The sequence below is a fragment of the Tamandua tetradactyla genome, chromosome X (genome assembly GCF_023851605.1).
Source record: "Tamandua tetradactyla isolate mTamTet1 chromosome X, mTamTet1.pri, whole genome shotgun sequence".
NCBI classification, from domain to species: domain Eukaryota; kingdom Metazoa; phylum Chordata; class Mammalia; order Pilosa; family Myrmecophagidae; genus Tamandua; species Tamandua tetradactyla.
Window position 1 is genome coordinate 122633474 of NC_135353.1, and position 72089 is coordinate 122705562.

The 72089-nt window shown below is 38.1% G+C and overlaps 2 pseudogenes; both read right to left on the bottom strand.

Annotated features, from left to right (window-relative positions):
- Positions 1–3403: 3403 nt before the first annotated feature.
- On the bottom strand, positions 3404–6737 carry LOC143670227 (cold shock domain-containing protein E1 pseudogene; annotated as a pseudogene).
- A 2968-nt stretch (positions 6738–9705) lies between these two features.
- On the bottom strand, positions 9706–33375 carry LOC143672064 (mitochondrial-processing peptidase subunit beta-like; annotated as a pseudogene).
- Positions 33376–72089: the final 38714 nt, after the last annotated feature.

The window sequence follows — 72089 nt, forward strand, 5'->3', positions numbered from 1 at the left end:
CCTACTGATATTTACCCATGTACATCTTTGTGGGATAAAATATGCATTTAAATGCTCTCAAGGATAAATGAAAATATTGGCAAACACGGTTTTAAAACACACATTTAATTTCAACGTGTATAATACACTTGAGAGTCGTTTTCGGACGCTATTCAGGAATTGCCCCTAAAGATAAGTTTCATTTAATTATATTCGAGCCGGGGTGCCAGGTAAGGAATTCTCACCCAGCCCTGACCAAGAGTTCCCCACATAGGACAGGAAGACAAGCACAGCAGCCAGCACCACACGGAGAAAAACTTGGCATCCTCTGTCCAAATATGAAGGGGCAGTTTGTCTCCTTCTTTCTGACTGTCCCGGGTAGGGGAAGTGGTCTCCTGAGGTACACTGGTCTTGATTTACAGGTCTCCCTAGAATGCAGCTAAGACCATATCTGCTCAAGAAGCTGCCAGAAGACACTGCCTGCTTGAACTACAGTCAGTCAGGACCTGGGCTCCGTGGGGGTGGTGGGGGGTGGTGGCGGAAGTGGCAGCAAAGGAAGTTGGGGGTATGGAGAGAAATGGAAATTACCCCAACTGCCCTTACTCCCTCTCTCCCCGGTCAGGTCTTCTGTATTCTCAGCACCTGATTGTATCCTTTCTCTTCCAAATTGTCACAGTGACCGGAATAAGTGGAGGGATGAGTCAGGCCCTGGCAGGGACTCAGGCGCTGGGAGGGAGGAGCTGGGCCTCTGCCTCATACTTCCTGTTAACAGCAGGGAGGCAAGAAACAAGTGAGAGCCCTGCCTTCAGTTGCTAGACAGGTGGCTGGGGAGGTGGGGAGACATGGGACCTAGAAGCAGCATTTGTTCTTTTCCTTTCTCCCCCAACTTCCTTTGGCTGCTATTTCTGCTCTGTGTCCCAGGCTGACCTGACACCAGCCCCATTGCTCCAGTTCCAGTAACTCCATCCTCACCTCATATTAAGTTTTGATCCAGGATATTATTAGAATGTTGAACATATGTATCTTAGAATCAAGAACATATGATAATTCTCTGAATGCCAAGTTCAAGACTGAAGTGGCATTTTCGAGTCTCATCTATTTAATAGAACGAATCTAACATATATTTAATCATTGGTACACCCTTCCCCATCCCCGATTCTTTTTTAAAAAAATATTTTAATTGAGAAATCTTCACACACATACAGTCCATCCATAGTATACAGTCCAATGGCTCACACAATGTCATCACATTGTTTGTGTATTAATCACCATGATCATTTTTAGAACATTTGCATCACTCCAGAAAAAGAAGTAAAAAGAAAAAAGAAGAAACGAATGCACCCCATACCCCTTACCCCTCCCTCTCATTGACCACTAGTGTTTCAATCTGCCCAATTTTTTAATCCCTTATTCTCCCCATTATTTATTTTTTTATCCTTATTTTTTAACTCATCTGTCCATACCCTGGATAAAAAGAGCATCAAACACAAGGTTTCAGAATCACATGGTCACATTGTAAAAGATACATTGTGGAGGGCCAAGAACAATCAATCAGGCGGGAGCAGGGGAAGTCCCCAAGAGTTAAACAATAACCAATGTTAGGGAACTGAGGGAACGGGATGTGTTTTGGCAACAGCTAACTGCATTTTTCTGCTTCTATGATACGCTTGCTTGCTAGCAACTGCAAAACCACAACATGATTTTAGCCTTTATAAGCACACCTTGAAAACCTTTGGGCTGCTCTCTGAATCTTCCTTCTTGGAAGTTTCTGAGGCAGTTGCCGGCCGGCTAATAAAGACTCCAAATTGGCTTGCAATTTTGAATTATGTGGTCTCTCTTTCTGTGCGCCCCACAACAATATCACTATACAATTGTCTTCAAGAATCATGGCTACTGGAACACAGCTAAACAGTTTCAGGTACTTCCCTCCTGCCACTCCAATATGCTGTAAACTAAAAAGGGATATCTATATACTACATAAGAATCACCTCCAGGATAACTTTTTGTCTGTGAAATCTCTCAGCCACTGAAACTTCACTTTGTCTCATTTCCCTCTTCCCACTTTTGGTCAAGAAGGCTTTCTCAACCTCTTGATGCTAGGCCCCAGCTCATTCTAGGATTTCTGTCCCACATAGCCAGGGAGGTTTATACTCATGGGAGTCATGTCCCATGCAGAGAGCAGTAAGGTGGTGAGTTGCTTGCCATGTTGGCTGAGAGAGAGAGAGGCCACATCTGAGCAACAAAAGAGGTTCTCTGGGGGTGACTCTTAGGCCTAATTTTAAGTAAGCTTAGTCTATCCTTTGTGAGGATAAGTTTCATGTGAACAAATCCCAGGATCAAGGGCTCAGTCTCTTAAATTGGTTGTCCCCACTGCTTACAAGATTATCAGTAGTTCCCTAGATGGTGAAGTTGAATATTTCCTCTTTTCTCCCGAGTCCTCCAAGGGGATTTTGCAAAAACTTTTTTATTCTCTGCCCAACTTACTCTGGGATATATCAGGGCATCACACTAACCTGGACAAACTAACAACATGTCACGTTCTGTACAAGATTTCATGTATTTATGTGTTCAACTAAACTGACCATACAGGTCGATTAGGTAATGTGCTACCCAAAATATAAGTTTTACACCAGATAAACATCTTTCCCTTTGTTCTCACACAGAAGTTGAAGTTTTAAAATATGGACCATATCATCCTTTACCCTGTATTCTGATTTACCCTTGTCCTGTTCTGATCAGTTTCATTCATATCTCTACTAAAAGTCTGATCCCTTTTTCAACTTTTTAAAGAGTTGCTGCATGGCCACCCCCAATTCTTGATAATTTAAAACATAGCCTAGGATTTAGGATTCATATAGTTATCAATATTATATTTTTATATAATACTCTTTTGATCATATTTTGACATTTGGGTTTATAACTAGATTTAGAATTTTATAAATCATGTTTATGTTTAACCCCTCTGGACCAGCCACTGGTGGTCTAATAGAAATATAACCTAAGCCACATATGCAATTTAAAATTTTCTGTTAGCAACTTTAGAAGAAGTAAAAAGAAGCAAGTGAAATTAATTCTAATTATATATTCTATTTAACCCAATATATCCTTTTTTAAAATCATTTCAGCATGTAACCAATATGAAAATATTAAGGCACTATTCTACACTCTTTTTATGCTAAATCTTTAAAATCTACTGTTCATTTTTACACACTTCAATTCATGTGGCTAGTGGCTACCGTATTGGGCAGAACAAGTCTATGAATTCTCCATCCTTTTGTAGGCAGGAAGACAAATCTCACATTCACTTAATTTCAAGATGAAATACTGGCATAACCTTTTAAACCATCATATTAGAGAACAAGCACTTTTTTTTTTGAAATGACAGATTTAACTTTTTTTTTTTTTTTTCAGGCATAACTTTTTTTTTTTTTTTTTTAAATCAGTAAAAGAAACTGGGTCCTAGAAGCTGCAGTGATCTAAGCAGCAAGTTTGTGCATTCGTCCTTTTTTGTTTGTTTAAATACGTTTAAATTATCACACTGCCGGCACACCTCATTTGCATGAAATTCTGCACCAAACATACTAATTGTAGTAAAGTTATCCCCCATCCCACGAAGGAAAAAAAACCTACTCTGTAAGAGAATTTTCACTGAAATCTAACCAAACTTCGTTAAGTGGACTGTGACAAGATTATAAATGATATGAAAAATAACATTTTAACATTTGGCCATTAACTTAAGGAAATGGTTTGCCTATACATTGTTTAATTTTTGTAATTTTAGTAGGTAATGTATTCTACCCTCATACCGTCTTCAGAAGTAAAGCATAATGAAAAAGAAAAGAATGCAACTGAGTGCTAAGGCAAAACATCTTGCCTGAAGTAATGAGGGTAGAGTATATACTAAATACCCAGTGCAGAATTTCATAGGGCCAACAAGATAACAGTCTATTTTTCACTTACACAGGCGAAGTGGATTTTGCAATTACCAGTTGCGTTAATGCACCAAATAAAGCTCCTAAAATTGATACTATAAGGCGCCACCTTAAGTTTTCCAGGCTGCAACTGTGCATAATTTTAAAATGGTTTTCTTAAATTTATTTATTTCTTTAAACATAACACGAGGAAGGTGTTAAAACTGGTGTAATAGCTCAATAGAATAAGTATTCCAGATTTTGGGAGGGATGAAGATGGAGATATTCAGAACCCTTCACCAGAATCCCCCCCAACTTGATCATAGTGGATTAATGATGTGCTTTGTGGATGTGGTTAGTCAATGACACCAGCTTGACGGATCTTTCTTTCTGCACCAAATCCCATTGAGTTATCTGGTCCCCTAGGCTGACGAAGAACCATTACGCGTGGAGCACTGGCATCATCCAGGGTGATGCTCTTCAAGCGATTGACCAACCGATCAGGTCTTGGAGCTGCAACAGCCTTCGGGCCTTCGCAGACTCGCCAAACATTACAGGCGCTGCACTTGCCAGTGCGCTGATTAAGAATCACTGAGAACTCCACCTCATCTCCTGCCTGTAGCTCAATGCCATCCTGAACTTCTTTCACATGGAAAAAGAGCTTCTTGCTATCTCCTACTTCATAGTTAATGAAGCCAAACTGATCTTTCACACACTCCACTGTGGCCCTACGCAGGGGTGTGATGTTATAGGCCATAGTCTGTGCATTTTGGCCCAGGACACACAACTGGAACTTGACACTCTCCCCTTTCTGTAGGCAATCCCCTTTGTTGGCCATCCCAACTATGCCAAATGGATAGACCTCACCTTTCATATCCCCCTCCTCCACGATCTCAATCATTCCTTGGTATTCAGTTTGTGTTGGATCAACACTCCTCAGGGGGCGAATGACTTTACCAGAGTAGATGGTGGGATCAGCTTCCTCAGTAATGCCATTCACTGAGTGCGTTTTGTTCACCTTTTCTGCACTGACTTTGTTGCCTTTGCCTTTGGACAAGCTGTACTCCACCATGTCCCCCAGTTCCAGGCTATCAACATCACCTGAGAACTCACTGTAATGGAAAAAGATTTCCTTATCATGATTGGCTGTTTCAATAAATCCAAAATTATCCTTCAGAGTTGCCACATAACCCAAGAGCCTCTTGGAATTGGAATTACGACCTAAAAGTCGCACACAAGTTGCAATCTGCTGCCCAGGCCTCTGTTTGTCATTAATACTAAATTCAACCTTATCTCCTATTTGAGGAGAAGTAGATCCTTCCACATCCTTGGCTTGAAAAGCAATAGTCAGTTTTACCCCACAATCATCATAAGCAATTATGCCATCCTCAGCCTCCTTCTTTTTGCCTTTATTTGGGCTAGTGGTTTTGGGATTGGAAAAAGTGGCTTCTTTTTCTACAGTGCCCAAGAAACGATGATCTGAATGGGAATGGAATGAAACCGTGCCCTTCGGAAGTTTTTTAATCCTAATAGCATGATTTCTTTGGGCAGAGAGCATATCAGGAACTACAGTAAACTCTACTTCATCAGCAATATGAAGCTGGTTTCCATCAAGAATTTCACTGAAGTGGAAGAACATGCGAGCATCACGATCCACACATTTGATGAAACCAAAACCATCTCTCATGGCAGCAATCACACCCATTTCTCTAGCTTCATTTGTGAACTGAAATGTATTTGACAGAACTTCTATGTTGGTTGCTCGTTCTAGTTTGTCACGTCTGTCTGTTGAAATATTAAACCTAACATGGTCACCTTCCAGCAAGGTCACTTTGGATTTTGTATCTTTGTCTCCAAAGGGAAGTTCTTTAGGAATCACAAAGTCAACTTTGATGCGTCCTGGCAATGGGTCATTCTGATTTTTACTGGGTACTTTTGGGATCACTTTGGTTACAGTTCCTTCAAAATGTTCAATGCTGATATCTTCAAAAATGACTGTTCCTTGAGGCAATAGTCTGACATCTGTTGCAACTTCTTTACCATTTCTGTCCTTGATTGTGAACTCCACATCATCTCCAGGCTGTAAGGTTTCTAGGTCACCCTTAAATTCACTATAGTGAAAGAATATCTCTTTTACTACATCACCTCTTTCAATAAAGCCAAATGCCTCCTTCATGGCACAAACTACTCCCTGACAGCGGGCTTGTTTCTTTTTCAACAGCATAATGTTACGAGCACTTACAGCACCAGTATGTTTATTGTTATCAATTACAAAGTTTATTTTATCTCCAGTTTCCAGCTGAACGTTCCCTTCGACATCTTCAGGGGTGTAAGTCAGATAAAACACTTCCCCATTACGTTCGTAGCATACACTCCCTGTTGGACTCTGACCCGGGGCAGCTGGAGATTTACTCTCTAAGTTGTGAGGAACAGCGCACACAACTTGTCCATTAATTCGTTCTTCAGGGAGGATTTCTGGTTTTATCTTCACCAGTTTAACAGCAATGGGTTTCCCAGTCCGCCGGTCAGATGATACTTCAAATTCAACATCATCTCCTACTTTTAAGTCCTGCAGGTTGCCATTATATTGTGAACAGTGGAAGAAAAGTCTAGCTTGACGTTCTGAACACTGAATAAATCTGTAAGAGGTTAGCAGTTTTTCGATAACCCCAGTTTCACGCAGTGCTGCTGAAGTACCATTGGGGTACCCATTGTGTCCACTGTTGTGGAGAAGGTTTGGATCAAAGCTCATCTCACAGTGATAATCAAATATTATTGCACTTTCAGTAGTATTTGCTGATTCTTCTTTTTCAGCACACGTTTGAAAGGATGAAAGTTGCTAATATTAAAAAAAAAAAAAGAGCGAGAGAAAATGATCTATCAAGCTAATAAAGAATACAACTGCTGCTGCACCGGGCAATCTCACAGTACAGCACTGAAGAAAACAAAGACTACTGGCAGCGTTGGGAAGTGCTCTTTCAAAGCTGTTGAGTAGGCACAAACTTCTTGTTTCAGATCAAGTGTTGTGTCTTCAACTTAAGTGTACTCTTCTTTGGTCTTGTTAGTTGTTACGACGTTTGTTCCTTGCCTGATCTGAACTTGAAGCAGCAGTTTCAGGTGGTAAAGTCTGTTCTGTTACACTTCATACCCAACAGCTCAGCGCCCCCTCTCCAGCGCCGCCATAAGCAGCACGGCCCTGACAGATTTAACTTTAATAATTGAAATCACGCACAACAAAATCACAAGGAATGATTTTCCTTGACTTGCCATTCCAATATCTTGTTTGGTATCACTTGAGAACGAATGATTCCAACTCTCTCAATGTCAAAGTTTTGCACTCAGCCAATCGTTAACATGTGGTGGTCCATCATTAACATGTACTGAGTACACATTGACTAGACAGTGAACTGCTCAACTTCCTGGATCTTCAGGAAAAGCAGCGGTGAAATACTGAGAGAAGGAGAATTCTGGATCCACTTAGCATTTCTGACTATGCTGGAGGGAGCCCAGAAAGGTGTTTGGTTATAGTGCCCTTACAGGGATTTGGTCCACTATTGAGTGGAGCTGGGTGTCTGCTTCATACTAGGACTCCGAGTTCTCTCCAGATTCACTCTGGAAAAACCTGAATTTTCAGTTCTATTATCAAAGTGGACTTCCTGAGGTCCTTTGATCTCATGGAGCACCTGTCATGTGCCAGCTATATGCCAGATGCTCTGAGGATACAAAGCTAGCGATAGAGAAGATAAAACAATTATGACCCCATATACTATCCTGTGACTCAAATATAATCATATTTATTTAAATTCTTCAATTAATTGGCCTACCCATACCTTTATTAGCAGAAAGTCTAATACCTCCCTCCCCCAAAATATTTAATTAATTATTTAGCCACTGGCCACATGAATTGAAGTGTGTAAAAACGAACAGCAGAATTCAAAACATTTCCTCAGTCCAAAGGGTTATTATGACCTACTTCCAAAAGCCAGGTTGAAAGAAAGTTAATCAATCCAAAAGTATCTTCGTTCCAATTCTACCATACTGGCTCTGAGCTGCTACTTCACAGATTACTGGGATTGCCCACTGCTGGGGATATTGCTGGTGCACATCCTACCCTGGCTGCAGTGTTCCAAGCTTTGTCTTCAAGGTTCAGCTCCCTAGCTCACTTAGTACACACTCAGTGTATTCATTCATTCATTCTTTTTTTTAATTTTTTTTTATTTGAGAAATGTGGATTTACAGAACAATAGTACATAAAATACAGGATTTCCGTATACTGCCCCCCCAACACTTTGCATTGGTGTGGAATATTTGTTACAATTGATGATAGCACTATTATATCATTGTACTTTTTTTTAACAGTAGTTGCCTTTCTTACAATTAATGAAAGATTATTAAAATAGTACTATTAACTATCATCCATAGTTTACATTAGATGTATTTTTCTCCATATACCACCTTAATTTTTTTAAATTTTTATTGATAAAACAACATACAAGCACATAACATTCTTAACATAAAAACATTATGTTAACACCATATATGGTGTAAAATCAATGGCTCACAATATCATCACATAGTTGGAGAACAAGCACTTTCAATCACAGATTCAAAACAACTGCCGTGTTTCTTTTTTTCAAGGATACAGTGTGTTGAAACAAAAGGGAAAGTCGCAGATGCTTCTGGATGACATCGACTGTATCTAATTGTTTTATTAACCTTCTTAATGATTATCATTTAGTAAACATTCACCACATGCCAGCACCTCTATGTTTTATGGACTTTCTGGAAGCACACCGTTAAGAGTGTGGGGTTCTGGAGGTAGACTGCCTGTAGATTCAAAAGGGCTTGATCATTTGGTAGCTGTGTTACCTTGAATAAGGGCGTTGAATTCCCTAATCCTGTTTTCTCACTTGTAATATAGGGACACTAACAATGTCTCCCACATGATTCTTATGAGGATTAAATGAGCTAATTCTTGTCCAGTCCTTAGCCCACTGCCTGGCTCATGGGAGGCCCTCAATGAATGCTTATCTGGTTCTATTATTATCATACTCAGTAGGTTAAGTAGCTTTTCCAAGGTCATAGGAGCTGTAGGCAATGGAATTAGTGTTAAACCTGTTATCCTGATTCAGAATTCAGGATTTTTACCTGCCATAATAGCCAACAGCCTCCAAAGTTACATGGCAGAGGACTTGGTTACATATGATTTGGAATCCACTCAATACAAATGGCTTCATATAGGGAAAAGCATTAATGTGAAAGCTGAATATACATAATTGCTCCTTTGGGGAGCAAAGAACTCTAGACATTAAATGGAATAATTATTTGCAAGTAACTTTTCTTTGCAGGACTTTTGGATACTTTTTTTTTACAAGCTGTAAATGGCTGTAAACATTTTTCTCTTCATTAGTCAATGCTTGTTAATTATATGTATTCAGAGAAAACACAACAGCATAAAGCATTTTTTTTAAAAAAGGTATATGTATTCCCATTGCCCCAATAAAATCACCATTAACATTTGGGTATAGCTTTCCAGACTTTTCTTTCTATATATTTGCAATCAGACACCAGGGAACCAAACCAAGATGAGAAGTACATATAGAGATGGAGTTGAAGAGAAGAAATATGTATGTGTGCGCACACACGTGTGTGTGTGTGTGTGTGTGTGTGTAAACTTTTACCAAAACAGAATGGTGCCATTATAGGTTTTGGAGACTACCCTACTGTAGGTCCTTCCTGCCAGTCATGGTCTGCCTGGCGCTGACCTGACCTGGTTTGAAGTTCCAATTAAACCAGAACACGAAACATTAAGAGGTTAACCTGGGGGGAGGGGGAGGGAGAAGGAGAAGGAATGAGGCTGGGAAGTGCATTCAGAGACCACTGGGAAGAACTGGGCTAGTTTACATCTGTCTGGAAAGAAAATGGCACCCGAGGTTCCCACATGTACTTGCTGCTTGGAGGCAGGTGGGATTTAGCAGTTGGAAAGATCAGGGCCCTACAGGATGACCTGCGCTTCATGCTTTCAGGTTCCCAATTTCTGACAGGCAACCCTTGGCTCCATCTCCCTTCTTTCAGCCTTAAGCCATGGGCTCATTCCTAGAGGTTCCGGCAGTTTTCAGATTGAGCGCACTACACTCCCACAAGCGGCATGCTTACCTTTGCCCACGTTTTTGTCATTTTCACAATTTGCCAAGTGTGAGGGTGCCATCTGTTTTCTACCAGGACCCTGACTAATAGAAATACCCTAAAAGTATATTTATTTTTCACATTTCCTTCTCATAATAATTCCACCTCCTTACTTTGGTATGCTATGTTGTCATGATGCGACTGTTTCATTCCAGCTCTACATTTTTCCCTAGGTGCTGTTGGTGCAAGGGTAGCTCAGTGTTTGAATTCTTGCCTGTCATGCCAGAGACCTGGGTTCAATTCCCAGAGCCTGCACATGCCAAAAAAACAAAACAACAAAAAATCTTCCTTTCTTGGAGAGGTGGTTAATAAAATTTTTAGGTGCATGTCTTAAAAGGGTCAGTAACATTCACTGTCCCAAGATGTTCTGGAGAGGGCCACCTCCATGGCCTTGGCCTTTGAGGAAATACTTGAGTCCTGGTGTGTGAGAGCATCTGGCACGAAGCAGGTGTTTTGCTGGGATATATCAGAGGAAAACCACAAAATCCTGGTGCTTTGTGTTCAGACCAGCTTTGGCCAGATAGCTTGGAATGTCAGCATAAAAAGAAGGTGATGTCATTGCCTCTCATGTTTACTTTTGCTGTTGTTGTTGTTTGTTTGTTTGCTTTTCATTTGTACCCTGTTTTGTTGGCAAGAATTCAGTCACATAACCACACATAGTTACAAAGGAATTATATTCCATTATGTTCACAGAGTGGGGTCAATATGACAAAGTCCTTAATTTTTTTTTAAGGTTTCCTTTGAGAGCTAGTACCTGGTCAAATTTTCTAAATGTTCCATATGTTTTAAAAATATGTATATTCTCTCAATTGTAACAAATGTTCCTCTCATATTTTAATCCCCATCTTTATACCAGCCATCACAAAATTTGTATTTTCAGCCCAGACTGTTCTTCTCAGCTTTAGTCTCCTTGACATTGTTATTTGGATATTTTACTGCTTTTGCAGAAACCTAAAATTCATCATTAACCTCATCTACCTACTAGGATGTGAGCACCATATGGCAGGGACTTTGTTTTTTGGTGTGCAAGCAACACCAAAATTAATGCCTCCCATATGGTAGTTGTTCAATAAAAATTTGTTGAATTTTGCAAAAAGAAATGTATTGCCCCCTTTAACCAAACAATGTTACAGCATGTTGCTATAACATCATTTACTTAACTAAAATAGTGGTTAGGAATTTTTCCATATTGTGAATAATATTTTCATTACGTTTTTATACCTGCAGTTTTTAGTGATATTGAGTAATGTTTTAAAGAAAAATTCTGAGATGTGGCGCTAACACACTAAATGCTATGAACATTTTTATGATAAACACTATGTACTATGCAAATGTTTTTCAATATGGATAAATAAAAACCACTGCAGCAATACTAGACTAAAACATAGGTGATATATAATATATATAACTTTCTCCAGTAATATAATCAGTGTACGGTTTTGCTCTAGTTTGCTAGCTGCCGGAATACAATACACCAGAAACGGAACGGCTTTTAACAAGGGGAATTTAATAAGTTGCTTGTTTATAGTTCTAAGGCCAAGAAAATGTCCAATTAAAATAAGTCTATAGAAACGTCCAATCAAAGGCATCCAGGGAAAGATACCTTGGTTCAAGAAGGCCAATGATATTCAGGGTTTCTTTCTCATCTGGAAAGGCACATGGCAAACAGAGTCACAGTTCCTCTCTGGGCTGGAAGGGCACATGGTGAACAAGGCATCATCTGCTACTTTTTCTCCTGGCTTCCCGTTTCATGAAGCTCCCCAGGAGGCGTTTTCCTTCTTCATCTCCAAAGGTCACTGCCTTGTGGGCTCTCTGCTCTCATGACTATGTCATTCTTCTCTGCTCTCTCTGAATCTCCCATTCCCCAAACCGTTTCATCTTTTATAGGACTCCAATAAACCAATCAAGACCCACCCACATGGGTGCAGACATGTCATCCCCTAATCCAGTTTAACAACCACTCTCGACTAAATCACATCATCCAGGGAGATGATCCGACTACAGTTTCAAACATACAGTATTAAATAGGAATTATTCTACCTTTCTGAAATGGAATTTTGATTAAAACATGGCTTTTCTAGGGGGCATATTTCATTTCAAACCAGCACAGCTTTCCACCTTTGTTTCTTTTTCTTTTTCTTCTTTTCCAGAAGAAGGTTGTCTGGGCAGGCGATCTGGATGTCAAAGTAAATGTCCAACTACTCTGGAACCAAGTAATAGACTAAACCCCCCAAACTGCAGTTGAATATTTATTCTTAGCTATCTAAAAGACCTAAGAGCTTTCCAAGTGAATTTCAGACAGCTTATTCTTGAATGTGTAGATAATATGCACCTCAGAGGTTTGAGATAGTTTGCATTTCAAAGGTTTGAGAAAATTCAATAATGAAATTGTGAAACTTATGGGTAGATTCTGACATTGAAAGATGTCTATACTATATTGATAAGAAAAAAAAAGTTACAATAGCTAAGGCCACTGATCAGTATTAATATCACAAAAAGAGAAACAATCCAAAATTATCTGCTTATGTATAGCTTCTATTTACAATGCACAGCACCTCCTATGAAGTATTCTTAATCCCAATTTTTTTTTTTTTTTTGCATGGGCACGCACCGGAAATCCAACCCAGGTCTCCGGCATCTGCCTGCTGTATATAGAAAATTCAGGGAATGGAGGTACATGTTGGACACAATTTGGATGCAGTACGCTAAATCCAGAATGTAGAAAGTTATAGGATAAATGACCAAGATACTTTAATAAGTAAAATGCAAGAATAAAAAAGAGGGAGGGGACATGTTAATAATTAAAAGATACGTAAGATCAAGAGGCATGTCAACCAAAGGCAATGTGGACAATGCTTAGATTCTCATTTGAATAGTCCAACTGAAAATAAGAGATTTATGAGGCAACCAGGAAAATTTGAACACTGTTGATAGTAAGGGATGTGGGGTAAATTTTAAGTGCGGTAATGGTATTATGGTTATGTCATTAAATGAGAGAGTCCTTATGCTGAGAGACACATAATACAGTATTTATTGATAATATGATATGATGTCTAGGAATTACTTTTGAATATTCTAATGAGGGAGTTAAAGTACAGATTTTAAAAAGATGAAATGGAAAGCCTGAAAATAATAAAATGGAAAAAAATTTTTGCAAAAATACTGAACTGGTTATTCAGTTCATTATTGCCTTCCACATTCCAATTTTGGGAAAGTGACTCGCTTTCTAGAGATTTAAGTTCATAGGAATTCAATTCTGGAATATGGAGGAGGATAATGGTGGGAAGTGGTTGTATGCAGGAAGACCTTGTGGTTGATGGGAAAGCGAGGCGTTTTAATCACGCTTTCAGCAGGCAGTAGAAGTTTTATTTTGAGAATGTTGGTGTCTTGGTTTTAAATTGAGGTTTTGGACTGGTGTCAGTAAGCTGTTTTCTTCCACTGCTTTTGCTATAAAACCCAAGGCGGATTTCTGCTTCTGGCATGACTGTAAGTTTGAAAAATCCTCTCCCCCAAAAGCATGTATAAAGCTGGAAAAACTGTCAAAACAAATTTCAATTCTTGGGAATTTGACCAAATGCATACTACAAACCGAGAAGTGTTTATTCATCCAAAAGACTCAACGTTGGATAAGGACATTTTGTGAGTATTTTTTTCCAGGAAAGCTCCCATTCTTTTTCCACCTCTGTTGCTACAGTAGGTCAAACAGGGCAGGGCAGACATGAAAACAAGCTTCACTGCCGCTGCTGGAGAGGGCTAAAATAATTTGAACGTGGTCAGTTAAGTGGTTATCTCAGCAGCAAGCAAAAGGAAAGGGCCAGCAGTGCCACTGGCCTGAGTTGGCCTACTCATGGCAAGCAACTGACTGGTCTGACAGGAATTTGACATGGAGACAGCATAGGGGGTTTGGTAAACAGCTCCCCATATCTTGGGTTTATTGGAGACTATGTGCATATGTAGCAGAGATCAAGCAGGCCCCAAACAACCACACACCCCTGGCCTACTGAACATGCACATACACAGAGGAGATACTACCAAGTCTAGTGAAAAGTAAAAGCCAAGGCAGGAGCTTGAATGCATTCCCCGACACTAAAGCAAAGAGCTTTACTTGCTTGACATATTGAGGCATAAGCTTTGATCAATCTTTGGCTGAACACAAAGCTATAGAGATATGAAAGTGACCGCGAAAAAACCAACTTTAAATATAAAATGAGAAAAAAAAATCTGAACAGAGTGGTCACACATTGCAGGGGCAACAGACTACACAGATTTAACTCAGCTATTTGAAGACTCTGAAAAGTAAATAGTAGCAGGAAGACTGGAGAAGAAGACCAGAATTTGAAGTACCACTGAAATGGCAGTGTGTTTGCCTTTTTTTTTTGACTCTTACACTCTCCAGGCTGAACTTAATGCAGATCAAAACCCAGAAGTAAGTACTGTGGTACAGACAGAAAGAAATTCAGAAGAAGTGCTCTAGTTCTGGCTTGAGGAATAGGAAGGAGAACTCCTAATGCTCACAGAAAGTCCTCCACCATTTAATTGCTGGTTTTATTTTATTTTCTCCATTCTCCTATGCCCAGGCCCCTAAGCAATTTCATGGTGGCAGTGGCAGCGACCACAAAGGAATTTCATAGAAACCAAAACTCTGAAGGAGGGGAAGGAACCTTCCTCTCCAATCGTTGGAGCCATGGTCCCAGGGAGATAGGGCTTCCCTTTCTTCCTATAGGGAGGAACTTGGTAAAGTGACCACATAAAACTGTTTGTGAATGCTAAGGATCACCCTCTAACTGCACATGTATGGAACTATTCCTGAGAAGTGAACTAGGATAGACCACCATCTAGGTCCCAAACTGAATAATGGGTGGTGCACACTGGGAACAGATCTAAAGGCCACTGTAAGGATTTTGAAAACTAAATTGACATTGGACTCATTGCCCACAGGAGATGGGTTGAAACTTGAAACTGGAACAAATCAGACTAATTGCCTGCTGAAACAAAAATATAAACATTCTCCATAGGATTTAAACAATATCCAAAATGTCCAGAATATGATCGAAGTGACTTTGCATACGAAAAACCATGCAAATCTCAGTTTGAAAGGGAAAAGACAATAAACAGATGCCAACAACAAGATGCTACAGATGTTGGAATTACCTGACAAATCCTTTTTTTTTTAATTAGAGAAGTTGTAGGTTTACAGAACAATCATGCATCAAATACAGGATTCCCACAACTACACCAACAGTATCTTGCATGGGCGTGAATCATTTGTTACAATTGATGATAGCACTTTTCTACAACTGTACCACTAATAAAAGTTCGTAGTTTAACTTAGGGTTCACTGTGTACATGAGTTTTTTTTTTTATAGTTTTTTTTTAATTAAAAAAAGAATTAACAAAACAATTAGAAATCATTCTGTACATGAGTTTTTAAAGAAAGTTTTTATTCTGTTATCATATATGGAATCTAACATTTACTGTTTTAATCACATTCAGATGTATATTTCAGTGCTGTTAATTGCATTGACAATGTCGTGCTACCATCATCACCATCCTCTGCCATAATATTTCCATCATTCCAAACAGAAACCCTGCATATTTTCGGCCTTAATATTCCTCCTTAACCCCATCCCATCCCCTGGTGTGCTGGTTTGGAAGGATTTATGCACCCTAGAAAAGCCATGACTTAATCCTAATCCAGTTTTGTGGAGATAGCTGTTTCTTTTAAACCCTATATTGGAAACTTGATTAGATTATCTCTACAGAGATGTGGCTCACCCAATTGTGGGTATTAACCTTTGATCAGATGGAGATGTGACACCACCCATTACAAATGGGGCTTGATTAGTTTACTGGAATCCTTTAAAAGAGGAAACATTTTCGAGAGAGTCATGAGAGAGCCATGAGAAACATGAGAGCACACACAGCCATAGCTCCTTGGAGATTAAGAAGGAAAACGCTCCTGGGGGAGCTTCATGAAACAAGAGACCTGGAGAGAAAGCTAGTAGATGTCACCATGTTGACCATGTGTCTTTCTTGTTGAGAGAGAAACCCTGAACTTCATCAGCCTTCTTAGACCAAGGTATCTTTCCCTGGATGTCTTAGATTGGACATTTCTATAGCCTTGCTTTAATTGGGACATTTTCATGGCCTTAGAACTGTGAACTTGCAACTTAATAAATTCCCTTCTTTTAAAAGCCATTCCATTTCTGGTATATCACATTTTGGCAGCTTGCAAACTAGAACATCTGGTAACATATATTCTAGATTCTGACCATATAAACTTGCTTATTCTAATTATTTCACATCAGTAAGATCATACAACACTTTGTGTCTGGCTTATTTCACTCAACATGATGTCTTCAAGGTTCATCCATGTTGTCACATATATCATGACTTCATTCCTTTTTATGGCTGAATAGTATTCCATTGTATGTTTAACCATTCGTCTGTTGATGGACACTTGGGTTGCTTCCATTTCTAGGGGTGGGGGAGCATATGGGCCAGGAATTGAACTGGGGTCTCCCACATGGCAGGCGAGCATTCTCCTTGCTTCTATCTTTTGGAAATTGTGAATAATGCTGCTGCGAACATTGTTGTGAAAATATCTGTTCGAGTCCCTGCTTTAAATTCTTTTGGATATATACCTATCTAGTAGTGGGATTTCTGAGTCATATGGTTGTTCTATACTTAGCTTTCTGAGGAACTGCCAAAATGTCTTGCAGAGTGGCTACACTGTTTTACATCACCACCAACAATGAATGAGTGTTCTCATTTTCTGCATCTTTTCTAACACTTGTTATTTTCCTTGTTTTTGTATGCTGTATGGCAGGGTCACATTTCATTCTTTTCCCATATGAGTATCCATTATTGCAGGACTATTTGTTGAATTTTTGCTTGCTTTTGTTTGTTTGCTTTGGGGGAAGTGCATGGGCCAGAAATCAAACCCAGGTCTCCCACATGGCAGGCGAGAATTCTACCACTGAATTACCTTTGCACCCCAATTTTCCTTTTTTTAATAGCTGCCATTCTAATAGGTGTGAAATGGAATCTCATTGTGTTTTTAAAAATATTTTAATTGTCAAATGTTAACAAACATACAAACATTCTATATATGGTGTATAATCAGTGGCTCACAATATCATCACATACTTGTGTATTCATCATCATGATAATTTTTTTGAGCATTTGCATCTCTCTAGCAAAAGAAATTTAAAAAAAGGAAAAACTCATACATACCATACCATACTCCTTACCCCTCTTTCTCATTGACCACTAGTATTTCAAGCTATTTAATTTATTTTAACCTTTGTTCCCCCTATTATTTGTTTATTTTTTAATCCATGGTTTTTACTCATCTGTCCATACCCTAGATAAAAGTAGCATCAGACACAATCATACAGTCACATCGTAAAAGCTATATCATTATACAATCATCTTCAAGAAACATGACTACTGGAACACAGCTTTACATTTTCAGGCAGTTCCCTCCAGCCTCTTCGTTACACTTTAACTAAACAGGTGATATCTACTTAATGCGTAAGAATAACCTCCAGGATAACTTCTCGACTCTGTTTGGAATCTCTTAGCCATTGACACTTTTTTTTGTCTCATTTTTCTCTTCCCCCTTTTGCTTGAGAAGGTTTTCTCAATCCGTTGGTGCTGAGTCTCAGCTCAGTCTAGGATTTCTGTCCCATGTTGCCAAGAAGGTCCACACCCCTGGGAGTCGTGTCCCATGTAGAAAGGGGGAGGGAAGTGAGTTTTCTTGTTGTGTTGGCTGAGAGAGAGAGGCCACATCTGAGCAACAGAAGAGGTTCTCTTGGGGGTGACTCTTGGGCCTAATTTTAAGTAGGCTTAGCTTATCCTTTGTGGGGTTAAGTTTCATATGAATGAAAGCCAAGATTGGGGACTCAGCCTATTGCTTTGGTTGTCCCCACTGCTTGTGAGAATATCAAGAATTCTCCACTTGGGGAAGTTGAATTTTCCCCCTTTCTCACCATTCCCCCAAGGGGGTTTTGCAAATACTTTTTATTCACTGTTTAAATCACTCTGGGATTTATTGTGGCATCACTCTGGACAAACCTTCAAAATCTCTTGCCCTACTCAAGGTTCCATGTACTATGGTGTTCAATTAAGCTGTCCAAATAAGTTATATTAGGAAATGCACTAGTCAAAATATAAATTTTGTACCAAATAAACATTTTTTTGCTTTAGTCTCACACATAAGTTTAAGTTTTAAAACATTAATTACCATCTATTTTCAACACCCTTCATTATTGACATTCCTTTGTTCTTCCTCAAGCAAAACATTTTTTAATTTGTACATTTAATCACTATCATTATACACTCTAGGCATTCCTAGATTATACCATCTCCGTCTTTATTGTCTATCTTTCCTTCTGATTTCATTTGTGCCTCCAGGCCTCTTTCCTCTATCATTTTCACATTCAGCTTCATTCAGTGTTCTAACATTATTGTATTGCAGTTAGGTAGTATTGTGCTATCCATTTCTGAATTTTTACAATCAGTCCTGTTGTACAATCTGTATCCCTTCAGCTCCAATTACCCAATATCTACCCTATTTCTATCTCCTGGTGGTCTCTGTTACTAATGAAATATTCCAAGTTTATTCAATAATGTCATTTCATAACAGTGAGACCATACAATATTTGTCCTTTTGTTTCTGGCTAATCTCACTCAGCATAATGTTAAGACCTGTTTTGTGACCCAACATGGGGTGTATCCTGGAGAATTATCCATGAGAACTTAAAATTGTATATACTGCTGTTTGAGGTGCAATGTTCTGTATATGTCTATTGGGTCTAGTTCATTTATCATATTATTCAAGTTCTATGCTTCCTTATTGATCCTCTGTCTAGATGTTCGATCCACTGATGAGAGTGGTGTGAAATCTCCAACTATTATTGGAGAGATGTTTATTTCTCCCTTCGATTTTGCCAATGTTTGCTTCATGTATTTTGGGGTACCCTGGTTAAGTGTGTAAATATTTGATTGCTATTTTTTCTTGGTGGATTACCCCCTTTATTAATATATAATGTCTTTATTTGTCTCTTTTAACAGTTTTGCATTTAAAGTCCGTTTTGTCTAATATTAGTATAAATACCCCAGCTCTTTTCTGGTTACTGTTTGCATGGAATATCTTTTCCCATCCTTTCACTTTAAACCTATTTGTGTCCTTGAATCTAAGGTGAGTCTCTTGTAGACAGCATAAAGATGGTGTCCACTGGATGTCACAGATGGTGAAAATTTATGTACCCCAGAAAAGCCATGTTCTTCTAATCCATTTTTGTGAGTGCAGACCTATTTTGGGTGGGACCTTTTGATTAGCTTGTTTCCATAGAGTTGTGACCCACCTAATTCAAGGTGGGTCTTAATCTTCTTTTCTGGAGTTCTTTGTGAGAGGAGAAAAAGACAATAAAAGACAAGAGAGTCCAGAGATGTTTAGAGACAGAAAAGAAATGCCCAGAAACATTTTTTGGGGGGAGAGGCAATACAGAGCACACACACACATACAGACAAACACCCTGGAGGTGCTAAGAGTGGACGTACAGGACACAGAGAGCTCACAGGGGTGTCCATGGACAAGAAAACAAGGACCCATAGAAGCTCAGAGAGAAAGTCAGTGGAATCAGAAGCTGAAAGCAATGCAACCCAGCAGTGAAGGACCAGCAGATGCCAAACACATGATTTCCAATGTGACAGAGGAACCCCAGATGCTATCAGCCTTTCTTCAGTGAAAGTATCATCTTGGTGATGCCTTAATTTGGACATTTCCGTGGCCTTAGAACTGTAAATTTGTAACCTAACAAATCCTCATTGAAAAAGCTAGCCTATTTCTGATATACTGTGTTCCATTAGCTTTAGCACACTGAAACAGATGGCTCATATATGTATATTTTTATCCATTCTGCTAGTTTGTATCTTTTGATTGAGGAGTTAATCCATTAACATTCAATATTATTACTGTAAAGGCACAGTGTTTACTTCAACCATTTTATCCTTTGGTTTTTATATGTCATATCTTGTTTTGGTTTCTCTTTTTACCCTTTTAGTTATCTTTACTAATAATCTTAATTTCTATGTTCTCATCTAAACCTCTTTCTCTGGTCTTTTCCTTTTAGCTGTAGACCTCCCTTTAGTATTTCTTGTCAGGGATGTCTCTTGTTAATGAACTCTCTCAGCTACTGTTTTTTTGTGAATCTTTAAACTCTTGTCATTTTTGCCTTTTGCCTTTTTTTTTGCATGGCAGGCAAGAACTCTGCCTGCTGGGCCACCATGGCCCCCCCTTTTGAATTTAAACAAATATATTTTTATTAAGAAATATCCACACACACACAGTCCAACCATATTATACAATCAATGGCTCTTGATATCATCACTTTGTTGTGTATTCATCACCATGATAATTTTTAGAATGTTTGCATCACTCCAGAAAAAGAAATGAAAAGAAGAAAAAAGAACTCATACATTATATCCCTTACCACTCCCTCTAATTGATCCATAGTATTTCAATATACCCATTTTTAAAATAATTTTTTATTAATTAAAAAAATTACAAGAAATGCAAACATCCTTAATATATGCTCATTCTGCTCTACATATATAATCAGTAATTCACAGTATCATTACATAGTTGCATATTCATCATCATGATCATTTCTTAGAACATTTGCATCAATTCAGAAAAAGAAATAAAAAGATAACAGAAAAAAATTTAATACCATACCCCTTGCCCCTCCCTTTCATTGATCACTAGCATTTCATACTAAGTTTATTTTCACATTTGTTCCCTCTATTATTTATTTTTATTCCATATGTTCTACTCATCTGTTGACAAGGTAGATAAAAGGAGCATCAGACACAAGGTTTTCACATTCACACAATCACATTGTGAAAGCTATATCATTATTCAATCATCCTCAAGAAACATGGCTACTGGTACACAGCTCTACATTTTCAGGAAGTTCCCTCCAGCCTCTCCATTACATCTTGAACAGCAAGGTGATATCTACTTAATGTGTAAAAATAACCTCCAGAATAACCTCTCAACTCTGTTTGGAATCTCTCAGCTATTGACACTTTGTCTCATTTCACTCTTCTCCCTTTTGGTCAAGAAGGTTTTCTCAATCCCTTCATGCTGAGTCTCAGCTCATTCAGGAGTTTTCCTCAATCCCTTGATGCCGAGTTCCAGCCAATTCTAGGATCTCTGCCCCATGTTGCCAGGAAGATCCACACCCCTGGGAGTTATGTCCCACATAGACATGGGGAGAGTGGTGAGTTTGTTTGTTGTGTTGGCTGGAGAGAGAGGCCACATCTGAGCAACAAAAGAGGTTCTCTTGGGGGTGACGCTTAGGCCTAATTTTAAATAGGCCTGACCTATCCTTTGTGGGGTTAAGTTTCATGTGAACAAACCCCAAGACTGGGGGCTCAGCCTATAGCTTTGGTTGTCTGCACTGCTTGTGAGAATATCAATAATTCAACTTGGGGAGGTTGAATTTTCCCCCGTTCTCACCATTCCCCGAAAGGGACTTTGCAAATACTTTTCCACTCGCTGATCAAATCACTCTGGGATTCATCGGAACATCACTCTGGGCAAACCAATAAAATCTAATGTCCTACCCAAGGTTCCATGTACTTATGTTGTTCAACCAACTATCTACATAAGTTATATTAGGAGATGCACTAGTCAAATATAAATTTTGTACCAAATAAACATTTTTTGATTTAGTCTCACATAGAAGTTGAAATTTTAAAATATTAATTACCATCTATTTTCAGCACTCTGCAGTAATGACATTCCTTTGTTCTTCCTCATGCAAAAACATTTTAAAATTTGTACATTTAGTCATTATCATTATACACTCTAGGGATTCCTAGATTATACCATCTCAATCTTTATCGTCTATCTTTCCTTATGATTTCATTTATGCCCCCAGCCCTCCTCCCTCTATCATTCTCACATGCAGCTTCATTCAGTGTTTTAACATAATTGTATTACAGTTAAGTAGTGTTGTGCTGCCCATTTCTGAGTTTTTATATTCAGTCCTGTTACACAATCTGTATCTGTTCAGCTCCAGTTACCCAATATCTTACCCTATTTCTATCTCCTGATGATCTCTGTTACCAACGAAATGTTCCCAGTTTATTCACTAATGTCAGTTCATATCAGTGAGACCATACAGTATTTGTCCTTTTGTTTTTGGCTAATCACACTCAGCATAATGTCCTTAAGGTCCATCCATGTTGTTACATACTTCATAACTTTATTCTGTCTTACAGCTGCATAATATTCCATCATATGTATATGCCACAGTTTGTTTAGCCACCCATGGACATTTTGGCTGTTTCCATCTCTTGGTATTTGTAAATAATGCTGCTATAAATATTTGTGTGCAAATGTCCGTTTGTGTCCTTGCTCTCATGTCCTTTGAGTAGAGACAGCATATAGATGGGTCTGTTTTAAAATCCATTCTGCCAGTCTATGTCTTTTGATTGGGGATTTAATCCATTAACATTTAGTGTTAATACTGCATGGGTAGTACTTTCTTCTACCATTTTGCCTTTTGGATTTTATCTGTCATATCTAATTTTCCTTCTTTTTACCTTTACTCATAGTCTTCCTTTCTACACTCTTCTCCACACCTCTCTCTTCTGTCTTCGTATCTGTCTCTAGTGCTCCCTTTAGTATTTCTTGCAGAGCTGGTCTCTTGGTCACAAATTCTCTCAGTGATTTTTTGTCTGAAAATATTTTAATTTCTCCCTCAGTTTTGAAGGACAATTTTGCTGGATATAGAATTCTTGGTTGGCAGTTTTTCTTTTTTAATAATTTAAATATATCACCCCACTGTCTTCTCGCCTCCATGGTTTCTGCTGAGAAATCTACACATAGTCTTATTGGGTTTGCCTTGTATGTGATGGATTGCTTTTCTCTTGCTGCTTTCAAGATTCTCTCTTTTTCTTTAACCTCTGACATTCTGATTAGTAAGTGTCTTGGAGTACGTCTATTTGGATCTATTCTCTTTGGGGTATGCTGCACTTCTTGGATCTGTAATTTTAAGTCTTTCATAAGAGTTGGGAAATTTTCAGTGATAATTTCTTCCATTAGTTTTTCTCCTCCTTTTCCCTTCTCTTCTCCTTCTGGGACATCCACAACACGTATATTCGTGCGCCTCATATTGTCTTTCAGTTTCCTGAGCTCCTGCTCATATTTTTCCATTTTTTCCCCTGTATTTTCTTTTTCTTGCTGGATTTCAGATGTTCCATCCTCCAGTTTAGAAATTCTACATTCTGTCTCTCAAAATCTACCATTGTAGGTTTCCATTGTTTTTTTCATCTCTTCTACCATGCCTTTCATTCCCATAAGTTCTGTGATTCATTTTTTCAGACTTTAGATTTCTTCTTTTTGTTCATTCCTTGCCTTCTTTATATCCTCCCTCAATTCATTGATTTGGTTTTTAATAAGGTTTTCCATGTCTGTTCGTATATTCTGAATTAAATGTTTCAGCTCCTGTATGTCATTTGAATTGTTGGTTTGTTCCTTTGACTGGGCCAGATCTTCAATTTTCCTAGTGTGATTTGTTATTTTTTGCTGGCATTTAGGCATTTAATTACCTTAATCAGTTTATTCTGCAGATTGCTTGCACTTATTTTACCTAGGGTTTTCTTGCTGGATGAATTTGTTGTCTATCTGTTCTTTGACATTCAATTCAGCTTTTTCTAGACCTCTAACTTAAGTTTTGTTTAACAGAGGAGAATTTTTCAGTTTTTGTTTTCTTGTTTCTTGCCCTGCTTGTATGGTGCCTTTTCCCCCCACCCTTAGGAGGGTCTACTTTGGTATTTTAGACTGCAGCCGGATTTTCCCAGACCAAACTGGCCTCCTATCAGGAGGAAAGAGTCACCTGAGTTGGTTTTCCCTGAGGGTGAGACCCAGCAGGTTGAAAGACTTTCCTGTGAAGTCTCTGGACTCTGTTTTTCTTATCTTGCCCAGTATGTGGTGCTTGTCTGCCTGCAGGTCCCACCAGCATAAGATGATGTGGTACCTTTAACTTTGGCTGGGGCCGTGGTGGACACTGAGGAAAGGTTGTAGACTGGTTTTAATGGTTTCAAATTATCAAGCCCTGGTGTCTGAATTCCTTGAGAGAGGGATTCCACCTGAGTTGGGTTTCACCCCTCCCCTGGGGAAGGCTCTGGCGAAAAAATGAGCGACCTTTGCTTTGACCAGGTTCACCTGAGCTGGGGGTCTATTTTTAGTTGTTAGAATTTGTTAATTAATTCCACAATTGGTGTTCGGTTGGGCTCAGCTCCTGCTGCTGGTAAAGTCCTTTCCTTCCCCCTCTGGGAAGTGGCCTGTGGGGGAGGGGCACCAGCCACTGCATCATGGGGAACTCACGGCTCTGGGGGGGCTCGCAGCCAGTCCAGCTGGTCCAGATTGGGGTATGCTGTGTGTCTGGTCACTGACGTGGCCCCAGGAGCTGTTCTGTATTGTTTCTGGTTATTTAGTAGTTGTTCTGGAGGACAAACTAAAATTCGCACATTGTTAAGCTACCATCTTGGCCCGGAAGTCTCAATATACCCATTTTTCATTTCCTTTCTCTTTCCCTATTATTTATTATTTTTATCCTTTTTTTTTAATGCATCTGTCCATTCCCTGGATAAAAGGGGCATCAGACACAAGGTTTTCACAATCATACAGTCACACTGTAAAAGCTTTATAGTTATACAACCTTCTTCAAGAAACTAGGCTATTGGAACACAGCTCTACAGTTTCAGGTACTTCCCTCTAGCCTCTCCAATACACCATAAACTAAAAAGGGATATCTATATAATGCATAAGAATAACCTCAAGCATAACCTCTCAATTCTGTTCAAAATCTCTCAGCCACTGAGATTTTATTTTGTCTCATTTCTCTCTTCCCCCTTTTGGCCAAGAAGACTTTTTCATTCCCATGATGCCGGGTCCTGGCCCATCCCCAGGAGTCAGGTCCCATGTTGGCAGGGAGATTTGCACTGCTGAAAATCATGTCTGCTCCTTATATTTGAAGCACAGTATTGCCAGACAAAGAGTTCTTGGCTGGCAGTTTTTCTCTTTCACTGCCTTAAATATATCACACCACAGCCTTCTTATGCCCATGGATTCTGATGAGGAATCATAACCTAGTTTTAATGAACATTGCTTGTGTGTGATGAATCACTTTTCTCTCACTGCTTTCAGAACTCTCTTTGTATTGGCATTTGACATTCTGATTAGTATGTGTCTTGGAGTAGGTGTATTAGTATTTATTCTGTTTGGGGTACATTGTGCTTCTTGGACATGTACATTAATGTCCTTCATAAGAGCTGGGCAATTTTCAGCCTTTTTCCTCAAATATTCTTTCTGCCATTTTCCCCTTCTCTTCTCCTTCTGGGACAAAATGATTCATATATTTGCATGCTTAGTGATGTTTTTCAATTCTCTGAGACCTTACTACATTTTTTTTGCATTCTTTTCTCTATCTGTTCTTTTGTCTGTAAGATTTCAGGTGTCCTATCCTCTAGTTTGCTGATCCTTTCTTCTGCCTATTCAAATCTGCTCTTGTATGCCTCTAGTATATTTGTGTGTGTGCATTTTTAGAATAAAATAAAAATTTTCATTCTTAAAATTATGTTTATAATTTGAAAGTGTGTTGCTCCCAACATAATTTCTTTGAGCACAAAGATCAACCATTATTCAAAATAACCTTCAGGTTAGTTGTCTTATCCTTTGAAAGCTTGAGAAAAATTTTCATTTAAATTTCCAAATATTCATGTTCATGTTTATTTTTTCCCTTATAAATTGATAGCCTAAATCTTGCAGATTTCTGTTCATTTTATAAATACTTATGGTCAATATCTTGTGATTAAGAACATTTTAATCACAAAGCCAGCACAATTACCATGAATATGGTTAAAAGTTCGTAGTTGCTGAATGGAACAAACAGCAGCAAGAGCTGGAATTTTATTATAAAAATGTTTCATGCACTTTTTTTTATTTAAAAAATTTTTTTATTAATTTTTAAAAAATATTACAAGAAAGAAACACAAACATTCTTAACATATGCTCATTCCGTTCTAAATATATAATCAATAATTCATAATATCATCACATAGTTGCATATTCATCATCATGATCATTTCTTATAACATTTGTCATGCATACTTCTTAAATTATCTTAGCAGCATCTACAGTATCAAATCTTGCTTCAAGCTCAGGGATCAGAATTCTTCTATTATAGCATAACATTTGCCAACCAATATTTTCCCAAATTGGAGTAGAACCATCAAATTGCAACGTGTTTCTTTTCAGAAGATTTTTGGCTTGGAAAACTTCACTTTTTTTACAATCACACTTGTACAGAGTCACATCCATTCTTTTTGAACATGTGCTATGTCTGCAACTGTGACTAATTCCCAAACCATATAAAGTCTCCACAATCCTGTATCTGTGTGGAAATGTTGAAAGAGTGGGAGCTATGGCAAATGTTGCCACAAGTGGGCCAGCTTGCTAGATAAATTCATCCCTTCTCTAAAAGACTGATCCCAGTTGCCAATCAGTGTGTTTGCAACCATGAGAGTTGTATCTGGATGTGCACAGCCAACAGCTTGAACAGCTACTGCAAGATGTGCCAAAGGCATCTTATCATCCCTCACACAAATCTCACTTCCTGTACATTTGCAGGGAGGCAGAACTGGCATTTCTCCCTTGTATGTGGACAGAGAGTCATCAAAATGGAACTTTACTAACTCAAGCAGTTCATCATGGGAAACTCCTCTAGCAGCCGCAAGCACAATTCTTGGCCCCTTATAATGTGAGGTTATATAGTCCACTAAGTCCTTATGATTTATAGATTTGATGTTTTCAGTTGGCCCCCAAATTGTCCATCCAAGTGCAGTATTTTGATACGTTGTGCCATGAAGATAATAAAAAACCTCTTTAATTGGTTTTAGCTTCCTGCATCTTTCTACGGATTACTTCACAGTCACGTTCAATCTCTGCTTCTCCCACTGAGTTTCTCTATAATGTCAGCAAGAATTTCTAGAGCTCTGGACAAATCTTTAGAGAATACTTTGGTATAATATACAGTTTGCTCTCTGGAGGTACAGGCATTGAAGTGAGCACCCATGTTTTCAATGTCAAGCTCCAGATCTAATTGAGGTATCTTTTTGCCCTTGAAAAACATATGTTCCAGAAAGTGAGCTATTCTATTATTCTTCTCATTTTCATATCAACTAACTTCCAGCATCAATCCACAGCCCAATTGTGCATGTTCAGAGGCCACTCAGAGTCCATTTTCCAAACATATTACTTGTGTTTCAGGAACATTCATAATAATTTGTGTAGCTGCCTACGTACCTCTCAATCTGTTCCTCCATAATAAAACAACCACCCAGCAGTGCCTCTGACCAGAAGCCTGTCAGTGAAACTCCAGAGCTCCTGCCTTGCCACAGGCAAAAGAACAGCTCATGCAGCCGCTGTATGTTTCATGCCTACTTCTTGAATTATCTCAGCATCTACAGTATCAAATCTTGCTTCAAGCTCAGGGATCAGAATTCTTCTATTCTAGCATAACATTTGCCAACCAATATTTTCCCAGATTGGAGTAGAACCACGAAATTGCAACAACATGTTTCTTTTCAGAAAATTTTTGGCTTGGAAAACTTCATTTTCAGTGACACTTGTACAGAGTCACATCCATTCTTTTTGAACATGTAACATGTCTGTAACTGTGTTAGCCACCACCAAGACTATCTCTCCTAGGGATAAGTAGGAGAATAGCTAGTGTATTTTAACCTTTTCAGTTGTGGCTTTTATTCCCATAAGTTCTGTGGGAGTTTGAAAGTATTATGTACCCCAGAAAGCCATGTTTTAATCCGGATTCAATCTTGTGGGGGCAGCCATTTCTTTTAATCTTGATTCAATTTTGTAGTGTGGAAACTTTTTATAGATTATCTCCACAGAGCCATGGCATGCCCAGTTGTAGGTGTGAACATTTGATTAGATGTAGATGTGACTCTGCCCATTCAAGGTTGGTCTCAATTAGTTTACTGGAATCCTTTAAAAGGGGAAGCATTTTGGAGAAACATCAGAGCCAACAGAGAAAGCAGAAGTAGAGACTTGGAGAACAGTTGTTTCACAGAACAGAGACACAGATGTTTGGAGATGCTTGAAGCCCAGCAGATGTTGCCATGAGATGTTAATCAAGCCAGAACCTGGAGAGAGCCAAGGGAAGCAATGAGATGAAAGCCAGCCCCAGAGAAGCCAAGTGAGACACCCCCACAGGAACAGAGGCTGAAAGCAACAGATCGCAGGAACAAGGGGCCAGGAGATGCCAGCCACATGAGTTCCCAGCTGTCAGAAGTATTCTAGACCCACTGGCCTTCCTTGAATTAAGGTATCTTTCCTTAATGCCTTAGTCTGGACATTTTTTTAAATTGACAAATGAAAACAACATACAGACATGAACATTATTAACATACAAACATTCCATATATGGTGTACAATCAATGGGTCACAATATCATCACATGGTAGTATATCCATCACCATCATAATTTTTTAGAACATTTGCATCACTCCAGAAAAATAAATAAAAAGAAAAAAGAGAAAACTCATACATACCATGCCCCTTACCACTCCCTCTCATTGACCACTAGTATTTCTATCTACCCAGTATATTTTGACCTTTGTTCTCCCTATTTTTTCTATACCCCTTACCACTCCCTTTCATTGGTCACTAGTATTCACATCTATTCAATTTATTTTAACATTTGTTTTCCCCTATTATTTATGTATTTTTAATCCATATTTTTTACTCATCAGTTCATACCATAGATAAAAGGAGCATCAGACCCAAGGTTTTCCTTTTTTGCCCTTAAACTCTTTTTTTTCCCCCAATCACACACTCACATTGTGAAAGCTATATTATTATATGATCATCTTCAAGAAACATGGCTATGGAACACAGCTCTACAGTTTCAGGCACTTCCCTCTAGTCTATTTAATACATTTTAAATTAAAAATGGATATCTATATAATGTGTAAGAATAACCTCCAGGATAATCTCTCAAGTCTGTTTGAAATCTCTCAGCCATTGACACTTCATTTTGTCTCATTTCTCTCTTCCCCCATTCAGTTGAGAAGGTTTTCTTAATCCCTTGATGTTGAGTCCCAGCTCATTCTAGGATTTCTGTCCCATATTACCAGGGAGGTTTACACCTCTAGGAGTCATGTCCCATGTAGATAGGGGGAAGGCAGTGAATTTGCTTGCTATGTTGGGTGAGAGAGAGGTAGGCCACATCTGAGCAACCAAAGAGGTTCTCTGGGGGTGACTTTTTTAAAATTAATTTTTAAAATAAAAAATATATGTAACAACAAACAAATGCAAACATTCTTAACTTATGATCATTCCGTTCTACAATTATAGTCAGTAATTCACAATATCATCACATAGTTGCATATTCATCATCACGATAATTTCTTAGAACATTTGCATCAATTCAGAAAAAGAAATGAAAAGACAACAGAAAAAAATTCATACATACCATACCCCTTACCCTTCCCTTTCATTGATCACTAGCATTTCAATCTAAATTTATTTTAGCATTTGTTCTGGGGGTGACTTTTAGGCCTAATTTTAAGTATGCTTAGCTTATCCTTTGTGGGGATAAGTTTCATATGAACAAATCCCAAGATATAGGGCTTGGCCTGCTGATTTCACTGTCCCCATTGCTTGTGAGAATATCAGGAATTCTCCAAATGGGGAAGTTGAATTTTCCCCCTTTCTTGCCATTCCCCTAAAGGGACTTTGCAAATACTTCTTTATTAACTGTTCAAATCACTCTGGATTTATCGGGGCATCACACAGGACAAATCTACAAAATCTTATGCCCTATTAAAGGTTCCATGTACTTATGGTGTTCAATTAACTTGTCCTTTTAAGTCATATTAGGAAATGCACTAGTCAAAATATGAATTTTGTACCAAATAAACATTTTTTGCTTTAGCCTCACACAGAAGTTGAAGTTTTAAAATATGGACGTTCATCTATTTTCAGCACCCTGCAATATTGACATTCTTTTGTTCTTCCTCATGCAAAACCATGTTTTAATTTCTACATTTAGTCGCTATGATTGTACACTCTAGGCATTCTTAGATATACCATCTCAATCTTTATCGTTTATCTTTCCAAATGGTTTCGTATGTGCCCCCAGCCCTCCTCCCACCATCATTCTCACATTCAGCTTCATTCAGTGTACTTATGTTATTGTGCTACAATCAGGTAGTATTTTGCTATCCATTCCTGAATTTTTACAATCAGTAGTTTGGACGTTTTTGTAAGTTTAGCACTGTAAACTTGCAACTTAATAAATTCCCTTTTTAAAAGCCACTCCATTTCTGGTATATTGCATTCTGGCAGCTGAACAAACTACAACAAGCTCTGTTCTTCTTTGCTGGTTTTCAAATTCTTCTTTATGCTCATCCAGTGTCTTCTTAATATCTTTTATCTCTTTAGCCATATTTTCCTTCCCCTGCTTGAATTGAGATTTGTTTGATCATTAATTAGTTGTTTGAAATCCTGGGTCATATATGAAGTTTTAATTTATTCCTCTGACTGGGTCATATCTTCCTGTTTCTTAGTATGGCTTGTAACTTTTTGCTGGTATCTAGGCACCTGGTTTTCTTTATGAGTTTACTCTGGAGGTCAGTTTCTTTCACTTTCAAACAATTTTTGCGTTGATTGTCTTTGTGCTAAAGCTCTTCTTTGACGCTTAGTTCAATTTATTCTAGACCTTTAGAATAGCTTTTATTTAACTGCACTATTTGTGAAATTGTTTCACCCAGGGGAAAGCTTCCTTTCCCCTGTTCCTCCTCCAGGAATGTTGATCTGTTCTGTTTTTTTTTAGTGGGGGGGGGGGGAGAAAGAATTATTTGTAATTTCATGGTTCTAATTCACATAGGCATATTAAGTACTATATAAACTTGTCTTTTGGGGATTAATGTTAGACTTGTGGCAAACTATTTCATCTGAATTTATTTGGAGAAATACAGCTTATTCATCCTGCTTACAAATATAAAAGAGCTGAAAAATTAGAAGATAGGGCATTTACAGTAATTTTTAATCTAACTCCACACGTTTTTTTTTTCTAACTCACTATTTGGTTAACGGTTGTTTAATATTTATCCTTAAGAATGGTTAAACATGTTACTGTTTTGTGTAAGTGGTCCCCCAGGTTTCACTTATGACAGAAAAGAAAATACACTGGCATCATACAATAAACTATAGTAGTATCAAAGGTTACAAAAATTGGTCAAAGTCAAAATGGATCTTTAAAAGTTGGAGGGGCCCTTTAATATTCCTCTTTGTGTGAGAAAAAAAAAGTCCTGTCAGGTTTCTAAAACACAAGAAGTGTTTTAACAGTTTAAATCTTTGCAATTACCACATAAAACTTCTTACACTAGGGTTTACCTTGAAAAATAGTTTAAAACCAAGCCAATTGTAACATACATACACTGGCACTTTAGCACAAAGGCAAATTTTAAAAGCAAATTAATCTGAAGCTTTAAAATTAGGCTATAATATAAAAAAGTTCATGGTCTTATATTCATCAAATTCATACTAAAATATTCTATTTTTGTTGGATAAAGACCAATAAAATTTTACATATGCTACAAGTTTATTATATATATTTACATGGCTCTTTCTTCCCTAGATACATAAAACTCACATTATACAATTCCGCACTTAATGCCAACCTCTACAAGGATGATTTGAGGCCAGATCACTGTCAATAGTTTGTACAGTGCTAGAATACAGAAAATGTATTTTGAAAGCTACTCAGTGACCACCAGATACTGTTTCTATGAAAAATGGTTTGGGAGCATTTATTGGCAGACACCATTCACAGGGCCATCAGGGCGTAGTGCACTTCATTCTAGTATGCCCCCAAGTGCCCTTTCCACATGAACTGCTGTAAAAGTTATTACAATGTACTTAACTACTCGTTAAGGAAAAATCACATTTTCTCTTGGCAGTGCCTCAAGTTGTTGGCATACTTGTTCAGGTCTTTGCAGGACATTAAACTTTCAAAATTTTCACTAGTTCTCAGTCTCTGTATGTCTTAGCTAGATGTCTGTAATCTGATTCACTAGCTTTCAACAAGTAAATCTACTAATCCATGACTGATAATTCCCCCAAAAAGCATCAGAAAAAGATTTCTTTGTTGTTCTCTAAATTTAAACATAAACGGTTTCACTTGTTATTCAATTAAGAACAACATCAAGTGCAATCAATAAGAGTTATTTTAAGTTGCACTGATAGTACCATTACCTCATGGTGCCTACAACACACAAAACAAGTGAGATGAGGTCTAATAATATTTTCTACATTAGCAGTTTTACACAAATATAGATAAAATAGATGAATGTTTCAGATCAACTGACAACTAGTCTTAAATGTGATGCCTAAATTTAAACATTAGTACTTATTTTATACCGGTACTTAAGTAAGGTTTTAAGTTTAAATGTCATTATTTCCTTATCAGAAGGATTAAAGGAAACAGACACCCAGGAGCTTGGTGGTTTAGGAACAACACTTGGTGATGTTGGCTCACTAAATTTGGCTCCAGCATAGTTCTGACTAGTTTGAGATTTACAAAGTAAGCTGTGAAAGGTTTTAAGAAATGAGGTATTCAAGAGAAAGGAAAGTAGTCGAAATGGTTTTAAGTGAGCATGCTTTATTGGCTGCGCTCCCGGTCAGAGCTCACCGAACCCAAGATGGAGTGGAGTGAGTCCGCGCACGGGCTTTGGTGCGTGCAGTTTTTAAGGGCAGGGGTCAGGTGATGGCATGAAAGGGGCGGCACATTAAGCAAAGGATCATTATGCAAGGGGATTGAGCAGCAGGTGGTCAGATGTCCGTTGAGCAATGAGTGGACAGATGTCTTCTGAGTAATGAGTGGTCCGATGTCTCATGATTCCAGCCGCAGCGCCCTCTCCTGTTCCCCCGACCTAACAAGCTGGAATTCCAATTTTGATTATTTAGAAAATGTAGTTTGTTCTTTCCCCCATTTTGCATGACCTGCCATGCAGCTGCTGATGAGTTATAACTATGTTCTCTTTCTCTTTTCTTATGAACAATCTTCATCTGGGAATTCTGGTCCTTGGTTTTCTGTCTATTATGTTGCTGTTGGTTCTTACTAACATTTCTAGATTGAGGAACTGGAATATTATACCTCTCTCCAACACCCATCTTCAGGTTCTTTGTCACCTTTCAGTCGGCTTTTCAGATTGCAAGATTCCATTATAACTCCTCTTCTTTGCTGCCAAGCCCAGGATAATAGGTATTGCTTTCTGATAGATCCTTTCCTCTGTATGAATATAGAAGTTTTCATGAGCTGATCTGCTGAGTTCAGCCTAGGAGCTGAAGCCAACATCTGAATTTCCTCAGCACACAAGTTTGACAGAAGTCTTAGAGACTTCAAGCTCGGGACTGACAGCAGTGAACCCTATTAGGCGATGAAGCCTCACTCCCCTTTCAGGGAGAGAGGAGGCAAGGAATGAGCAAAGTCTGACAGCATCGACCTGCTGAACACCCCAGCAATGGCCGGCCTGACCATCGCTTTCTGTCTCTACCAACAAATAGACTGTTCTGTTTATTTTTTATTTACCTCTCTCTATTTTTAACACTATTTTTGTTATCTCTAGCTGCTTTAATATGGAGAACTAATTGTGGAAGGATGTTCCCCCTGAAGAGAACTTTCCCAACTCAATTTTTCCCAGTCAGACAGGCCCAGGGATCTCAAAGCGGGTGTAGATTGGTTCCAAAGTGCCCTGGGGAGGGGATTAAGAAGGGCACCAAGACCTTCTCCGATGGCTCCCCAAAGCTGAGCTTTCCTGGCCTGCACAGCAGATGGCATTCTTCACCCACTGTTCACCTCATGCCTAAGGTGGTACTGTGCCTTTAATTCAAATCAACTCCACCTCTGCTGGCACGTGGTTGCGGCAGAGTCTGCCAGCCATTTTGGCCTGGGCAGGTTGAAACTCTTCCTCAGATCCCAGACCCTGTGATGTGAATTCTCTAATCAAAAGCAGCAAACTGCACTGAGCAGATGCCAGCCATGTGCCTTCCTAGCTGACAGATGTGTTCCTGACCCATCAGCCTTCCTTAAATTAAGTTATGTCTTCCTGGATGCTTTAGTTTGAACATTTTCTTGGCACTGGAACTGTAGAATTGTAACTATTAAATTCCTGTTTTAATTAGAAATAGAAATAGAAAGAGCTATTTTATTTCTGGTATATTGCATTTTGGCAGCTTAACAAACTAATACACACCCCCAAGAAGGCACTGTGTCTTCCATGCAGCCCCACTTCCTCCCCTGCCAGAGGTAGGCTTAAAACAGAGGCTGCCAGATGATTTCTGTCCTGGGTGGTGAAACTGTAGCTGTTCTTGGAGCTATAATCCAGTAATCCAAATTCGCTAATCAAAAGCTTCAGTTATTGCCGAGCCTTTTGCACCCCCCTCTTCTTGGAGGAGGAGCCACCCCAGCAAACTGTGCCCCAAGAAGTTACTGTATCCTCAATCAGCCATTGTTTCACCCCTGCTGGAGGTGGGATTGAAACAGAAGCTACCAGCTGCTTTCTCTCCTGGGTAGGTTGAAACTATCTGTCCTCAGAGCTGGAACCCAGCAATCCAAATTCCCTAATCAAAAGCTGCAGTTGGTACCTGGTTGTGCCCCACCCCCCATTCTTGGGAAAGACTACTTCTACTTCCAGTCAGGGAGTGCCTCACCAGTGGGGGACGGGCATCAGCCTCCACAGCATGGAGAGATCTGCTCACAGAATTTCATCACAGTTTATCAGTTTCTCCCTTCTGCTCTTCACTGGATGTTCTTCTAGTCTTTAGAGCCCCCCAAACAGTGATTTCAGACAATCTCTGGCTGCTTACTAGCCACCCTAGAGGACAAACTGAATCTTAGAGCTCCCCATTCCACCATCTGGGCTTGTTTTCCCTAACTGATTTTTTTTAATGTAACTTTATTGGATACACATCATACAGTCCATCCAAAGTATACAATCAGTGGCCCACAGTATCATCACATAGTTGTGCATTCAGCATCACAGTCAATTTTAGAACATTTTCATTATTCTAAAAATAAAAATATAAAAAAATCCTAAAACACCACATATTCTTATCCCCTCCCCCATTGTTGACCCCTAGTATTGTTGTGGTACATTTGTTACTGTTGGAGAGAGAATATTAAGATATTACTATTAACTATAGTCCATAGACTGCAATAGGTACATTTTCCCCATATACCCCTCTATTATTAATTCCATGTAACAGTGCCATACATTTGTTCTAGATAATGAAATAACTTTTTAATGAGCAGTTAATAGCAGTCATCATCCACCACAAGATTCACTGTTATACATTCCCATATTTTAACATCTAGCTTTCCTTCTGTTGCCATAGATGACTCTGAAATCCCCTTTCAACCACTCCAACTGATTTTTTACAAGACCACCAAGTCCACTCAATATGGAAAGAATAGTATCTTCAACAAATGGTCCTGGGAAAACCGGATACCCATATGCAAAAGGATGAAGGTGGACCCCTACCTCACACCGTATAAAAAGTTCACTCAAAAGGGGGAGAATTCAACTTCCCCAAGTGGAAAATTCTTGATATTCTCACAAACAGTGGAGACAACCAAAGCAATAGGCTGAGCCCCCAATCTTGAGGTTTGTTCATATGAAACTTAACCCCGCAAAGGATAGGCCAAGCATACTTAAAATTAGGCCTAAGAGTCACCCCCAGGAGAACCTCTTCTGTTGCTCAGATGTGGCCTCTCTCTCTCAGCCAACACAGCAAACAAACTCACTGCCCTCCCCCTGTCTACATGGGACATGAATTCCAGGGGTGTGGACCTTCCTGGCAACATGGGATAGAAATCCTAGAATGAGCTGGGACTCAGCACCTAGGGATTGAGAAAACCTTCTCGACCGAAAGGGGGAAGAGAGAAATGAGACAAAATAAAGTGTCAATGGCTAAGAGATTCCAAACACAGTCAAGAGGTTATCCTGGAGGTTATTCTTACTCATTAAGTACATATCTTGTTATTCAAGATGTAATGGGGAGACTGGAGGGAACTGCCTGAAAATGTAGAGCTGTATTTCAGTAGCCATGTTTCTTGAAGATGACTGAATAATGATATAGCTTTCACAATGTGACTGTGTGATTGTGAAAACCTTGTGTTTGATGCTCCTTTTATCTACCTTGTCAACAGATGAGTAGAACATATGGAATAAAAATAAATAATAGGGGGAACAAATGTTAAAGTAAATTTAGTTTGAAATGCTAGTGATCAATGAATGGGAGGGGTAAGGGGTATGGTATGCATGAAATTTTTTTCTGTTTTCTTTTTATTTCTTTCTCTGAATTGATGCAAATGTTCTAATAAATGATCATGGTGATAAATATACAACTATGTGATAAAAAAGAATGTTCATATTGTGTGTTGATTGGTTTTATTAATAAAAAAATTCATTCAAAATGGATCAAAGACCTAAACATAAGAACTAAGAGTATAAAACTCTGAGAAAATGTAGGGAAGCATCTTCAGGACATTGGGTTAGGCAATGGTTTCTTAGACTTTATACCAAAAACATAAGCAATAAAAGAAAAAATAGCTAAATGAGACTGCATCAAAATAAACATTGTGCATCAAAGGACTTTATCATGAAAATAAAATGACAACTTACACAGCAGGAGAAAATATTTGGAAATCATATATACTGTAAAGGCTTAATATAAAGAATGTATAAAGAAATCCCACAATTCAACAATAAAAAAGTAAACCCAATTCAAAAAAAAGGTCAAAAAATTTGAATAGACATTTCTCCAAAGAATATATACAAATGATAAAAAAGTACATGAAAAGATGCTCAATATCATTAGCCATTAGGGAAATGCAAATCAAAACCACAGTGAGATACCACTTCACACTCACTAGAATGGATACTGTACAATTTTTTAAAATAACAAGTATCAGAGAGGGTGTGGAGAAATGGAAACACTTGTTTATTTATTTATTTATACCCAGAAAAGCTGAAAGGAGTGATGCAAACTGAGTTTTGCACACTGATGTTCATAGCACCATTATTCACAAACGCCAAAAGATGGAAACAATCCAAATGCCCATCAACAGATGAGTGGATTAAGAAAATGTGGTATATACATACAATGGGATATTATGCAACAGCAAGACAAAATGACGTCCTGAAGCACATGACAAGATGGATGAGTCTTGAAGACATAATGCTGAGTAAAATAAGCCAGATACAAAAGAACAGATACTGTATGATTCCACTTTTATGACCATGGTAAAGGTAAAATCAGAGGCTTATAATACAAAATACAGGTGACCTAGAGATACACAGAAGCTAGAGCTGGGTGAATGGTTACCTAATGAGATTGAACTGAAATGTAAGACAATAGAGAGAAGTCAAGATGGTTCGTTAGTGGGTCTATAAGTAATATTACCATATTGAAAATGAACATTATTAAAAGGTGTTATATAGATCCATGAGTCCCACCCATTAACAGTACAAATATAAATAAGTTCTTGCATTAACTACTTCAAAGGTGTGATTCGTATCCAAAGAGTGTATAGGTTCAGGGTATAGGGAAAATTGCTATTGCATTCTATGGTCTATGTTTAACAGGAAAACACCAACAGTACCACAGCAACACCATGGGTAAATAATGGGAAAGAGGGACAAGAGTTAAAGGGAAGTTTGGATTTTCTATTTGGTGAGGGTGTGCTTATTTGGTATCTTTCCCTTTGGAACAATGACACTACCTAAAATTGAGAGTGTGGATGGACTATTGACTTTGGACATTATACATGATGCCTAATGAATGCAGGTGGCTGAAGGGTGTACTTACTGAAAAGTAGATTGGTGAAAGATCATGTATACATATGATTGAGTTTTGTGCTGCTACAAAAAGTAGTGAAGTTGTGAGGCATGCAATGTTGTGAATGAACCTGTGGGACATTAGATGAGGCTAAATAAGTTAGAAACAAAAGAGCAAATATTGTATGGTCTCATTTAGAAAATACTTATTAAAAAACAGGGTCCTAGATTGTAAGCTCTTATAGCAGTCATATTTAGTCTGGAGCAGTAATTGTTATTTCTGGATTTTGAGGGCTGTTTTATATATGTATAATCTGGCAATTTAGAGATAAGAATGAAGTCAATCAGGTCAAGATTAAGGTAATTCAAAATACAGGGGCAAGGAAGACATTGTCTATATTTTAAAACTTCATCTACTCTTTGAGACCAAATGAAGAAAGGTTTATTTTGTCCAGAACCTAAATTTCTGTGCCCCATGATCTAACTCAACCTGTCTGGATAGATCATGTAAACAATTAAAAAACAGGGAGCCCAGAATAAGAATGAAGGCCTTTAATCCTGTATCACTTAATGTAATGCCTAGATAGATCCCAGAGTAAATAAAGCAGATAATAAAACAGTATTGGTTAAGTCCATTGAGGGATGGGAGAAAAAATATGGAATTATTAAACTTTACCACTGGGGAAACTCCTGAGACTGTATCAAACATTAGAGACACCTAAAACAATAGGCCAAGCCCTTGATCTTGAGGTTTGGTCTTGAACCTTATGTATGTAGTGGAGAAGCTTAGCCTACCTATAGGTATGTCTAGGAGTTACTTCCAGAGGACCTCTTTTGTGGCTCAGATGTGGCCTCTCTCTCTCTAGGCCCAACTCTGCAAGTGAAATCATTGCCCTCCTCCCTATGTGGGACAGGACATTTAGGGGTGAATGTCTCCCTGGCAGTATGGGAGATGACTCCCAGGGATGCGTCTGGGCTTAGCATCATTGGATCAACAATGCCATCCTAACCAAAAGGGGGAAAAGAAGTGTAACAAATAAGGTATCAGTGGCAGAGAAAGTTCAAATACAGTCGAGAGGGTACTCTGAAGGTCACTCTTATACAAACTTCAGTTAGACATTGCTACCTACCATAACTTGCCAAACCCCAACCTAAACCATTTCTGGCAATTTTAAAGAACACCTAGGGCAATATATGATTCTACAAAGGTTCCATGCAATAAGGTACCTTTCCAGAAGCCTACAACCTCCAGTTAGCTCCCTGGATCAGATAAGTCCTGGAACCTAGAGGGGCCAGCCTTTCCAGAACATCAGTTTGTTCCATCTTCTTGCCTCATATTATTGAAAGCCCCTTCCAACATGAAAAAGTTAGAATGGGCATAGCCTAAACACCCCTAAAGAGTAGGATATGAAGATCAAAGGTGATGGTGGAATTATACAGAGAAGGTAGGGTTTAACAAGTGAATATGATTGCTGAATCATTAAATTGATACTTCTTTTGGTCTCCAGTATTGTAAAGCAGCTAGAAGTAAAAACCTAAAACTGTGGAATTGTAACCCATACCAAACTCTGAAATCTGTTGTACAACTAATTGTTGTGTTGTGCTTTGAAATTTATTGCTTTTTTGTATATATGTCATTTCTCACAAAAAAAGAAAAAAAAGTGATGTTTAAAAATATAATATTCCTTCTAGCCTCCAATGTTCTGGAGCAGTTAGAAGGAAAAATCTGAAAGGATGGTATGATAGTCCATGACAAACTTTTGGATGTGTCCTGTAACTACTTGTTGAAGAGTGCTTTGAAAACTTCTTTTTTACCTTCTTTGCTTTGTTATATGTTATATTATACAATAAAAATTTAAAAATATATAATAAAAATTTAACTGGTACATAATTTCTTTGTGGTGCTGGAAAAGTTTTGGTAATGGAGTTAAGGCGATGGCAGCACAACACTGTGGATGTAATTAATACCACCAAATTATTTAAGTGAATATGATTAAAGAGTAATTTTAGGTTGTATACATGTTCATAAAATAAATTTTAAAAAAAAGAAAGTTAGAGTGGCTATATTAATATCAGAAAAAGTTTACTTCAGAGCAATAAAAATTACTAGGAATAAAATTTCCAGGAATTGATAAAAGGGTCAATTTACCAAGAAGACATAAAACTCTGAACATGTTTCACCGAACAGCAGAACTTCAATGTGGATGAAGCAAAAATTTATAGAACAGAAAGGAGAAATAGAAAAAGTAGAGTCTTCGATACTCCTCTGTCAGTAATTGAAAGAACAAGTAGACAGAAAATCAACAAGGATTTAGAAGAATTGAACACCATCAACCAAGTAGACCAAACTAACAGTTATAGAACACTCATTCAAACAATAGCAAAATAAACATTCTTTTCAAGTCCACATGGAACATTCACCACCATAGAATATATCCTAGGTCTTAAAACAAACCTTAACAAATGTAATTGTAAAAGAATCAAAATCATAAGAAGTGTGTTCCCTGACCATAACACAATTAAATTAGAAATCAATAATGGAAAAATAACTGGAACATTTGCAAATAATTGGACATTAAGCAACAGAATTCTAAATAATCCATATGTGATGGTTTGGAAGCTTTATGGACCCCTTAAGAAAAGTATGTTCTTAAATTAATCCATTCCTGTGAGTGTGGACCTATTGTAGGTGGGACCTTTTAATTAGGTTATTTCAATTGAGATGTGGCCCATGTCATTCAAGGTGGGGTCTTATCCTCTTTTTTAAAAAAATTTTTTATTGAGATATCTTTATACACATACAGCCCCCCCAATGAATACAATAAATGGCTCACAATATTATTACATAGTTGTGTACTCATCACTATGATCATTTTTAGAACATTTGCATCACTCCAGAAAAAGAAATAAAAGAATAAAGTAAAAACCTGTACATCCCATACCCCTTACCCCACCCTCTTATTGACCACTAGTATTGCAATCTACCCTGTATTTTAACCCCTTATTCCCCCACCAGTATCTACAATTTTTTGTCCTTATTGTTTTACTCATCTGTCTATACCCTGGAAAAAGGGAACATCAGACACAAGGTTTTCACAATCACACAGTTACATTACAAAATATATAGTTACACAATCTTCTTCAAGAATCAAGGCTACTGGGATACAGTTCAATAGCTTCAGGTACTTCCCTCTAGCCACTCTAATGCACAATAATTAAAAGGGATGTCCATATAATGCATCAGAATAACCTCCAGAATAACCTCTCAACTCTGAAATCACTCAGCCACTGAAACTTTATTTTGTCTCATGTCTCTCTTCCCCCTTTTGGTCAAGAAGGTTTTCTCAATCCCATGATGCCAGGTCCTGCCCCACATTGCTAGGTAGACTTGCACCCCTGGGAGTCATGTCCGCGGGAGTGAGGAGGGCAGTGAATTCACCTGCCAAGGTGGCTTAGAGAGAGAGAGAGAGAGAGTCCTCATCTGAGCAACAGAAGAGGTTCTCTGGGGGTACTCTAAGGCATAATTATAAGTAGGCTTAGCTTCTCCTTTGCAGGAATAGGTTTCATAGGGTCTGTTTTAGTTTGGAAGCTGCCAGAATGAAAAATACCAGAACTGGAAGGGCTTTTAAAAAGGAAAATTTAATAAGTTACAAGTGGACATTTCTAAGCTTATAAAGATGTCCAAACTAAGGCATCTAGGGAAAGATACCTTAATTCAAGGAAAGCCAATTAATCTGAAATAGCTCTGTAAGCTTGGAAGTCATCTGGTTGGCATCTGCTGGCCCCTTGCTCCTGACCTCTGTTGCTTTCAGCCTCTGGTCCGGTGGGGGCTTCTCAATTTGCTTCTCCAGGGATGCTTTCCATCTCTTGGCTTCCCTTGGGTTTCGCCAGGATCTGGCTTGCTTAACATCTCATGGTGATGTCTGCTGGGCTACAAGCATCTCCAAACATCCATGTCTGTGTTCTCCCAGTGTTGGCATCTGTGTCAGCACTGTTCTGAAGTTTCTGTTGGCTCTGTTGTTTATGGCTCTCTGCAAAATGTTTCCTTTTTTAAAGGATTCCAGTAAACTAATCAATACCCACCTGCCCTCCAGAAAGGCTGCACCTCAGTTTCCCGACCAACAGTGAATAGGAACATATCTTTCTTCACATTTTCTCTAACAATTGTTTCTCCCTATTCATTTTAAAGCAGTTTTATTTACACATCATACAATCCAACCTAAGCAAAAAACCAATGGTTCCTGGTATAATCCCAAGACCATGCCCTCGCCACCACAATCTTTATGAAGGCATTTGCTTTACTTCCCCAAAGAATTCCATAAACCTCTCCCATATCTCCTCCTTATTGACACTTAGTTTAGGCATAATGCCTTTGTTACATTCAGTGGAAACATATTACAATGTTATTGTCGACTACAAACTCTAGCTTACCTTGACTGTATTTTTCCTGTATACATCCTATTTTCAACACTTTGCAATGTTGACATTCATTTGTTCTCCCTCATGTAAAAACAGTCTTATATTCATATATTAATCACCATGATCATCCACTCTAAGCATTCCTAAGTTATACCATCTGTCTTTATCCTCTATCTTTCCTTCTGGTTTCATATGTGCCCCCAGTCCTTCTCCCTCAACCATACTCATATTTAGCTTCATTCACTGTACTTGTATTATTATGCTACATTCAGGTAGTATTGTGTGATCCATTTCTGAATTTTCACAATCAGTCTTATTGCACATTCTGTACTCCTTCAGAGCTAAATGCCCAATCTCTACCCTATTTTTATCTCCTGATAACCTGTGTTCTTAGCTTCATCTCTCAAAGTTCACTCATTAATGTTAGTTCATATTAGTGAAACCATTAAATATTTGTCCTTTTGTTTTTGGCTAATTTCACTTAGCATGATGTCCTCAAGGTTCATCCATATTGTTATGTGCTTCATGACTTTATTCTGTCTTACAGCTGTATAATATTCCATTGTATGTATATACCACAGCTTATAGCCACTTGTCCATTGATGGCTATTTGGGCCTTTTCCATCACTTGACAATCATAAAAATGCTGCTATAAACTTATTGGTGTGCAAATGTCCATTTTGTCCTTGCCTTCAGTTCCTCTGAATATGTACCTAGTAACAGAATTGCTGGATTATATGGCAATTCTATACTTAGCTTCCCGAGGAATCACCAATCTGCCTTTCACAGTCCTTGCACCATTTTACAGTCCCACCAATAGTGGATAAATTACCTCTTTCTCTACATTCTCTGCAGCACTTGCCATTTTCTTTCTTTCTTTCTTTTTTAACAATGGCTATTCTAGTGGGTGTCATGTGATATCTCATTGTGGTTTTGAATTGCATTTCCCTAATAGCCAGTGAACTTGAGCATCTTTTCATATGCCTTTCAGTCATTTGTGTTTTCTCCTCTGAAAAGTCCCTGTTCATGTTTTCTGCCCATTTTCTATTTGGGCTGTTTGTTTTTTCATTGTTGAGTTGAAAAAAACTCTTTATATATTCTGAATAGTAAATGTTGAGTCAATGTTGGTTTTTCATGCCGTTCTAGGAGGTTATCCATTTCATCTAGTTGTCTAGTTTATTAGCATATAGTTGCTCTCATTGTCTCTTTTTGTTGTTGTTGGGTCAGCAGTTATATCCTTCTGTTCCCTTTCTGATTTTATTTATTTTCATCCTATGTCTTTTTATCAGCCTAGCTAATGGTCCATTGAATTTACTGATTTTCTCAAAGAACCAGCTTCCAGTTTTGTTGATTTTCCTGATTGTTTTCATATTGTCAATTTCACTTATTTTTGCTCTAATCTTCATTATTTCTTTCCTTTTGCTTGCTTTGGGGTTAGTTTGCTGTTCTTTCTCTATTTCTTCCAGGTGAACAGTTAACGCCTCGATTTTTGGTCTTTGTTGTTTTTTAATATAGGTATTTTGGAGAATAAACTTCCCTCTCAGTACTGCCTTTGCTGCATCCCATAAATTTTGATATGTTGTGTTTCATTTTCATTTGCCTCATTATATTTACTGATTTCTCTTGTAATATCTTCCTTGGCCCACTGGTTGTTTAAGAACATATTGTTTAGCCTCCATATATTTGTGAAATTTCTGGCTCTCTGCCTGTTATTGATTTCCAACTTCATTCCATTATGATCTGAGAAAGTGTTTTAATCTTTTTAAATGTATTTAGATTTGATTTGTGACCCAGCATATGGTCTATCCTTGAGAATGATACATGAGCACTTGGGAAAAATGTGTATCCTGTTGTTGTGGGGTGTAATGTTCTATAAATGTCTTTTAAGTCCAGTTCATTTATTGTATTATTCAAAATCTCTGTTTTCTTATTGATCCTCTGTCTATATGTTCTCTCTATTGATGAGAGTGGGGAATAGAAGTCTCCAGCTATTACTGTAGATATGTCTACTTCTGCCTTCAGTGTTGTCAGTGTTTGCTTTATGTATTTTGGTGTACTCTGATTTGGTGCATAAATATTTATGATTATTATGTCTTCTTGTTGAATTATTCCTTTTATTAATACAAATTAATATTTGTCCCTTTGTTCTGGTTTGCTAGCTGCCAAATGCAATATACCAGAAATGGCATGGCTTTTAAAAAGGAGAATTTAATAAGTTGCTAGTTTACAGTTCTAAGGCTGAGATAATGTCCCAATTAAAGCAAGTCTATAGAAATGTTCAGTCAAAGGCATCCATGGAAAGATACCTTGGTTCAAGAAAGCTGATGAGGTTCAGGGTTTCTCTCTTAAGTGAGAAGGCACATGGTGAACACAGTCAGGGCTTCTCTCTCTCTCAGCTGGAAGAACATGGTGAACACAGCGTCATCTGCTAACTTTCTCTCCTGGCTTCCTGTTTCATGAAGCTCCCTGGGAGGCATTTTCCTTCTTCATCTCCAAAGGTCGCTGGTTAGTGGACTCTCTGTTTCTCATGGCTATGTCATTCTTCTCTGCTCTCTCCAAATCTTTCTGTGAATCTCCCAAAATGTATCCTCTTTTATAGGACTTCAGAAACTAATCAAGATCCACCCAGATGAATGGAGACACGCCTCTACCTAATCCATCTTAACAACCACCCTTGATTAAATCACATCTCCAGGGAAATTATCTAATTACATTTCCAAAGATACAATACTGAAAAGGGATTAGAAGAAATGTCTGCCTTTATAAAATGGGATTAGGATTAAAACATGGCTTTTCTAGGGGCCAGATATCACTTCAAACCAGCACACCCTTTTAGTTGTTTTACCTTTGAAGTCTAATTTGTATAGATAAATTTGAAGTTGGATATTAGTATAGCTACCCCTGTTCTTTTCTGCTTATTGTTTGTGTGATATATCTTTTTCTAACTTTATTTTCAATCTGTTTTTGACCTTGGGTCTAAAGTGAGTGTTCTGCAGACAGCGTATAGATAAGTTCTGTTTTTTTAATCCATTCTTCCATTCTATGTCTTTTGATTGCAGAGTTTAATCCATTAATATTTAATATTATTACTGTAAAGGCATTGTCTTTTGGATTTTCTATGTCATATCTTATTTTTTTTCTCTTTTCACCCTTACTGATAGTTTTCACTTCTACAGTCTTCTCCAGACCCTTCTGTCCTGTCTTTTCCTATATGGCTGTAGTGCCCCCTTAACTGTTTCTTGTAAAACCAGTCCCTTAGTCACAAATTCAGTGACTGTTCATCTGAAAATATTTTAATATCCCTCTCATTTTTGAAGGACATCTTTGCTGGGTATAGAATTCTTGGTTGGCAGTTTTTTTTCTTTCAGAATTTTAAATACAGCATAGCACTGCCTTGTCAGACTTTCCTGTGAAGCCTCTAGACTGTGTGTTTCTCTCCTGCCCAGCATGTGGTGCTTGTCTGTCCACAGCTTCCCACCAGTGTAAAGTGATATGATGCCTTTAATTTCAACAGTCTCTCCCTGCCAGAGATGTGGTTGAGACAGAGGCTGAGGCAGAGGGTGTGCTTAGGTTGCTTCTGTTTTCTAGCCCCTGGAGCCTGAATTCCCCATAGGAGGGCTGCCACTTGAGCTGGGCCCTACCTCCCTTTTCTTGGGGAAGATACACCCTTCAGTGAATTGTCCCCATTAACTTATTTACTTTGTCTCTCAAACATGCCTTAATTCTGCCCTTGCCTGAGCTGTTAAGTTAAAAAAAAAAGTCTTTTCAGAGCCAGACCCCAGCTCCTTGGCTTGCAAATCAAGAGCTGGAGTTGATACATGGCTCTATGCATCCCCAGGCTCTATATGCCTGGTTTTATTTGGGTCCAGCCATTTTCCAGTATTTTGTGCTGTCCAGCTTAAAAAGGACCTGTTTTTTTTTTCTCCCATCAGCCCCAACCTCTCTCTGCCTGAGTGAAAACTCCTGGTTCCTTTAGTGCTTACTTCAGGTTTTATGTCTTCAGGGCCTGTTTTCAGTAGTCAGAATTTATTAATTCATTTTTCAATTGGAGCTTGGTTGGACTAAATTCTTTGGTACTAGTAATGTCTGTTTCCTTTCCCCTTGGGGAACCAGTCTTCCATGCCCATGGGGGAGGGGTACCAGCTTCCAGGGCTTGGGAGACTTACAGTTCTGTGTGGGATCTTAGCCTGTCCACCCATTCCAGACTGGTGTACAAGTGTGTCCGGTCACTGATATCCCCCTAATATTTGTTCCATACAATTCCTGGCTATTTACTAGCTGCTCTGGAGGACAAAGTAAATTTCACACTTCAGTATGCCGCCATCTTGCCCCACCTCTTTAATCCTCTTTGTGCCACTTTGAAAGGATTTACACACCCTAGAAAAAGGCCATTATTTAATCCCATCAATCTTGTGGGAGCAACGTTTTATTCTCATCCCTATTCAGCGCTACAGGCTGGAAACTTGATTAGGTTATCTTCTCAATCAATTGTGGATATTAAACTTGATTAGATGGAGAAGTGTCTCCACCCATTCTACATGAATCTTGATTAGTTTACTGAAATCCTATAATTTCAGAGAGAGTACCTTTTTGAGAATGAGGAGAGAGCCACAGAACCATGACAGAAGGATGAGAGGCCTGGAAAGGAAACTAGCAGATGCCACCATGTTCACCACGTGCCCTTCCAGCTGAGAGGGAAACACTGAATGTCATCAGCCTTCTTAAACCAAGGTGTCTTTACCTGGATGCCTTAAATTGGACATTTCTATAGACTTGTTTTAATTTGGAAAGGCCTTAGAACTGTAAACCAGCAACTTATTAAATTCCCTTTCTTCAAAGCTTTTCCATTTCTTGTATATTGCATTCTGGCAGCTAGCAAACTAGAACAGATTTTGGTACCAGAATAGTGGGGTGCTGCTGCAGTTTGCAAATACCATACATGTTGGAACAGTTTTTTAAATGGATAAGGGGAAGATTCTGGAGGAATTGTGAGGAGCTTGATAGAGAAATCCTAGAATGCCTTGAAGAGACTGTTGGTAGAAATGTGGACTCTAAAGACACTTCTGATAAGGCCTTAGACAGAAATGAGGCACATGCTATTATAGACTGGAGAGAAGGTTAAGCTTGTTTTAAAATGGCAGATAATCTGGCAATATTGATTAGTGGCTTTGGCTGAAAGGCAGATTTTAAGGTTTTTTTTTTTATTTTTTTTATTTTTTTTTTTTATTAATTAAAAAAAGAATTAACAAAACAATTAGAAATCATTCCAATCTACATGTACAATCAGTAATTCTTAATAACATCACATAGTTGCATATTCATCATTTCTTAGTACATTTGCATCGATTTAGAAAAAGAAATAAAAAGACAACAGAATAAGAATTAAAACAATAATAGAAAGAAAAAAAACAAAAAAAACAAAAACAAAAAACCTATACCTCACATGCAGCTTCATTCAGTGTTTTAACATAATTGCATTACAATTGGGTAGTATTGTGCTGTCCATTTCTGAGTTTTTATATCCAGTCCCGTTGTACAGTCTGTATCCCTTCATCTCCAATTATCCCTTCTCTTTTTTTTTTTTTTTAATTAACGGAAAAAAAGAAATTAACCCAACATTTAGAGATCATACCATTCTACACATGCAATCATTAATTCTTAACATCATCACATAGATGCATGATCATCATTTCTTAGTACATTTGCATTGGTTTAGAAGAACTAGCAACATAACCGAAAAAGATATAGAATGTTAATATAGAGAAAAAAATAAAAGTAATAATAGTAAAATCAAAACAAAACAACACAAAACAAAACAAAAACCTATAGCTCAGATGCAGCTTCATTCAGTGTTTTAACATGATTACTTTACAATTAGGTATTATTGTGCTGTCCATTTTTGAGTTTTTGTATCTAGTCCTGTTGCACAGTCTGTATCCCTTCAGCTTCAATTACCCATTGTCTTACCCTGTTTCTAACTCCTGCTGAACTCTGTTACCAATGACATATTTCAAGTTTATTCTCGAATGTCCGTTCACATCAGTGGGACCATACAGTATTTGTCCTTTAGTTTTTGGCTGGATTCACTCAGCATAATATTCTCTAGGTCCATCCATGTTATTACATGGTTCATAAGTTTATCTTGTCTTAAAGCTGCATAATATTCCATCGTATGTATATACCACAGTTTGTTTAGCCACTCTTCTGTTGATGGAGATTTTGGCTGTTTCCATCTCTTTGCAATTGTAAATAATGCTGCTATAAACATTGGTGTGCAAATGTCCGTTTGTGTCTTTGCCCTTAAGTCCTTTGAGTAGATACCTAGCAATGGTATTGCTGGGTCGTATGGCAGTTCTATATTCAGCTTTTTGAGGAACCGCCAAACTGCCTTCCACAGTGGTTGCACCCTTTGACATTCCCACCAACAGTGGATAAGTGTGCCTCTTTCTCCGCATCCTCTCCAGCATTTGTCATTTTCTGTTTTGTTGATAATGGCCATTCTGGTGGGTGTGAGATGATATCTCATTGTGGTTTTGATTTGCATTTCTCTAATGGCCAGGGACATTGAGCATCTCTTCATGTGCCTCTTGGCCATCCGTATTTCCTCTTCTGAGAGGTGTCTGTTCAAGTCTTTTTCCCATTTTGTAATTGGGTTGGCTGTCTTTTTCTTGTTGAGATGAACAATCTCTTTATAAATTCTGGATACTAGACCTTTATCTGATGTATCATTTCCAAATATTGTCTCCCATTGTGAAGGCTGTCTTTCTACTTTCTTGATGTAGTTCTTTGATGCACAAAAGTGTTTAATTTTGAGGAGTTCCCATTTATTTATTTCCTTCTTCAGTGCTCTTGCTTTAGGTTTAAGGTCCATAAAACCGCCTCCAGTTGTAAGATCCATAAGATATCTCCCAACATTTTCCTCTAACTGTTTTATGGTCTTAGACCTAATGTTTAGATCTTTGATCCATTTTGAGTTAACTTTTGTATAGGGTGTGAGAGATGGGTCTTCTTTCATTCTTTTGCATATGGATATCCAGTTCTCTAGGCACCATTTATTGAAGAGACTGCTCTGTCCCAGGTGAGTTGGCTTGACTGCCTTATCAAAGATCAAATGTCCATAGATGAGAGGGTCTATATCTGAGCACTCTATTCGATTCCATTGGTCGATATATCTATCTTTATGCCAATACCATGCTGTTTTGACCACTGTGGCTTCATAATATGCCTTAAAGTCAGGCAGCGCGAGACCTCCAGCTTCGTTTTTTTTCCTCAAGATGTTTTTAGCAATTCGGGGCACCCTGCCCTTCCAGATAAATTTGCTTATTGGTTTTTCTATTTCTGAAAAATAAGTTGTTGGGATTTTGATTGGTATTGCATTGAATCTGTAAATCAATTTAGGTAGGATTGACATCTTAACTATATTTAGTCTTCCAATCCATGAACACGGTATGCCCTTCCATCTATTTAGGTCTTCTGTGATTTCTTTTAGCAGTTTTTTGTAGTTTTCTTTATATAGGTTTTTTGTCTCTTTAGTTAAATTTATTCCTAGGTATTTTATTCTTTTAGTTGCAATTGTAAATGGGATTCGTTTCTTGATTTCCCCCTCAGCTTGTTCATTACTAGTGTATAGAAATGCTACAGATTTTTGAATGTTGATCTTGTAACCTGCTACTTTGCTGTACTCATTTATTAGCTCTAGTAGTTTTGTTGTGGATTTTTCCGGGTTTTTGACGTATAGTATTATATCGTCTGCAAACAGTGATAGTTTTACTTCTTCCTTTCCAATTTTGATCCCTTGTATTTCTTTTTCTTGTCTAATTGCTCTGGCTAGAACCTCCAACACAATGTTGAATAATAGTGGTGATAGTGGACATCCTTGTCTTGTTCTTGATCTTAGGGGGAAAGTTTTCAATTTTTCCCCATTGAGGATGATATTAGCTGTGGGTTTTTCATATATTCCCTCTATCATTTTAAGGAAGTTCCCTTGTATTCCTATCTTTTGAAGTGTTTTCAACAGGAAAGGATGTTGAATCTTGTCGAATGCCTTCTCTGCATCAATTGAGATGATCATGTGATTTTTCTGCTTTGATTTGTTGATATGGTGTATTACATTAATTGATTTTCTTATGTTGAACCATCCTTGCATACCTGGGATGAATCCTACTTGGTCATGATGTATAATTCTTTTAATGTGCTGTTGGATACGATTTGCTAGAATTTTATTGAGGATTTTTGCATCTGTATTCATTAGAGAGATTGGTCTGTAGTTTTCTTTTTTTGTAATATCTTTGCCTGGTTTTGGTATGAGGGTGATGTTGGCTTCATAGAATGAATTAGGTAGTTTTCCCTCCACTTCGATTTTTTTGAAGAGTTTGAAGAGAATTGGTACTAATTCTTTCTGGAACGTTTGGTAGAATTCACATGTGAAGCCATCTGGTCCTGGACTTTTCTTTTTAGGAAGCTTTTGAATGACTAATTCAATTTCTTTACTTGTGATTGGTTTGTTGAGGTCATCTATGTCTTCTTGAGTCAAAGTTGGTTGTTCATGTCTTTCCAGGAACCCGTCCATTTCCTCTAAATTGTTGTATTTATTAGCGTAAAGTTGTTCGTAGTATCCTGTTATTACCTCCTTTATTTCTGTGAGGTCAGTAGTTATGTCTCCTCTTCCATTTCTGATCTTATTTATTTGCATCCTCTCTCTTCTTCTTTTTGTCAATCTTGCTAAGGGCCCATCAATCTTATTGATTTTCTCATAGAACCAACTTCTGGCCTTATTGATATTCTCTATTGTTTTCATGTTTTCAATTTCATTTATTTGTGCTCTAATCTTTGTTATTTCTTTCCTTTTGCTTGCTTTGGGGTTAGCTTGCTGTTCTTTCTCCAGTTCTTCCAAATGGATAGTTAATTCCTGAATTTTTGCCTTTTCTTCTTTTCTGATATAGGCATTTAGAGCAATAAATTTCCCTCTTAGCACTGCCTTTGCTGCGTCCCATAAGTTTTGATATGTTGTGTTTTCATTTTCATTCGCCTCGAGGTATTTGCTAATTTCCCTTGCAATTTCTTCTTTGACCCAGTCGTTGTTTAGGAGTGTGTTGTTGAGCCTCCATGTATTTGTGAATTTTCTGGCACTCTGCCTATTATTGATTTCCAACATCATTCCTTTATGGTCCGAGAAAGTGTTGTGTATGATTTCAATCTTTTTAAATTTGTTAAGACTTGCTTTGTGACCCAGCATATGGTCTATCTTTGAGAATGATCCATGAGCACTTGAGAAAATGAAAGGCAGATTTTAAAAGCCATGAACTTGGATATTTAGCAAAAGAGATCTCCAAATTAAATTTGGAAAGTGCAGCTTGGTTTCTCCTCACAGCTTATAGTGAAATGTGACAGGAAAAACATAACCTGAAAACTAAACTCTTGGGTACAAGGAAACCAGAAATTGTTCTGGAAAATTCTGAGCTTCCAGAAAGGGAGAACCCAGAGAATGGTGACTCACTTGGGGATTTGGCCAAATGTGTAACCAGTCAGCCATTTCAAAGAAAGCCAGGATTGGAGATGGAGTTATCTAGGAAGGATCTGTGGAAACTCCTTATGTCTGATGTGCATGATCCGAGGCTACTGCATAGAAAGCTAAGAAGCGTATGGCCGGATCTCTATAAAGAGAATCACTGTCAGTTGGAACTCAGAAGAACAGAGAAGGGACACATTGGAGAAAAAATAACTTCAGAGGCAAAGCCATGGAGGGTGGGGTCTGAAGTCAAGGAGCCTCAGGCCAGGAAAGTGGACCCATCCAAGCATGTGGAGAGGGTGAGTTTGCCCCAAAGGCAGAAGGTGGGTCTTCCACCTCATTTCAGTGGAAGAGTGGTGCCACCTCAGACTTTGGAGAGGGAGCAGCACACTACTTGGGGACTGGGGAGAGCCTGGCCACCACCACACAGAGGGGTTGAGCATGTGCCCCAGAGAGGGCAGAGAGCCTAAGTGCAGCCCTGATTTTTGGAGAGGATGGAGCCAAGAAAAAGGTGGTCTTCCCAATGTCCCGCAAGGTTGCATTCGGAGAGAAGTGGGCTTCTGCATAGGCCCTTGGAAAGGGTGGAACTGCCATTTTCTAAAGCCCCAAAGATAAATGACTCTCAGACTTTGGAATCTAATGGAGTTTGACGTGCAGGTTTCTGAAATTACTTGGGTCCTGTGACCCCTGTGTTCCTTCCTCCCTATGGAAATGGGAACTTGTATCTTATTATTGTCCCCTCTTTGTACATTGGCAGCAAATAACTTGATTGAGTTTCACAGGTTCAGAGTCAGAGGAGAATTTTGTCTTAGAACAGACCTGTAATTGACTTCGTACTGTTTTTAACTTTGTATTGTATTTGTATTGTTATTGAAATGGTTTAAGGATTTCTGATATTGTGATGGAATTAATGTATTTTGTATATGGAAAAAACATGTCCTTTCTTTTTGTTTGTTTTTAAATTTAATTACTTATTAATTAAAAAATTTAACAACAAACAAAAACATCAACATATGATCTTTCCATTCTACATATATAATCAGTAATTCACAATATCATCACATAGTTGCATATTCATCATTTCTTAGAACGTTTGCATCAATTCAGAAAAAGAAATAAAATGAAAACAGAAAAAAAAGATTATGCATACCACACCCCTTACCCCTCACTTTCATTGATCACTAGCATTTCAAACTAAATTTATTTTAACATTTGATCCCCCATTATTTATTTTTATTCCATATGTTCTACTCGTCTATTGACAAGGTAGATAAAAGGAGCATCAAACACAAGGTTTTCACAATCACACAGTCACCTTGTGAAAGCTATATCATTATTCAATCATCCTCAAGAAACATGGCTACTGGAACACAGCTCTACATTTTCAAGCAGTTCCCACCAGCCTCTCCATTACATCTTGAATAACAAGGTGATATCTACTTAATGCATAAGAATAACCTCCAGGATAATCTCTCGACTCTGTTTGGAATTTCTCAGCCATTGACACTTTGTCTCATTTCCCTCTTCCCCCTTTTGGTCAAGAAGGTTTTCTCAATCCCTTGATGCTGAGTCTAAGCTCATTCTAGGTTTTTTCTCAATCCCTTGATGCTGAGTTCCAACTCATTCTAGGATTTCTGTCCCACATTGCCAGGAAGGTCCACACCCCTGGGAGTCATGTCCCATGTAGATAGGTGGAGGGTGGTGAGTTTGCTTGTTGTGTTGGCTGGAGAGAGAAGACACATTTGAGTAACAAAAGAGGCTCTCTTGGAGGTGACTTAGGCCTAAATTTTTTTAAATTTATTTATTAATTAAAAAAATAAAGAAACAAAATAAAACAACATGCATAATCAGTAATTCACAATATCATCACTTAGTTGCATATTCATCATTTCTTAGAACATTTGCATTAATTCAGAAAAAGAAATAAAACAAACACAGGAAAGAAAAAAAAGAGATTATACCTACCATACCCCTTATCCCTTGCTTTCAGGGAACACTAGCACTTAAACTAAATTTACTTTAACATTTGTTCCCCCTATTATTTATTTTTATTCCATATGTTCTACTCCTTTGTTGACAAGGTAGATAAAAGGAGCATCAGCCACAAGGTTTTCACAATCACACAGTCACATTGTGACAGCTGCATCATTATTCAATCATCCTCAAGAAACATGGCTACTGGAATACAGCTCTACATTTTCAGGCAGTTCCTTCCAGCCTCTCCATTACGTCTTGAGTGACAAGATGATATCTACTTGATGCATAAGAATAACCTCCAGGATAACCTCTCGACTCTGTTTGGAATTTCCCAGCCATTGACACTTTGTCTCATTTTCCTCTTCCCCCTTTTGGTCGAGAAGGTTTTCTCAATCCTTTGATGCTAAGTCTCAGCTCATTCTAGGGTTTTTCTCAATCCCTTGATGCTGAATCTCTGCTCATTCCAAGATCTCTGTCCCACATTGCCAGGAAGGTCCACACCCCTGGGAGTCATGTCCCACGTAGAGAGGGGTAGAGTGGTGAGACTGCTTGTTGTGTTGGCTGGAGAGAGGGGCCACATCTGAGCAACAAAAGAGGCTCTCTTGGGGGTGACTCTTAGGCCTAAATTTTAAGTAGGCTTGACCTATCCTTTGTGGGGTTAAGTTTCATATGAACAAACCTCAAGACTGGAGGCTCTGCCTATAGCTTTGGTTGTCCACACTGCTTGTGAGAATATCAAGAATTCAACTTGGGGAAATTGAATTTCTCCCCATTCTCACCACTCCCCGAAGGGGGCTTTGCAGATACTTTTCCGCTCACTGATCGAATCACTCTGGGATTCATTGGGGCATCACTCTGGACAAACCAGTAAATCTCATGTCCCACCTGAGATTCCAAGTACTTATGGCGTTCAATCAAACTATCTACATAAGTTATATTAGGAAATGCACTAGTCAAAATATTAATTTTGTAACTAATAAACATTTTTTGCTTTAGTCTCACACATAAGGTGACATTTTAAAATATTAATTACCATCTATTTTCAGTACCCTGCAATAATGACATTCCTTTGTTCTTCCTCATGCAAAAACATTTTTAAAGTTGTACTTTGTACATTTCACTATCATTATATGCTCTAGGCATTCCCAGATTACAACATCTCAATCTTTTTTTTTATTAATCAAAAAAAAGAAAAGAAATTAACACAACATTTAGAAATCATTCCATTCTACACATGCACTCAGTAATTCTTAGTATCATCACATAGATGTATGATCATCATTTCTTAGTACATTTGCATCGATTTAGGAAAAGAACTAGCAAAACAGCAGAAAAAGATATAGAATGCTAATATAGAGAAGAGAATTAAAATAATAATACTAATAAAATATATATATAAAAAGGAAAAAGAAAAAAACAAAAACAAAAGATACAAACAAACAAACAAACAAACAAAAAACTATATTTCAGGTGCAGCTTCATTCAGTGTTCCAACATAGTTACATTACACTTAGGTATTATTGTGCTGTCCATTTTTGAGTTTTTGTATCTAGTCCTGTTGCACAGTCTGTATCCCTTCAGCTCCAATTACCCATTATCTTACCCTGTTTCTAACTCCTGCTGGTCTCTGTTACCAATGATATATTCCAAGCTGATTCTCGAATGTCGGTTCACATCAGTGGGACCATACAGTATTTGTCCTTTAGTTTTTGGCTAGACTCACTCAGCATAATGTTCTCTAGGTCCATCCATGTTATTACATGCTTCATAAGTTTAGTCTGTCTTAAAGCTGCATAATATTCCATCGTAGGTATACGCCACAGTTTGTTTAGCCACTCGTCTGTTGATGGACATTTTGGCTGTTTCCATCTCTTTGCAATTGTAGATAATGCTGCTATAAACACTGGTGTGCAAATGTCCATCTGTGTCTTTGCCCTTAAGTCCTTTGAGTAGATACCTAGCAGTGGTATTGCTGGGTCGTAATCCATTCTGCCATTCTATGTCTTTTGATTGGGAAATTCAGTCCATTAACTTTTAGTGTTATTACTGTTTGGATAATATTTTCCTCTACCATTTTGGCTTTTGTATTATATATATCATATCTGATTTTCCTTCTTTCTACACTTTACTCCATACCTCTCTCTTCTGTCTTTTCGTATCTGACTCTAGTGCTCCCTTTAGTATTTCTTGCAGAGCTGGTCTCTGGGTCACAAATTCTCTCAGTGACTTTTTGTCTATAAATGTTTTAATTTCTCCTTCATTTTTGAAGGACAATTTTGCTGGATATAGGAGTCTTGGTTGGCAGTTTTTCTCTTTTAGTAATTTAAATATATCATCCCACTGTCTTCTAGCTTCCATGGTTTCTGCTGAGAAATCTACACATAGTCTTATTGGGTTTCCCTTGTATGTGACAGATTGTTTTTCTCTTGCTGCTTTCAAGATCCTCTCTTTCTCTTTGACCTCTGACATTCTAACTAGTAAGTGTCTTGGAGAACGCCTATTTGGGTCTATTCTCTTTGGGGTGCGCTGCACTTCTTGGATCTGTAAATTTAGGTCTTTCATAAAAGTTGGGAAATTTTCAGTGATAATTTCTTCCATTAGTTTTTCTCCTCCTTTTCCCTTCTCTTCTCCTTCTGGGACACCCACAACATGTATATTTGTGCGCTTCATATTGTCATTCAGTTCCCTGATCCCCTGCTCAAGTTTTTTCATTCTTTTCCCTATAGTTTCTGTTTCTTTTTGGAATTCAGATGTTCCATCCTCCAGTTCACTAATTGTAGCTTCTGTCTCTTTAGATCTACCATTGTAGGTATCCATTGTTTTTTCCATTTTTTCTTCTTTGTCCTTCACTCTCCTAAGTTCTGTGATTTGTTTTTTCAGATTTTCTATTTCTTCTTTTTGTTCAGCCCATGTCTTCTTCATGTCCTCCCTCAATTTATTGATTTGGTTTTTGAAGAGTTTTTCCATTTCTGTTCGTATATTCAGCATTAGTTGTCTCAGCTCCTGTATCTCATTTGAACTATTGGTTTGTTCCTTTGACTGGGCCATATCTTCAATTTTCCGAGCATCATCCATTATTTTCTGCTGGTGTCTGGGCATTTGATCAGATTTCCCTGGGTTTGGGACCCGGCTGGTTGAAAGGTTTTTCTGTGAAATCTCTGGGCTCTGTTTTTCTTTTCCTGCCCAGTAGGTGGCGCTCATCTGTCTGCGGGGCCCACCAGTAAAAGATGCTGTGGCTCCTTTAACTTGCCAATCCGAATCTCGCAATCGGCCCAGGAAACCGCACGTGGAGGTGGGGGTCGCCGACCGCTGCGGCTTGGGGGAGTGCCGGTCCAAATTGCCCAGCTGGCCCGAGACGCCAAGCGTGGCGGGAGGGCCCCGCTATCCAACGTTCCCAGTCAGACCGGGGAGCCACGTGCGTGGAGGGGACCCCAGTCGCCAGCCGCCCCGGCCGGGAAAACGCGCGCCCCTCGGGTGTCTCACCGCAGCGGATTCTCCCTGCCTGTTCAGCCGTTCCAGAATGGGGTACACTGTCTTTTTGGTCTCTGTCGTGGCTCCAGGAGCTGTTTCATATTGTTTCTGTTTCTTTAGTTGCTTTTCTGGAGGAGTAACTAAGACCCGCGCGTCTTACTAAGCTGCCATCTTCTCCGGAAGTCAACATCTCAATCTTTATCGTCTATCTTTCTTTCTGATTTCATTTATGTCCCCAGCCCTCCTCCCTCTATCATTCTTACATGCAGCTTCATTCAGTGTTTAAACATAATTGTATTACAGTTAGGTAGTACTGTGCTGTCCATTTCTGAGTTTTTTTTATCCAGTCCTGTTGCACAATCTGTATCCCTTCAGCTCCAAATACCCAATATCTTACCCTATTTCTATCTCCTGATGGTCTCTGTTACGAACAAAATATTCCAAGTTTATTCACTAATGTCAGTTCATATCAATGAGACCATACAGTATTTGTCCTTTAGTTTTTGGCTAGTCTCACTCAGCATAATGTTCTCAAGGTCCATCCATGTTGTTACATACTTCATAACTTTATTCTGTCTTACAGATGCATAATATTCCATTGTATGTATATACACAGTTTGTTTAGCCACTCATCTGTTGATGGACATTTTGGCTGTTTCCATCTCTTTGCAATCGCAAATAATGCTGCTATAAATATTGGTGTGCAAATGTCTGTTTGTGTCTTTGCCTTTATGTCCTTTGAGCAGATACCTAATGTAAGAGCCAAGGGTTAAAACAAGACCTGCAGGTTTTGTTGGGAGCAGCTGGCCTCAGGATGGTGGTAGTAAACTGTGGAAATTGTTATGTAGAGCAGTCTGGGAGGAAGAGAATGTTTACCCCAAATGGTTATTTTAAGTATGAAGGAAGAACACTGAAAGATAAGAACTTTGTTCCCTCAGGAAATGCATGCATGCCTATTGTCATCCTGTGGTATATAACCAGGATCTGGTTAAGAATAAAATTGTCTGAAGTCTGTCTGAAGTAAACTCAAGCTTCAGACCCCCTGAGCCCATCTGTGTCTTTTTTTCTCTCCTTCTTCCTTTCTTTCTTTCTCATCATTCCTTAATATCCTTCGAGCTCCGTTTCAACAGGAAGCAACACCTAGCAATGGTATTGCCGGGTCATATGGCAATTCTATATTCAGCTTTTTGAGGAACCGCCAAGATGCCTTCCACAGCAGTTGCACCATTTGACGTTCCCACCAACAGTGGATAAGTGTGCCTCTTTCTCCACATCCTCTCCAGCACTTGTCATTTTCTGTTTTGTTGATAATGGCCATTCTGGCGGGTGTGAGATGATATCTCATTGTGGTTTTGATTTGCATTTCTCTAATGGCCAGGGACATTGAGCATCTCTTCATGTGCCTTTTGGCCATTTGTATTTCCTCTTCTGAGAAGTGTCTGTTCAAGTCTTTTTCCCATTTGTAATTGGATTGGCTGTCTTTTTGTTGTTGAGTTGAACAATTTCTTTATAAATTCCAGATACTAGAACATGTCCTTTTTTTATGGTCCAGAGGGTGGGATCTGCTGGTTTGAAAGGATTTACATACCCTAAAAAAGCCATGCTTTAATCCCAATCAATTTCATGGGAGCAATGGTTTCTTCTAATCCCTATCTAGTACTATAGGTTGGAAACTTGATTAGGTTATCTCCATGGAGATACGACTCAATCAATTGTGGGCATTAAACTTGATTAGATGGAGATGTGTCTCCATCCATTCCACCCATGTGAGTCTTGATTCTGAAGACTTGATTCTTGATACTGAAATCCTATAAAAGAGGAGACATTTTGGAGAGAGTATCTTTTTGAGAATGAGGAGAGAGCTGCAGAACCACAACAGAAGGACAAGAGGCCTGGAAAGCAAGCAAGCAGATGCCACCATGCTCACCATGTGTCCTTCCAAATGAGAGAGAAATGCTGAACGTCATCAGTCTTATAGAATTGTCTTAATTTGGATAATTTCATAGACTTAGAACTGTAAACTAGCAATTTAATAATTCTCCTTTTTAAAAGCCGTTCCATTTCTGGTATATCGCATTCTGGCAGTTAGCAAACTAGCACACTCTTACTGGAGTCCTTTCTAAAAAGATGAAAGAGAAAGAGAAACCCTCAGAGGGAAATTCCCAGAGAAGTTTAAAGAAAGAGGCACAGAGAATCCAGAAGCTGAAGCAATGAAATCTAGAATAGAAGGTCCAGCAGATGTCGCCATGTGCCTTGCTATCTAACAGAGGGGCCCAAGCTCACCGGTAAGTGGTTTTCAGAGAAGAAATCATCTTATTGATGATTTCATTTGGACATTTTCATGGCCTTAAAACTATAAATTTGTAAGTGAATAAATATCAATTGTTAAAAGCCCGTCCATTACTGGTATATTACATTTTTGTTATCTTTAGCAAACCAAAACACCATGGGTCACAGAAAATTCACAAGAAATATTGGAAAATATTTTGAACTGAACAAAAATGAAAATATAATATATCCATATTTGTGAGATTCTGCTTCTTGTAGGCAGAATAATTGCCCCTCAAAGATATCAGGTCCTTTCCCAGCAACCTGTATATCTCACCTTATTAGAAAAGAAAGGTCTTTGACAATGTGATTAAATTAAGGCTGTTGAGATAGATTATCTTGGATTATCCAGTGTGCTCTAAATGCAATCAGAAGTGTCCTTATAAGGGAGATGCTGAGGAATATTTGACATATAAAGGAGAAGGTGATGTGAAAAGCTGAGCGATTTGAAGATGTCAACATTGAAGATTGGAGTGATTCATCCAGAAGCCAAGGAATGCTGGAAGCCAGTTGAAGGAGGAAAAAGAAGAAGTTGATTTCTCCCCTACAGCCTCTGGAAGGAGCCAGGCTCTGCACCTTGATTTTGGCCCACTGATAATGATTTTGGACTCCTTACTTGTAGAACTGCAAGAGAATAAATTTCTTTTGTTTTATGTTACCAAATTTGTGATGATTTGTTACTGCAGCTACAGGAAACTAATACAGAGCTAAAGCAGTGCTTAGCGGAAAATTTATACCACTAAGTGCTTATATTAGAAGAGAATAAAAGTCTCACATCAACAATCTATGTTCACACCTTAAGAAAATAGAAAAGGAAAGGATGCAAATAAATAAAATCAGAAAAGAAAGAGGAGACATAAACACTGACCCTGCAGAAATAAAGGAGGTAATGAGAGGATACTATGAGCAACTATATGCTAATAAACTAGACAATGTAGATGAAATGGACAACTTCCTAGAAAGGCATGAACAACCAACATTGACTTGAGAAGAAACAGATGACTTCAACAAACCAATCACAAGTAAAGAGATTGATTCAGTCATCAAGAAGCACCCAAAAAAGAAAAGTCCAAGACCAGATGGCTTCACATGTGAATTCTACCAAACATTTAAGAAATAATTAGTACCAATCCTCTTCAAATTCTTCAAAAAAATTGAAGTGGAGTCAAGGCTACCTAACTCATTCTATGAAGCCAACACCACCCTCATACCAAAGCCAGACAAAGATACTCCAGGAAAGAAAATTACAGACCAAGCTCTCTAATGAATAAAGATGCAAAATTCCTCAACAAAATTCTGACAAATCAAATCCAGCAGCACATTAAAAGAAGTATACACCATGACCAAGTGGGACTTATTCCAGGTATGCAAGAATGGCTCAACATAAGAAAATCAATTAATGTAACACTCTATATCAACAAATCAAAGAGGCAAAACCACATGATCATCTTGATTGATGCTGAAAAGGCATTCGACAAAATTCAACATCCTTTCTTGGTGATACTTCTTCAAAGGATGGGAATAGAAGGGAACTTCCTCAACATGGTAAAAAGAATATATGAAAAACCCACAGCTAACATCATCCTCAGTGGGTAAAGATGGAAAGTTTTTCCCCTAAGATCAAGACAAGGATTTCCACTGTCATCATTGTTATTCAACATTGTGCTATAAGTTCTAGCCAGGGCAATTACACAAGAAAAAGAAATAAAAAGCATTAAAATTGAAAACGAAGAAATAAACTCGCATTGTTTGAAGATGATATGATATATATGTCAACCCCCCCAAAAAAAATCCACAACAAAGCTACTAGAGCTAATAAGTGAGTACAACAAAGTAGCAGGATCAACACCCAAAAATCAGTAGTGTTTCTATACACTGGTAATGAGCAATCTGAGGAGGAAATCAAGAAAAAAATTCCATTTACAATTGCAACCAAAAGAATAAAATATTTAGGAATAAATTTAACCAAGGATAAAAAAAAGACCTATACATAGACAACTACAAGAAATTGATTAAAGAAATTAGGGAAGACCTAAATAAATGGAAGGGCATACTGTGCTCATGGAGTGAAAGACTAAATATAGATAAGATGCCAATTCTACACAAATTGATTTATACATTCAATGCAATGCGAATTGAAATCCCAAGAACTTACTCTGCAGAAATAGAAAAACTAATAACAAAATTTATCTGGAAGGGCAGGGTGCCCTGAATAGCTAAAAATATCTTGAGAAAGAAAAAGGAAGTAGGAGGTCTCACACTACCTGGGTTTAAAGCATATTACGAAGGAACAGTGGTCAAAACAGCATGGTACTAGCATAAAGATAGATATACTGACCAATGGAATTGAATAGAGGGTTCAGATGTAGACCCTCTCATCTATGAACAATTGATCTTTGATAAGGCAGTCAAGCCAACTCACTTGGGACAGCCTGTTCAATAAATGGTGCATGGAAAACTGTATATCCACATGTGAAAGAATGAAAGAGGAGGCATATCTCACATCTAAACATTAGAGCTAAGACCATAGAACTTTTAGAAGAAAATGTAAGGAAATTTATTATAAAACTTGTAATAGGAGGTGGTTTCCTAGATCTTACACTCAAAACACGAGCATTGAAGAAAGAAATAGATAAATTGGAACTCCCCAAAAGTAAACACTTTTGTGCATCAAAGAACTTTGTCAAGAAAGTTAAAAAGGCAGCCTACACAATGGGAGACAATATTTGGAAACAACATATCAGATAAGGGTCCAGCATCCAGAATATACGAAGAGATCCTTCAACTTATCAACAAAAAGAAAAACAGCCCAATTAAAAAAAAATGGGCAAAAGACATGAACAGATACTTCTCAAAAGAGGAAATACAAATGGCTAAAGGCACATGAAAAGGTGCTTAACTTCACTGGCTATTAGGGAAATGCAAATCAAAACTACAATGAGATATCATCTCACACTCATTAGAATGCCATTATAAAAAAACAAACAGAAAATGACAAGTGCTGGATGCGGAGAAAGAGGTACACTTATCCACTGTTGGTGGGAATGTAAAATGGTACAACTGCTGTGGAAGGCATTTCAGTGGTTCTCAGGAAGCTAAGTATAGAATTGCGATATGATCCAGCAATCCCATTGCTAGGTATTATTCAGAGTGCCTGAGTGCAAGGACAGAAATTGACATTTCCACAGCAATGTTTATAGCAGCATTATTTACAATTGCCAAGAGATGGAAACAGCCCAAATGTCCATCAACAGATGAGTGGCTAAACAAGCTGTGGTGTATACATATGATGGAATATTTAACAGCTGTAAAACAGAATAAAGTCGTGAAACATTTACCAACATGGATGGACCATGAGGACATTATGCTGAGTGAGATTAGCCAGAAACAAAAAGACAAATACTGTATGGTCTCACTAATATGAACTAACATTAATGAGTGAATTTTGAGAGTTGAAGTTGAGAATACAGGTTATCAGGAGATAGAAATAGGGTAGAGATTAGGCAATTGGTGCTGAAGGAATATAGATTATGCAACAAGACTCATTGTAAAAACTCAGATATGGATAGCACCATACTATGCTATCCGGATAGCATCGGATAGCATCGGATATTGTGCTATCCGATTGTAACACAATAATGTAAATACACTGAATGAAGCTGACTGTGAGTATGTTTGAGGGAGAAGGGCTGGGGCCACATATGAAATCAGAAGGCAAGATAGAGGATAAAGACTGAGATGGTATAATTTAGGAATGCCTAGAGTGTACAATGATGGTGATTAAATGTATAAATTTAAAAATGTTTTTGCAGGAGGAAGAACAAGGGAATGTCAGTATTGCAGGATGTTGAAAATATATGGGAGGGCGGGCCACGGTGGCTCAGCAGGCAAGAATTCTTGCCTGTCATACCAGAGGACCCGGGTTCGATTCCTGGTGCCTGCCCATGTAAAAAAAGGAAAATATATGGGAAAAAATACAATCAATGCAAATTAGGGTCTATAGTCAACAGTCACATTGTAATATGCTTCCACTGAGTGTAACAAAGGCATTATGCCAAAGCTAAATATTAACAGATGGGGGACTGGGAAAGGGGTATGGATTTTTTGTGGAAGAAAAGGAAATATCTTCAGATAGAGAATGGTAACAAAGACATGTCACACTTACGCTGGATTGTATGATGTGTGAATAAAACTACTTAAAAATGGTCAGAGAGAAACAAGTGCTAGAGAAAATGTGGAGAAAGAGATATCCCTATTCACTGTTGGTAGGGAAATGAGAGGTGCAGCCCCTTGGAGGGCAGATTGGTGGATCCACAGGAGGCTAAGGGTGGGTTTGTCATATGAGCCTGCAACCCCATTGCTCAGTATATACCTGGAGGAACTGAGTGTGGGGAAAGAAATGGACATTTGCACACTGATGTTTCCGGTGGCAGTGTTCCCAATTTACAATGAATATAGGTGGCTTAAGGGTGCAATGACTTTGAGGAATGGAAGGGGGAACTATGGTGTATACACAATGGACTACTGAGTGGCCACAAGAAGGAATGAAGTTGTGAGGCATGCAACTAGGTGAATGAATCTTAAGAGCTATATGTTGAATGAAATATCAGGAACAACAACAACAACAACAACAAAAACAAGCATTATCATGCCTCAATCATATGGACTAACTATAATACAAAAATTTGGTGAACTAAAGTTGAGAGCATGGTTTATTAGGTTGGGACTTATTGTAAAGTGTCATAGACTGTAAGTTCTTACAGTAGTCACATATATTCAGGAGATGTAACTGTTCATTCTAAATTCTGAGATACTGAGTTGTTTGTATATATACAAACAGGTATTTATGTGACACCTGAGACTCAGAGTCAGAGCCCTGAAGCTGTGAAAGTCAGCAGTACCCCATACAGGAATTGTTTAAAAGTTGAAAAAGTGATCAGTTATCAAGTAGAGATATGAATGAAGTTGATCTCGATAAGACTATGGTTTATCAGAATACTGGGTAAAGGATGATATTGTCCATATCTTAAAACTTCAACTTCTGTGTGAGATTAAAGGGAGAGATATGTATTTGGTGCAAAATTTATATTTTGGGTGGTGCATTTCCTAATTTGCCTTGTATGGTCAGTTTAGTTGAACACCATAAGCACAGAGAATCTTGAATAGGGCATGAGATTTTGTTGGTTTGTCCAGGTTAGTGTGATGCCCCGATAAATCCCAGAGTAATTTGGACAGTGAATAAATATTTGCAAAGTCCCCTTTGGGTACTGGGGAGAAAGGAGGAAATATTCAACTTCCCCATTTGGAGAATTTGTGATATTTTCGCAAGCAATGGGGACAACTAAATCAATAGGCCGAGCCCTCGATCTTGGGGTTCACTCCTGCGAAACTTATTCCTGCAAAGGAAAGGCCAAGCCTACTCAAAATTAGGTCTAAGAGTCACCCGCAGAGAACCTCTTTTATTGCTCAGATGTGGTCTCTTTCTCTAACCCGACATGGCAAAGGAACCCATTGCCCTTCCCCACCTCCCATAATGGGACATGACTCCCTGAGGTGTAAATCTCCTTGGGAACATGGGACAGAAATCCTGGAAAGAGCTGGGACCTGGCATCAAGGAATTGAGAAAACCTTTGTGACCAAAAGGGAGAAGAGAGAAATGGAACAAAATAAAGTGTCAATGGCTGAGAAATTCCAGGGTTGAGATGTTATCCTGGAGGTTATTCTTAAGCATTACATAGTTATCCCTTTTCAGGTTATGGTGTATCCGAGTGGCTAAACGGAAGTACCTGAAACTGTAGTGCTGTGTTCTAGTAGCCTTGTTTCTTGAAGATGATTGTATAATGATATAGCTTTTACAGTGTGACTGTGTGATTGTGAAAACCTTGTGTCTGATGCTCCCTTTATCTTTTTACAGATGAGTAAAAAATATGGATAAGAAAATAAACAAATAATAGGAGGAACAAAGGTTAAAATAAATTGGGTAGTGTTGTGCGATGGTAGCTCAGTGGCAGAATTCTCACCTGCCATGCTGGAGACCCGGGTTCGATTTCAGTGCCTGTCCATGCAAAATAAATAAATAAATTGGGTAGATGGAAATACAAGTGGTCAATTGATTGTACACCATGTATGGAACATCTGTACGTTAAGAATGTCTTTGTATGTTTTATCAATAAAAAAGAGTTAACTAGAAAAAAAAAAGAAACTAGAAAAGAAGAGCAAAATAATCCTGAAGCTGGTAGAAGGAAAGAAATAATAAAGATAAAAGCAGAAATCAATCAAATTGAAAACAGAAAAACCATATAGAAAATCAATAAAATCAAAAGTTGGCTCTTAGGAAAGATTGATAAACCTCTAGAAAGAGATATTTTTAAAAAGAGAGCAAGAGAGAGAAGACACAAATTATAAATATCAGGAATAAAAAGAGAATATCAGTTCATACTCCATATAAAGTAAAAGTATAAGACGGGAATACCAAGAACTCTATACACACAGTTTGTCAACTGACTTGACGTGGATACACTGTTTGAAATTCACAAACTACTAAAATTTACCCAAGATGACATAGATAACCTGAACAATACTCATCGATTAAAGAAATTAAATGCATAGTTAAACACCTTTCTTAGAATAACAGCAGTTTCAGATGGATTAACTGACAAATTCTACAAAACTTTTTAACAAGAATTAACCCCCATTCTACACACTCTTCCAGTAAATAGAGGAGGAGGGATCAAATCGGTTCTAGTTAGCAAGCTGTCAGAATGTGATATACCAGAAATGAAACAGCTTTTAAAAAGGGGAATTTATTAAGTTGCAAGTTTATAGTTCTAAGGCTACAAAAATGTCCAAATTAAAGCAAGGCTATAGAGATGTGCAATCTAAGGCATCCAGGGAAAGATATGTTGGTTCAAGAAGGCCAATGACGTTCAGGGTTTCTATCTTAACTGGAAAGGCACATGATGAATATGGTGATGTCTGCTAGCTTTCTCTCCAGGCTTCTTGTTTCATGAAGCTCCCTTGGGGGCATTTACCTCCTCCATCTCCAAAGGTCCCTGGCTGCATGGGCTCTCATGGTTCTTGTGGGTCTAAAGCTTTTTCCAAAATGTTTCCTCTTTTAAAGAATTCCAGTAAACTAATCAATACCCACCTGGAAAGGGTGGAGTCACATCTCCTTCTAACCAAAAGTTAATACCGACAATTGAGTGTGTCACATCTCTGTGGAGATAATATAATCAAATTTCCAACCTATAGTACTGAATAGAGATAAAAAGAAACAGCTGCCTCCACAAGAATGCATTGGGATTAAAACATGGCTTTTCTACGGTACATAACTTAATATCGACACAATATTTTTGCATAAGTTACTATCCATATTTCAATTTTCTCAACTGCCAAAATCCAAGTTCCCAGATGCCACTCAAGGGCCAACCATGCAAGCATGCCTTTCAAAGAATAAAGGTCTCAGATCTGCTAAGTTAAATCTTGTATGCACGGTTATAATCAGGTTATCCATTCCTAGCTGGAAGACTACATAAGGTGATGTTGCGCTCTTCTCAGGGCATTGGATTAGGAAGCATGTGATAGCCATCTACTGTTCATAGATGTTGTTAATTTTGAACGCTTGGTAAGGTGTTGGCCAATTTCTCCAGCACATTGTTATTATTATTTTTTTACCTTGCAAATAATAAGAAATCTCTGAGGAGACATTTTAACACTATACAAATAGCCTTCTCTTCATCAAACATTCCCCCTAAATTTAGCATCCATTAATGATTCTTGCTTGATCCAATCTTTACAATGATGATCACGAAATATAAAGACATTTTCATATTCATAAGATCTCAAGAAATTATCTCTCTCATACTCCCTTTCTCAGGGAGCTACTGGGGGCTATGCTCCAACTAAATGAGGGAGTAAACTAAGAAAGAGAAAGACATGGAAATTAGCAAATAGAGGATCCAATGCATGAGAGAGGTGAATGGAATTCCGATGAGGATGATAAAAAGAAATCCCAAGGTAGTAGCTATGTACAAAGTAAACAATAGTCAATCCTGATAGAATAGGTGAGAGAGCTTCAGGAGAGATTTTTTTGAGCAATGGGATGAAATTGGCCTACTTATGATTTGAAAGAATTATTGAATTCCAGCTCCACCACTTAAGCCTGTGATGTAGGGTGACTTACTTAAACTGTCCGTGCTTCAATCTCCACAACTATTAAAAGGAGGATATTAAGATTAACTTTCTCATCAGGTGGTTGTGAGGGTTCACTGAGTTAATGAATATATGAAATTACTAGATTATTGCTTGTTATATAAGTGTTTGCTATTATTATCATTATTATCTAATATGTAGAATATGCTGATAAAATTTACACAGCTGGGGAGAATTCTGGGTTCAGTTACTGGTCAGAATATAGAAAATAAGGTGAATAAGTTAACGAGACAATTGTTAGTTGCAGAAAAAATGTAAAGATGTACAGGAAATGAAAATAATCAAGTACTCTACTTCATGGCACAGCTGTGAATAGTTTACATAGTCAAAATAATAAATACTGTCTATTGATATAAGTAAATTACATATTTTAGGAGGATAGGAGCTTGGGATTTGGGGTTGTGAATGCTGGGAATGTTGGTGGATTGTGTGAAAGAAAGTTAAATTTAAAACTCTCATGGTAAAAAGTCAAAATGTAATACCTTCAAAAGTAAAAAATAATTAACATGGAAGGAGAAGTCACTAGGAACAGCCAGAAGCTGGAAGTCAATGGAACCCAGAAGAGAAAGGAGAAGATGGTGCCATGTGCATCGTCATGTGACGGAAAGGCCAAGGAACCTCAAAGATTTGCTGGCCAGCCAGAAGATAACAACCCCAGGAAGTAGCAAGCCTCTTAGCCTCTGAAACTATGAGCCAATAAATATTCCTGTCATTATGCTAACCAGTTGTATAGTATTTGTTTTAGCAGTCAAGAAACTAAAACAAGGAATCAAGGAAATGCCTTTTTTGTTGTTTTTGGTAACAAGCTTTGCATAAATTTGATAATTCTTACTAAATACAGGTATAATTTTGATAACATATAAAACTAAGTTCTCCATGAAGAAAACTTGAAAGAAGGAATTGTGTAATTGATTTGATAAATTTTTTTTTTTTTTGGGCATGGGCAGGCTCTGGGAATTGAACCCAGGTCTCCAGCATGGCAGACAAGAATTCTGCCACTGAGCCACCATTGCCCGCCTTTGATTTCAGTTTTTGCTAAGTTTGCTAAGTAATCAGAGACAAATTTATAGTTCAAGTTTGTCCTGGTGTTGATACTCTGCTCACTCTATATTTTTCTTGCTCATAAATTTTTATCTATATATTTTGGTTATTTTGCTATCTGGAATCTTAGAAGCATCCTAAACTCAATGAAAAACAAAGAAGGCAACAATAAATAAATAACAAGTGATAAATCATTAGGAATGTGCTCATCTCTGCCCATGTGGCAACATCAACCATGTGTTGCTCATGCTCAGTAGAGGGATTGTACTATGTCTCAGGGGCAGCAAGTGTAAGGACTGCCACTTCCTATGATCTACCTGCTCCATCCCTGAGGCTCTGATGTCAGGCCATGGGTATCTTTTCCCAGGATAAATTCCTAACTCTGGAGTCCTCTTCACCTCCTCTGGAACCCAGATACCTCTGGGGAGTTCCCATTAGCTGACATGTTCACACTGAACCTCAGCCTTGATCTCTCCTGCCAAGGACTCCACCCTTCTTAAGAGTCCAAAGCCTGGTGGGCATCTGTGGACCCAACCAGAGTTGCCGGGCTCAGAAGGAAAGTCCTGCAGCCTTCACTAAGGGGTCTAGCTCAGGACTCTGTAGAGACTCCAGGACACCTGGAAAGACATCCGCATGGTCAGAGTCATTCAGCATTCACCGTACAAAAATGGGTATGAGATGGTATGATGGAATTATTATTAATTTTATTATGTACGATAATGGTTTTACGGTTATATTAAACAATTAGTGTTTATCTATTAGAAATATAACTGAAGTATTTATGGATGAACAGATATAATCAAATATAGCAAAATGTTATATAAAACAAATATAGCAAAATGTTATATAAAACAAATATAGCATAATGTTAATTGTAGATTCTAGATGATAGGCACATGGGTATTCACTATACAATTCTTTCAACTTCTCTTATATTTAAAAATTTTCACAATAAAATATTGGGAGAAAAATCCTGGCACAAAAAAATATTCAAAGAATATATGAAACGAGAATGGCGAATTGTTGATATTTGCTAGCTCTCAATAACAGTTCACAAGGGTTCTTTATACTATTCCCTCTTCTTTAGTATATGCTTAAAATTTTCCAATTTACAAGGCTTTTTAAAAAAATTACTGGGCAAATATATTCTAGGATCACTTGATATAGGCTACTGTCCTAGACATAACATACCATAAGTGCCGTGAAAATCAACTCTAGATTTTAGTCAGGATGAAATACCTCAAAGACATTTTTAGACAAGGAATATTTAGAGAATTTACTACCAATGCTCTGGACTTGAGGCAAATATTCAAGAATGTTCTCAGAACTTCAGAACAGAAATCTCAAAATAGGGGGAAAATAGTATTAAGCAATGACTTGCAACATATGCATAAAAGTATATCTAAAAGGATGATGACTGGGCATTTAAAATAAATATTCTTTATTATAAGGAAAAAGTCAATAATAGTGCAGGATTTAAATTTTTATTAAAGTAAAATAAAATACAGATATAGAAAGCTGTATGTGGTAGTTTAAAGTTGTATGTACCCCAGAAAAGATCATGTTCAGAAAAGATCAGCTAATCCATTCCTGTGGGTGTAGACCTATTGTGGGTAGGGCCTTTTGATTAGGTTATTTCAGTTAAGGAGTGCTGCAGGGTGTCTTAATCCTCTTACTAGAGTCCTATATAAGAGGATAAATACCCCAGAGAAGCTTAGAGATGAAATTCAGAAAAGCACCCAGAAGCTGAGAGATGGAGCAGCCAGAAGCTGAAAGCGATGAAACTTAGGAAAGAAGGACCAGCCGATACTACTATGTGCCTTTCCAGGTGACAGAGGTGCCTAAACTCACCTGGAGCCACCCTTTGCCATCCAGGTATCATCCTATTGATGCCTTGAATTGGAATTTTTTCATGGCCTCAGAACTATTAAGTTGTAAGCTAATATATACCCACTGTAAAAGCTAACCCATTTCTGGGTATATTGCACTCAAGCAGCTTTCGCAAACCAAAACACTGTACAACACAAAAGTATAGCTTAATGAGTTAATACAAATGCCCTTCTAAACACCACCAAATTCCAGCAAGAATTCTGCCAGCCACCCCAGAAGTCTCACCCCAATTTCAACCCACCAACAACTACCATAACTTTACAGTAATTACTTCTCTAGATTTTTTCACAGTTTTATTATCCAAGTACACATTGCCAGTCATTATAGTTTAGTCTTGCCCATTAAAAAACAATTTTGTCTTCCAAGACTCTTTTTTCAAAAAAATATTTTTATTGAGAAATCTTCTTACACATACAGTCAGCACATGGTATACAATCCATGGCTCACAATATCATCACATAGTTGTATATTAATCACCATGATCAGTTTTAGAATATTTGCATCACTCCAGAAAAAGAAATAATAGGAAAAAGAAAAAAAAAACATATATCCCATACCCTTACCCTCCCTCTCATTGACCATCATTTTTTCAATCTACCCATTTTTTTTACCCTTTGTCCCCCCCATTATTTATTTATTTTTTATCCGTCTTTTTTTTTTTTTCTTTTTACTCATCTGTCCATATGCTGGATAAAAGGAGCATCAGACTCAAGGTTTTCACAATCACGCAGTCACATTGTGAAAGCTATATCATTATACAATCATCTTCAAGAATCAAGGCTGCTGGAACACAGCTCAACAGTTTCAGGTATTTCCCTCCAGCCACTCCAATACACAATAAACTAAAAAGATATATATAATGCATAAGAATAACCTCCAGGATAACCTCTCGACTCTGAAATCTCTCAGCTACTGACACTATTTCTCACTTCTCTCTTCCCCCTTTTGGTCAAGAAGGCTTTCTCAACCCCATGATGCCATGTCCCAGCTCATCCCAGGAGTTCTGTCCCACATTTCCAAGGAGATTTACACCCCTGGGAGTCATGTCCCACGTAGCAGGGGTGGGAGGGGGAGAGGAAGGCAGTGAGTTCACCTGCCAAGTTGGCTTAGAAAGAGAGAGAGACCACAATTGAGCAACAAAAGAGGTTCTCTGGGGGTGACTCAGGCTTATTTATAAGTAAGCTTAGCTTTTCCTTTTCTAAGACTCTTCTAATCTCAAGTTT